Below are 72089 nucleotides of genomic sequence, written 5' to 3'. Positions count from 1 at the left end.
GTAAGTGGAGGCGAAGGGTGCTGATTCGAGTCCCTTAACCAATGGAAATTTTTCGGCTTTGGAAAAACGTTTTAATGATGTTTCGGAGCGAAGCAACCAGACATTGGTAGAAAAACAACGATAATGGTTTTTCGGAACGAGGAAACGAGAAAAATAGACCCATGGCAACAATTTCACCATTAGGCAATGGTGGCGCAGACCGAGTGGGCCGGGCCCGGCATCAGCTGCCACAGCTGCGGGCGAGAGTGGAGTGCACGGTATCGGCCGCAGTACTGTTGCGATGTGGAAGGCAACGGGAAAGCACCACATTAGTCTCCCTAGATATGCCACTTTATCTTAAATTCAAATATTTATGCCCATAGCATACGTAAATGCATACTTAACAAAGTGAAAAGAAAGTTCATGCCTAAAACTTACGGTCGTAAATAATGTTTAAAAAATGAAAATTCAATCGCAAGGTTATATCAAAAAGTAGCTACGAATTCCGATCTAATTAATCTCTATACGAATTAAATGCCATATTGGTAAATGCAAATTCTTCCATTTTTTTAATCTATAGAAAAATTCAGCCATCAACTATTATCAAGCAAAAGAGTATGGTTAGTAATTTTAATTTCATTATTATTACTATAATTTACCTAACCTATGTGACTTTTGAATTTTACACCTCCACCACTATTGGATCTTCGCATTGAAAATGCAAAACAATCCAGAAGTATCATCAATTATATATATATATATATATATATATATATATATATATATATATATATATATATATATATATATATATATATATATATATATATATACACACACACACACGAGGGTCATCCGGAAAGTAGTACCCGTTCGTGCCGCATGAAGTGCTGACGACGCGAGTAGCCGCTGGACGAGGTCAGATAGCTTCAGTGGCTTGTCTGCCTTCTCTGAGCCAAGTTGCGTGACGCTAGCATTGCCTGTGTTGTTTCTGTGATTGTTTACAATGTTTAAAATAATTGAGAACGCCGCCAGTTGTGAAGTGAGGGCAGTGATTAAATTTCTCAATGCAAGAAACGTTCGCCCATGTGATATTCATCGCCAATTAAAGGAGGTGTATGGAGACAATGTAATGGACGAGTCGTCTGTTCGGCGGTGGTGTCGCAACTTCAACATGGGGAGGGGGAACACACACGACGATGAGCGTTCGGAGAGACCGTCTGTCATTACAGACCAACTGGTGAGCTCAGTTGACGAATTCGTGAGGAACGATCGGCGCGTCACAATTGATGACATCTGTGAGCATTTTCCCAATGTTTCTCGAACAATTGTTCATGAAATTGTTAAACACCATCTGCATTATGCAAAAATTTGTGCAAGATGGGTCCCTCGCGTATCTCAATGAGCTGGCGGCGAAGGACTATGCAGCAGGAATACAGAAACTTGTCACACGTTATGACAAATGCCTTAATTTGCTTGGAGATTATGTTGAGAAGTAGTTTAAAGTATCCTCTTTCAAATAAAATTTTTTATGTTTGTTAATATTTACTTTTGTGTCTTTATTTCACGAACGGGTACTACTTTCCGGATGACCCTCGTATATAACGATTGTACGGAAAAACTCACACGAGCGGCACAATAATGGGCTGGCACAATACAACACAAATAGAATAGAATAGCAACATTTAAAAGGACACTCACACGGATAATTGTTCGAGCTTTCGGCCCTCTCAGAGACCTTCTTCAAGAGAGACTCGATATATATATATATATATATATATATATATATATATATATATATATATATAGAAATATATTTAAATTATATAATTAAATAGCACAATGAGGCAATTAGCAGTGGCAATACATCTGGAATACTAAACTCACGTTCGAGGGAACACTGTTTTATTATTTCGAATACCTTTTGAAATGTACTTTGAACTGAAAAGCAAGAGAGAAATTTCCGCGCTTGCATTCAAACGAGCCCGAACATAGGTTGAACATTTGCCAAGGTTTTAACTCCCTTCTCAATAACAGGAAAATTGACATTTTTCCTCAATATTAAAAATATATTTGCTATCTAATTGTGTATGGAGAATCGATCGACTGGAGCGGCGCATTAGTCTATTGGGCAGAGCCAATAGAGCTCTGGGCTACTAACCGGGGGCCAGGGTTCAATTCTGGGTTACGCCTCTTGACACTCTCTACTTTACCCAAGGTGTGCAGTTGATTCGGGTTACATATGTCCATGGGAATTCACAGACGGCATAGAAAAAGTAACTGCCCCCCCCCCCTGCTTCCCTGTTCTGTGAATTTCACACACCGTATAGGGCTTAGTACGAGGTGAGCTCTGCCCTCACTTTTCAAGCTAACCTTCGCGTCGATTGCTGTGGCTTGGTGAGTTAGAGACTGACCCCTTACCTGAAATGTTTTGGGTGCCATACATCATGGCGAACCCACAGTTTCAATCAGTAGATATTTCATTTTTTCTTATTTGTGATGAGGCATTTTTACATTTCGCCCTGTTAAACAAAAAGCAAAAATGACATTTGATTTTTGGAGGAATTTAAAACTCCTAAAAAGATTTGCAATGCCAATGGTAATAAAAGGTTTCTTTTCGATCAACTTGTCAAGATTATTGTTAAGGCATCTTAAATTTGTTATTTATCCATCCATTTTTTAATAGGCAATTCAAATCATTGCTCATGATATTGGCATATAATTAACTGAAATATTACCAAATACATTTTGGACACGGCATCATGTGAATTTTATTGGCAGGATTTTTCCATCATTAAATATTTCAATTTATATTTTATTTTCAGCTTTTGGTACGACAATTTGCCACAGATAGAGTGTCGTTAATATTTTTGAAAATAGCACTAGCAATTTTTTGTGACTCAGATATTTGAGCAATCTCGACCACAGGATGAGATATTTATTTAATGAGTCAATATTACGTGACCAAAATTTATTTTCCCGGAAAATAAAATAATCTGAGTGATAGCGGTTAAACCGTGATGTGTTAAGGGACGTGAACATAAAACAAACTATGGAAACCATTATCATCCGGAACCGGTTTATTTTTCTGATTTTTCAACCGTTTCAACGGCCATGTAAAAAAAATCAAAAAATCTGTCTTTTTAAGGACCGCCTATCCCACTTCGAGAATATGAGAGTTGGGTTTCGCGTAAGAATGAAATATGTAATAAACTGTCCACTTTGGATTGCATCGAGGGATTCAAGGTACGAGAGGGAGGCTGGATAAAGTGGTAATTATCTCCTTTAAATTTCTGAGCTCCCCAAAAGATTCTCCCCGTGCCATCCCTCTTCCTAAAGGTTTTGGATTTATTATGTATATAGCATTTTTAATAATTTGAATTTACATTACGGTTATTCATTTAATGATTTGAATATATTATTCATTGCTGGTACTCTGAAAAAATAAATAGTATGAGAATAAGAACTGAAGAGGGCAATCGCAGAAGTTGCAGAAGAGCAACTCGTGAGAAAGAGAGCCGACACGAATAAACCATGGACCACGACGGATATAAGGGATAATAATAGAAGACAGAAGAAAATACAAGAACCCGAGGAATGATGATGAGGAAAGGCTCTACAAGAAGCTTAAGAACCAAATCAACCGAGCATGCAAAGAGGCTAGGGAGAATTGGATAGAAGGCTGCTGCGAGGAAATCAACGAAAATGTGAAGAAAGGGAATACCGACACTGCATACAAACTGGTGGAGAAACATTTGCTGAGAAAGGGAAATGAAAAGCTACGTAATTAGGGATGTAAATGGGGATATAATGATAGAAGGTGAAGATATTGGCAATAGATGGAAGCAATACATCGAAGAACTCTACCAAGGTCCGAGGCCGCTTGTAGAAAACCTGATGAAGGACGAGAGTGAAACGGATGACGAAAACCAGGGCCCATACATACTGAGGAGCGAATTCGATAGATCAGTAAAAGACCTTTCTTGAGTCTCAGGAGGAAGGCCAAGGGAAAAATACATGGGACAAATAAAGGAGAAAGTACATTACGAAAAATACCAGGAAGCAAGCCAATTATCATCAGATAGGGTAGGATGGAGGGCTGCAGTCAACCAATCTTAGGATTGAACGACCAATGAATAAGAATAATTGTCGTTTGCTAGATTGAAAGATGGCATAGGAAAAACAGCTTTGAGGTCTCCCACGAAGCTTCTTTATGGAAAACGCGTCATATTCTATTGATGTCGCCACGCAGCCACTCTTGATACCAATAAGCATGCACGCTTTTTGCCATAAATTAATACATTTACCTTCCCCAATTACAAAATCAATTACAAAGTAGTTAATACTTACTTTAACTTAACTTCTCGTTGATAAATGACTCCCCTTCCTTCGGTTGGAGACTGGATGCGATTGTGCATTAAACAGATAGCAGAATGACCTTGGATCGAATGTTTTCATTACTGGGAGTAGAAAGATGGCTTTCCATACCACACACATGACATAGAGGTGAGTTTAATGATGATGCAGTGTTTTCCGTTGCCGACTTGGTTGTGGAGCGTCCGTGTGGTTTGGTTCGCCGGGCGCATTTCGCTGGCCGGCACGGAGATTTCGAAGGCTGGCTAATTCAGTCGCTCGAATCCCGCTTCGGGTTTTGGACGCCGTGGCGGTCGCGCTGTCATGACCTTGATTAACGATGCGCAGTGACTTCAACCGCCGCCGGAGAACAAACTACCAAATGCGTTCGTTTGCCATTATCGCCGTTACGTCGAAAGCATTGACAACCACTGCTAGTTAAATCCATGGCCTATTGGCTCTCTCGTTCTGAGTATATAATCTAATTTTACGAAACATCCCGTTCATTATGTGTTGACATTGAGTTTTTTTATATTGTTTTTTTTCCTTGCTCCTCGGATGTCTTTCTCTTTTTTTCTCGCGCGCTTAAATAATGATTGCGCGGTTGCGATGCGCCGTGGCTCAAATGGCAGCCTAACGCGGGGCGCCATGGCCAAGGACGCCGCCAGGAACAGCTGTGGTTTCGCTGAGTCACGCTGATTAAAGCCGGGTGGAATATCAAAAGCCAGCCGAGAATTCTGCGGGGAGGGGGGGAGGCGAAAGGAGAGGGGGTGGGGGACGACATGGCGTCCGATGGTCAGTAAGAATAAAAAAAATCGCGCAATTAAATTTACGATTTAATCCTTAAGGTTTGTTTTTGGTCTTCAGAATTTTTCCCAGAACTATAGGAAATCCATACACATCGCCCCTTAACTTGATACTTAATCGCTCGCTATCCATTGTCTCATTATTCAAGGAAAAATACGCGATATATTTATTCTCTGTTTATGTGAAATATTCTATACTTTAATGATTTCAACATTTGGAGAAATTTATTGGGAAATAGAGGTTGGACGCATATTAGAGTAGCTGCCATAAAATGTCATACATTGACAAACTGACTAGCGTAAAAAACCTATTGCTAGGCTGGGAATCTCTCACGGAGCGAAGGTTAAATTAAAGATTAAATCTTTTGGATTAATTCGGAATGTCTCTTTACCCATAATGTTGAAAAGGCATTGTTAGCCCCATCGCCCTACGGCAGGAGAGATCACGTAAATAAAATTGGAGAGATCAAGTGCAGAACAGATACATTTAAGATGCCATTTTTCCCACGAACGATGAAGGATCAGAATAACATTGACCGACCGCGCTAGGCGTAAAAATTTTCGGCTCAAAATTTGTCTGGTGTGTATTCATCCCCTGCCACACACCTTAGCGGTGGCCTACAGAGTTATAAAAAATGCCTATGAGGAAACTATATGCGTTGAATGACGCAATTTACCGACATTCGAAACGAGGAAATGTTTGCTTATCTATGTCCATATAATCAAGACTGTAAGAGGATTAAGAAGACTGGTTGGATCAGCGTTTCCGAGAATCAGCGATTCGCGCCAAGAGCAAAAGCGTCGGCGATTAAATCCAAGTGGTTGAGAGAGAAATATCCAGTTTCACTCCGGTCCATGTGACTTTATTGTCCTGAGCCAATCCATGGTTGAAGATGTATAAGTTTCAACGCGTGGGACATATTTACTGTACCAATTGCATTCTTAAGTAAACGAAAAAGTCGAGGACGTACCCATCGAACTATCATTTTCATATCGAAATTATTTAAGAATTCATTATAAAAATTTGCCAAGAATATTTGATTTTCATCGATTATTTATTCGACGAAGTACGAAAACTCAGTTTAAATTATAATTGGTTTATAACTCACTTGCATTCAGCGTTAGAACATTGATAAAACGTTTGCAAGAACCGCATCTCTCTTGAAGAAAGAAAACTCAATGCCTCATGCTTTCCTGACGACGGAGTCATCATAGGAGAAGTCCATGATGACATTTCACATATTTTAAAAAAATAACCAAAGGAATCTCAGAAGTATAGAATTACAGTTTACGCATCAAAAACAGAATATGTTGTTGTAGAAGAGGAATCTGAAAGTATGGAGTTTGATTACGGGACTGTCAAAGGAATTGACAAATGATAGAATTAATAGTGTATCAAAATATTAGGGCAGCTAGGCTGGGAATCATTCAATGGAGCTGAGGATAAATTACAGATGGGGGCTCTTGCATAAATTGGAAGGTCTCTTTAACAGTGATGTTGAAAATCTATTATTACCCCCATCGTACTACGGCAGGCAATATAATGCCAATAAAATTAGTGAGATTAATTGTAGAACAGATAGATTTAAGGTGTCATTTTTTCAACGAACGATAGTGTAGGGGATAGGGATCGTACGGTGGCTAACGTAATGGCTTCCCCCCGTGAGGGAGCAGATTTGAATCCTGGATAAAACGTATATCTCTTAGTGGTAACCTGATCCCTACTTGAGGTGATTTGTGCACTTTTGAGTGAGTACGACGTCCGTCGGATGGGACGTTAAACTACGGACCCCTTGGCGCCTTACAACAAGAGTAGGCTAATGCCGACGCCGGGTTTCTCTCCACCCTTCATCCTTTCCTGCCCATCCCCTATGGCGCAAATGATCTCAGCTGTCGGTTGCCTCCCCTAAATACTACAACTACCAATACGATAAGGGATCATAATAAAATTGTTCGACCGCGATAGGGTCATGTTCGCGTAAAAATTAGTATGGTGTGTATTCACCCCCTGCCACAACCCATAGCTGTGGCTTGCAGTGTATATAAATAAATAAATGAAAGACAACTTCAAATATCTGGGAGTAATGCCAGAAAAAGATGGTGCGTGAGAAAGGGACATTGAAGGGATTGCATGGGGATGTCAGGTGCAAGTCATTTTGATAATATTTCCTCTATTTGTTGCACTATGTGAATTCCATCTAATGACGATTATACGGATTAATGATGCGGAAACCCATTCCGTTCTCACGATAAACTGATATCATATGAGCAGTTATATACGCGTTGTAACAACCTTAGCATAATAGCACCATCCCATTTTTCCTCAAACGATATCAGTTAATTTTTAAGAAATTCATCCGAAATCTCATAGCTTAAAAAATAATAAAAATTTATTTTTAAAAATGACGTTTCAAAAATTAATAAGGAACTCTTAGAGCGTTTAAAAATTGTATATTCACACCATATCAGTTTGCAAACTATACACGAGTGAGCTTTGCAGTAGTTTACAAATTACGCATTAATTTCATAACTCCTCATTTATGCATGAACTAAGGTGACACCTTGACTCATAGTCTCCATAAGGATCGAATGGAACAAGGGAAAGAAGCCAGTAGTCGATTGAATTCGTCCACATGGAGACAAATTATGCAATTTGCGTGAAAATTAGATTGTAGTTGATTGCATCACGACATGTGAAGCAGAAACATCGACACTTCCAGCACGAATGAAGGGAAAAACTGCTCTTAGCCGAAACGGGATTCTGAAGAAGTACCAGTGGTTTAACCGTATGCGACAGAGTCCAAATACGAATATATATTCCTGAAACAAAGGCATAAGGACCAAGATATGTAACCCTACTTAAAAAAAACTGAAGGGCATGGAAGACGCATGCGCCCAAAACGATCTCCATCTAAGAAAATGGAGTGGAGACCGGCAGAATTAAGTAAACTTGGTCAAGCTGAGAAGATGAAGAGCTTCTCCATATGCCACAGTCAACATTCGGAATGCGTCTGCGCACTTCATTTCGTTTTTCGCACAAAATTTGATACAGATTCTTTGATCCATTTTTTGGAACAGGCAAAAATCGAAGACAAGCCAAAACACATCCAATCAAAACAGCTGTCAACAGTTAAATGAACATTCAAAATGGCCGACATTTTCGGCATAAGTTAGAGACATGAGTACTGACATAACGCCTAAAAAAATTGAAAATCAAGGATTCGTAACCCCCAGAAATTCAAAACTCGTGATACTTTTTGAACAGACCTCGCATGTGATGATTTTGCAAGTGTTCGTGTTCATTTGTACGGGTTGTGACCTGACACCCCCCGCCACACCCCCTTTCGGCGGCTCGCGGGTTATTATGAAGATAGATGTAGATGTCGGTGCCCATGAAGAAGGGGAAGAAGAAAGGAAAATGTTGATCGCGCAATAGTAGGGATAAGGGTGAAGGAAAATGGTTAAAGAAAAATGATTTTGAATAAAAATAAAAAATTCCCTTGAATACAATTAGTTCCATAGCAAGATTAAATACGCGAAAACTAAGAAAGCACGCGCGAGAGAAGAAATAGCGCGTGATTACAACGTGAATAAGTCTCGTCGAGGTTTCTGTTTGATCCATCCCTTAACCCTAACAGCAGCGTGGTGGATTTACGTAAACATAACGTGGCATTGATATGCTCGATGTAGTGAAAGATGGGGGCGTTTCCCAAAACATATTCCAATCTTCCCTATTATTCTCAATCAAAGCACTCGACGAGAATCTCGGCCTCGAATTTCTCATCCTTCATAACCAATCATGTTTCGTTTTTTCCCTACCCCCGAGAAGAGGCGAAACACCCCACGCCACTGTACGTGGAGAACCCAGAAATATCGCTTGTTTTCTAAAATCTGCAATTTTCGCAAGAACTTTTTTTTTCTTCCAAAAGTCAAAGGTCTTCTGAACAGTTTCGACTCCTCCATCCACGGCGATGAAAACCGTCCTCTCAACCGACCGAACAAAAAAATCTTTCCAAAATAAATCATTTCCTGCAACCGGTTAACAACCTCCAGCGAAACGCTTCCTCGTCCCAATCCATACGAAAATATATGCTTTTACGCTGGCCCGTTATCGTGCAAAGAGGGGGGGGGGTTGAAAAGAGTTGCCCATTACCTGGAGATGATAGAATTTTTTCATGAAGTTTCCGGGGGTTTGGAATTGGTAGAGCGATACAACGCTCTTTTCTTTAGCCAACTCTCTAAAACCTTTCCTTTTCCAGGTCATCGTAGCGCCTTACACTTTTTTTTTATTTTGCGACTTCCCTTAAACACGCATGCGATTTCGGCTGCGTCCAATTTGGCACCTCGGATGCTCGGTTTCCATTAGTTACCGTTTCCCATGGACCAGTGGCTTCTCCCGAGTTTTCTTGAGGCAGGTGGCGTAATACACCATCGCAAGTCCCAAAACTCCCATATATTCGCTCGAGTGGAGGATTAGCCGACGACGGTTTTGGCCTCCATCGCTCGGCAGACTTTGGCTCCGGTGAACGAGGTATGGCAACAGGATAATTGGCTACCGCGCGACGGAAATGATTGCCTACCCCTGGACCAACCCCTCTCCCTTCTAAACACCTTAATAGGATGCGTCTGCGAGGCCTTAGGGAAATTCTCAAAAACGTATCGACTCAATTTCTCCCGGCTAAAGCAAATCGCCACTTTGCCGATGCTCCCACCTTTTCGGCGTCCTTCATGGACTTCGGGTATTTTCCTCTTCTTCCTGAAAAAGTTAACTTTCGATCCCAATTTCAACCTTTTATAGGTGCCCGGACTGTCTTTTTGTGAGAGGCAAGCGATTTTACCTCGAGGTAACTGCGTGCTAATCCTTCAGGCTCCCTCTGACAGGATTGCAAAAGGTGAGGCATTTTCGGTCTCGTCAGCTTTCACCTGCGGCTGTAATTGGTGCGAAAGCTATGGTCATGAAGAGCGATTGCACGCGTAAATAAATTTCAGCCCGAGAAACAAATTTAAGGTTGAATGGCGAAGGATTACTCTTGAAAATTCCCTCTTTGCCTGAGATAGCCAGCTGACAGTTAAATTATTATACGATTTAAAATTGTATGCTCTCTCTTCAATGTGTGTATATGTATATATGCATATATATATATATATATATATATATATATATATATATATATATATATATATATTATATACATATATATATATATATATATAATATATATATATATATATATATATATATATTTTTATACATATATATATATATATTATATATATATATATATATATATATATATATATATTTATATTTATATACATATATATATATATATAATATATATATATATATGTATAGTAGTCTTTACGCTCCGACTATGGGTTTTCTATCCCACCGATAGCTATCTATATCTCTATTATTCCCTCAAAAATGATCAAGCATATAGTATACAGGGTCCACTATTTAAGTAATGCGCATTCTCTGGGAAAAATACCCGTAGATTTATTGATCGTAGTTTTACGAATACATAAAATTCTTCTCAATACTCTCCCCTTTTCGCCCAATTTCTCCCAATTTTGCCCATATAAAGACCTCTATCTATCTATCTATCCCCTTGCATCACTACACTTGCGAAGACGAATTTGCCACACCTGGAAGGCATCCTAATACTCCTCGACGGGAATGTCTGTCAGGAAGGTTGTAACATGCTTTTGGATGTTTCCCACGGTCTACCAATGCTTTTCTTTATGCTCTCTCGTCTAACAAGGGAAAAAAAGTCGCACGGAGCTAAGTCGGGACTGTAAGGGGACTGGGGGACCACTGGGGATGGTGCTTCGGGCCAGGAAGTTGATAACGATGAAGGACGTGTGGTTGGGCGCTCCATCGCGCCGTGTTACATAGTCGAAAAACACACTTCATGCGGAGGCACGTCTTGCCGCTCAAACTGCTCGGAGCAAACTGGCAACCGGCTGCTTTGGAAGGGCAGACCTCCAACCGCATTACCCGACCGGTTTAACCGCGCTTCCATGGACAGTCGCGTCACAATAAAATCATGCGCATTACTTTCATAAAGGGCCATGTATATGTATGTATACATGATCGAAAGGCTTAATGAGTTCACGTGCCGGGGTGTGCGGGTCTCGCCTCATGGCCGTGCCGGTCAGACACGGCGCTGCCTTTGCCGACGGCCACGTCAACAATCACACCAAGGGTATCCAAGTCGATGCATAGACAGAAAGGAAGACAGAGAGAGCGCTTGTTCGCCAGCGTGAGGGAGGTTTTCTTATTTGATAAGTGTTAATGGCGAGATTGAGTCGTTCTCTACCGAGGCTCGGATTGCTTCTGCTTTTAGCCATCTGTAATCTTTCCCTTTAATGAAATTCTCTTCAGTATTTGCCTAATCATAATGTAGTAAGTCCAAGGTGAGCATATGCATTTTATGAAAGTGTTTGCCTAATCATAGTGTAGAATGTCCAAGGTGAGGGGAGCATTTTGCATATGCATTTAACGAAAATCTTTGCTCCCTCACTGATTTTTACGGAATGTTTTTCTTTTGAGGCAAGCGTTGCAGATCTTTGTGTCGACCCATGCTAATAAAACCCGATGGTTGGTTCAGCGTTTCACTCCGGACCCCTTGTCGTGTTTAGTAAATCTTGATGGAAACCATGTGTGCTGGGTTTTAATTCATAATGAAATAGCACCACAAAAGTGCACCAGGGACTATGAATTGCGATACGGTAATTAAAAAAAAAATCTGATGATTGACAGCCGGTGATAGCAAACATTTTGGCCGTATGTCACGTTATTACATATTAAAACGAGAAAGTATACGATTAGAGAATACGCGGTCAAAAGTTATGGGAGCATATCGGAAAAGAAAATACTTTGTTCTTCCATCTATATTTTATTATGCACCACCTAGGTTTCGACTCAAAAATTCATCATCAGGTGCATCAAGTACAAAATAAAATATATGTGGAATAACAAAGTATTTCCTATTCCGATATGGATCGCTTCCAAAAGGTGACGCCTCAAACCCATTCTATTGATAGCAACATGCAAAAAAGATCACTTGACTTGTTTTTCAAAAAACATATTTAGATTTAAATTACAGATCCAGGTGTGAATTGGTGAAAATGTTCCATAATAGTATTGTAATAGTCTTCGTTTCTGTTACAATATATTTAAAGAACAAAACGTACGTCATGCTCATACTTGAAACGGAACGAATTGAACTTAACTAAATTAACTGTGGAAATATCCTTATACATCGCTTTCTTTGTGAACGGAATTATTTCCTGCAATAAATAAAACAAAACATGCCGCGGCCATGGTTACATTGCCAACGAGTAATAGTAGCAGATTTCAGGGGAGGCGATCGACTTCTAAGGTGATTTGCGCCATAGGGGATGGACAGCAAGGGATGAAGGGTGGAGAGACACCCGGCGTCGGCATTAGCCTACTCTTTACGAAAGGCGCCAAGGGGTCCGTAGCTTAACCTCTCATCCAACGGACGTCGTACTCACTCAAAGTGCCCTCCACAACGCACCTCAAGTAGGGATCGAGATACCACTAAAACACATCTGCCATCTGCAGTATTCGAACCGAAGTCCTCTCGGTGGGAAGCCAGTACGTTAGCCACCGCAACATCCCGATCCCCTACGTTACCAAAAAAAGCAGAAAAATCATCAAAAAGAATATGAAAAGATTGAGTTGATTTTTTTAACGAGGCTTGGAAATACACGAACGGAATAAAAAAATTTGATTCTTCAGTATCATTTTAGTTTAAGTGCCAAGTTCATAGGTCATACGGAAGTAATTTTCAAAGGAAAAAAGGAAAACTTTCCATTGAATTCATTTCTTTTCTTATTGAGTTCAAAATTGACCAATGTAGAGTAAAAATATCCTAATAAAATAAATATAATGCACATTTTACTCTTTTACCCTCTTTTTTATCCATTTACCCCAGGGCCGAATTTCAAATTCCTAGCTCTACTCGAAGTTCGGCTACAATACGTACGAGTATGCACAGAGTTGCGAGGAACTTCGCTAGGGACTCGACCACGTGAGGAAAAGGTGATCGAGAAATGTGGGGTTTTCTCTAAAATTTATAATTTTTTCCCATCCACTATTTGGAGGCACGTATTGACTCCGTGTATTTTATCGACGGGGGACTTCTCTTGCAGTGGTTCGCCCTCCTGACCGGCAATCTATCTGGAGGAGCTTCCGAGTCAGTCGTGGTCCCCCGCAATGCTCGCCTCCGCAGTTCGCCTATTCCCACCAGAATCAGCGCCCGACTTCTCAAATCATTTAAAACATTTCATGCTTCTCATTGCTTCTTTTTTCACCTTTGACACCGCACACGAAAGCCTCAATCTTCGAGCTCGGTACAAAAAATCCTTCACAAAATTGGTACGGGCGAATTATCGGCACACTCACAGAGTTGAAAAATGCTGGAGTACGAATGTATTAGTCACCGGAAGCATTAATAACATATTTGACCAAGAGAGAACCAATTTCACGCGAGATATGCGGTGATTGGTACAGTCCTGGCGTTGGTAACTCAGTCAAATTATTAGGATTTAATTATGTACTTGTAGGCTATTCGGGGGCACTTTGATTGCACTGGCTTGAATTGAAAATGGTAGCGGACCAAGGGATGTACGTATGTACACAATTTCAGTTCTTTCAGACATACCGGATATTTGTGACCAAGGATTCGGATGGTTACTTTGCTTTAGTCAGGCCGTGGTAACGTATACGTTAATTCAATGATTAGAAAAATGTTCAGAAAAAATCCACCAGTTTGCAAAAAATATTGCTACAAGAAGAGAGAAATTGTGAAGGAACGGACTTGCTGGGTATTGTGTAGATGTACAAAATATGAAAGTTATATATATATATATATATAAGGTAATAGAAGGAAATAATAATAATAGGTATATATGGAAAAATAGAAGGGAAGATTACTCGAGGAGGACCAAGAGACTGGTATATAGAACAAATTAAGAAGGACGTAAAACAGAGAGGGTATCAAGGATTGAGGGAATTGACATTAAATAGAGAAGAATGGAGGGCTGCAGTAAACCAATCCTAGATTTGAAATACGTATGATGATGATAAAACCATAAACACAGTAATCAACCCAAAGGTCGGTTTGGTAGGTGATGGCAGAGTTCACCCAGCACTAAGCCCATATAAACTAAAATTATTATTACGAGCATGTAAAAAACTAATATGTATAAAAATAATATAATAAATATTATTATTAGAATAGCCTAATGTCAACATCATTTTTAGGAAACCTTAGGTGATATGGTATGAATCTGGTGTTATAAATAGCTAATGCTCTAAGCGACGATTAAGTTGACTGAGAATCGTAATTTTGACGAAAATCGCTTTGATGAGCGATTATTTTTTGAACTGCCTCGCAAAACATGTGAACGTCACTCGACTGTGTGGATGCCAGTTATCTCTGTTTCCGAGTATTGGATGGGCACACTCTCTACCTTTTTGTTTAAACTTCGGGTACACCGCGTCGCAAAAACAAGACGCCTCATGTATCTGCGAAGAGAACAAAGCAATACACCAAGAGGGCGTTGGCAACGAGGCCTCCTGGTTGCATGGTACGGAGGCCCTGAAGGTAGCGAGTAGCCTCTCTTTTATTTAATGCTCGAAGGTTTTCGAAAAAATCGAGAAAATGATTGATTTCAGTAGCCAAAGAAAAAAACGGCAATGAGTAACATGCTTGACTGGATAAGACTGTTGTTTATAGGGTATTTTTGTCAGAGGTTGAATTTGATGAAAACATACCTTTTTTTTTGCTTATGTTCATCGGTGCAGTAAGTGACTGCAAGGGAACAATCATTGGATTCCATTGTCCTAATCCCACATTGTTCCGTTGTCTCGTGACCAGTTACGAATTATGACATATTTCTTTAATGCAAATTAATTATCACAAACAATAAAGTTAAATTATTAAAAAAACCAATTCCGAGTACGAGGCGTGTTCAGATAATAACGGGAATTTTTAAATTTCGCGGGTTTGGAGGGTCCGATTGTCAAAGTTTTTTTATTATGTTGGTACACATGCTCCAAAAGTATGATAACATTTTCAGCTGTATTTATTGCTTACTTTTTTGTGTGGCAGCCGCCGCTGAGGTTAGACGTATTTTTATGAGATCGGCGATTTTGGTTTGTTAAAAAAGTAGATCAAAGAATTTGTATCAAATTTTGCGTAAAAAATTAAATAAAGTGTAACAAAGTGTGTGAAATGTTAACAAAGGCCAAAATGGTGAGTCTGCTATGAGTACGTAACAAGAGTTTACGAGTGGTATTACGAGGGTTTCCAAGATGGCCGTGAAGACGTTGAAGATGACGAACGCCCCAGCACATCAACGACCGATGAAAACGTGGAAAAAGTGTTAAGAAATGGCAATGAATGATCGCCGAATCAGAAATAATCAGAGAAGTCGCCGATGATGTTGGCATGAGGAATTGGCTCATGCCATAACATATATTCGAATGTTTTGGGGAATGAAACGCGTGATAGTAATATTGTTGGATTTTAAATAAAAACAGCGGAAACGAATGGAAGTTGCTCAATGGAGTCAATAAAAATGTCAACGACGATGCAGAATAACTGAAACGTGTTTTAACAGGTGAAGAAGCATGAGTTTACGGATATGACGTCGAAACTAAGGTTTGACACAAATTCTTTGATTCATTTTTTTAACAAACGAAAATCGCCGAGCTTATAAAAACACGTCTAACCTTAGCGGCGGCTGCCACAGAAAAAAAAGTCTAAACAATAAATACCGCTGAAAATGTTATCATACTTTAGGGGCAAGTGTACCAACATAATAAAAAAACTTTGACAATCGGACTCTCCAAACCCACGAAATTTAAAAATTCCCGTTATTTTCTGAACACGCCTCGTATATTTCGTACGTTGGTCGTAATCAGTCATAATTCTATTTCCAGAATCGGCAGGCTGTGACAGTTAATATACGAATAAGAATACGAATGGTTTCAGGAGACCAGTCCAGGTTATCGAGGGGTAGTGTTTTCGGGTCAAGACGCATTCGTTCATCCTTGCCTGACCAGGTGTCACGCATGTTCCGTCGATTTCGGAGTTGGGACTACGATTCCCTCATCACGGGCGTGGTGCCCTCACGAGAGGGGAAACTCGAAGGACACCTGACACCATCGGCCCGAGGTGGACAAGCCTCGCGGTTAGACAGCTGCGGAGTCATGGGGCGGCGTTGGCACCTCGGGGCGCACACCATGAGCAAGAGGGCAATAAAAATAAATCCGCCGCTCGTGCAGAGGTCGCCTCTCCATGGGCGACCGTCGATGATAATCCAGCGGAGGTCCAGGTGACCCGGCGGGCGAAATCACCCGAGCGGTTCTTTTAGGCAATGGCGTCATCAATCGCGATGCTTGACATTTGAGGATGATCGTAATTAAACTTTGGCGATTGGATCATCATGCAGAAAGGCTGGAAGCGTTTAAGTAGGGTGGGATTAATTAAGGCTCGATGATGCTACCCACGTATTTGGAAATTAGTTTGGACGAAGATGACCAACTCAGGAATGAAATTTCGAGGAGAATTGCGCGTGGAAAAAAGCGTTTGCAAAGTAAATGATGTAAAGTGATCTTTAGAGTGGCAGTGAGTTTGCCCACATGTGGCGAAGAATAGTTTGCTACCAGTGGGGAGATTTTATTACGACTTTTCTCTTTTTATTTGGTGGTTTCCTTCCGTTGGCGTCAAAAACCCCTTGGAACGCTGTAAAGTTTTTAACAATATTACCCGAAGGGTTTTAGTAAAGAGAATAGGAATGGCACATAAGTGTTGAGGGGGAATGTTACTTCCATATGCCACCAGGAGTGCTTCTGATGGTCATTTTGTTTGTGGTCTACAAGCTTAGTATTAGTTTCCAGCCTACCGTCGTATGGCACTAGCCTAAGTATGAGAGAGCGAATAGTCAAAATGATTCATGGAGTCAATTTTTCTATAGAAGTGACGATGGACGATTGGAGCAGCATGGAAAAGTAGATGAGGCGATGAAAATGTGGTGCCACAATGGAATGGTGAAAATTAATCAGTTACCAATGAAACACCAAGTGTGTCAAGAGAGAAGCCCAAGGATGACACTTGAGTGAAGGTTAGGGATATTGATTGGACATATCCTGAGGCATGATATCAACTAAACTATCAACTGAGGAAATATGGAGAGGAAGAATGACAGAGGAAGACCTAGGACGAACCATGAGGGGCAAGTAATGAAAAAATGTCGGTGCCAAGATCTATGAGGGAATGAAGAGATTGGCTGATTGGAAAACGAAAGTTTGAAGGCCTTCTACAACCAATCCTCGGATTGAAAACTTCTCGTGGTGACGCTAAAAATATTTTGTGCTGACTATGGCGTTGACTAAACATTTGCATTGATTTGAAAAAACACTAATTCTAAAATATTAACTAAATACGTTATCAATGTCCATCAATTTGATGTTATCGTCGGGGAATTCGATTTGGTGTTGTGAGGAATTCGTTCTTTCTCCTTTTGGTGTGGAATTCGTTTTTCCACCCGTACATTTGATAACTTTAAGAGAACACTTCTCTATATTTTACGATGATAATAATACCCACGCGTCTTCCCCAAATTTACAAAAAGAAGGTTCCTTTCCACTAGGTGATTTCTTGCTTGCTTAAAAATCCAACCTTTTTCGTAATTTTAATGTTTATAGCTTTCGTAAGCTTTTACGTCAGGTCTGAAACATGAAACATTATTACAGTCGTATTAATATATCTTTCCTCCTCATCATTAACTAATTTGCAGTAACTTTCGACTACATCACTCGAAGATTATTCTGGTTTAGAGCAGCCATGAGCATTGCGCAATGACGCCAGTTTAGGTTGCCCTGAAGGGTTGCCAACCGTTTGGGTTGAACGAAACCTTCCCCTCTAGTCGAACGATGGCGAAAACGTGGCGAATGAAATCGAGCGTTGTTGAATTATTTAAGAAGAAATTGCGCATCCCTCCCTCGCCTCGCATTATCCGCGTGTTGAGGAGGGGGTGGGGGGGGAGGTGGGTGGGAGTCAGTAAGCGGGAGGGGGGTCAGGGGGAAGGGCGGAGTGATTTTGTCACAGTCCCACCTCTCGAATCAGAATTTCGATAGGCATTTCATCAACGGTCTATTCTCGGGCGGGAAGTTTTCCACGCCCAAACAAGCGTTTAGGAAACCTCGGGCTAGTTACGCGTTCCTCGGTGACTGGAAATTACTTTCCCTTCTTCCCGTTACACTGCTACTATTTTTATAAATCTGGTGGAGGGGTTTTCGACTCGGGGAAGAGAATTTTACATCCGTCTTGGTTATTGATCGACTGTGAAGTACTAGGAATGAGACTCACTTCCTGTTCAAGTCCAGAGGGGTCCATGTCGTTCGGCATTTGACTCAGTGTGCTTCCCATCTCTCTTGATTATGTTCACCCGTGTTATTCTTGTATGCGGTGTTAAGGCTGGAAAAAAGCAGCTAATTAATTTTTTTTTAATCCACAGGAGCTTAAGAATATATTTTTTAAATGTATTTTATACTACATAATATATAAGCTTTATATTATATGTATATATGTGTGGGTGTGTGTGTAAGTGCATTGAAAACCGAACGAAGAATGAGATGATGTAATTCGTGTTATGGTGTTTCTTCTGAGTTTATTCTTGGAAGAAGTAGAAAAAACGAGTAATTTCGTATCAATCAATTGTTATATCCCACCAATATGAAGGATGATCGAGATGGTGCGGTGGCTATGGTACTGGCTTCCCACCCAGAGGGCCCGGGTTCATATCCCGGCGGTTTGAATATTTTTCAATTTTATTCCTACTTGAGGTTCTTTGTGGAGGGCCCTTTAAGTGAGTATGCCGTCCGTCGGATGGGAGGTTAAGCTGCGGACCCCTTGGCGCCTTTCGACGAGAGCCGAGGCTAATGCCGACGCCAGGTTTCTCTCCACCCTTCATCCTCTCCTGTCCATCCCTAATGGCGCAAATGACCTCAGCTGTCAATCGCCTCTCCTGAATAGGAAGTGCTTCCTGAACATAATAACCCACGCTTAGAATGTAATTCTTTAATTATTAAGGAGAGATAATATGATGATAATGCGTTATCTTTATCCATTAAACAGTTTTGCGGTGCTTATCGCTTTGATATTTTATCGTTTTTATGAAGTAAATGCCGGACTTCATTTAACGAAGATTCATTTCCCGTCAAGCCCGTGAAAGGGACTTGCAAATCTCACCCTAGTAACGGGGACGTATTTAGTTGTTCAAGTGTAGCAGGGAAACATTAATAATGTCGCACAGACGTAATGCATATGATAGTATCAGCCACGATGTGATACGACTGATCAATACTGATAAGGAACACGCTTACTGTTTCCTCCTAAATATTAAAACTTCTCGTCCATTAAGTGAGCAGCAGGAAACGTGTCTCGTGTCTTTTTGATAGTAACATCATGTGGGCACATTGTTAAATTATCTATCGATATATTTTATGCTATGCTAACGGGACCATAAGTCTTCACTTGCGATATCGTCACCAAATCTCCGGTCTCTTTTCCATGACTGTGATGACGGTTTAAGTTGATATTTTATTCACAACGAGCATGATGAACGAACCAGTCGACCGCAAAAGAGAGCGAAATTCCTTCGTTAACTTGGTCGCCTTTGTTAACTTCACGCGTGTATCGAGATTTCGAACGAGTTCCTCACATCGTGTTCCCTCTCGGAAACATTGAGACGCGGACACTTTGGGGCCCGGCCACGAATTACGTAGGGGCATTTCGGCCTTTTTTCGCCCCTCTCCCTCTATGAGTAAGAGAATCCACAACCATATGAACTCTCCACTCCTTCTCCCGCAAGAGTACTGATACGTTCATATCAAGCCTTCTTCTAAAACAAAAAAGAAAAGAAAAATGCGCATTTAAGTTTAATAAAAGTGTATTCAACTACGATTACTCATAAGTTAAATTACGAATATTTTCCGAAAAAGTATACCAACTTTAATGAAAACTTTGTTTAGTCATGGAATTAAATAATATACAGTGAAATGAAATAAACATTTAGAATTATTTCAATAGGTTTTTAAATGTTTGAATAATTCCGAAGCGACAGATTTGATTAGCGAGTATTTGTACATATTCTTCTTTGGTGATCGAGAGTAATTAAAATTCTTTCCCTATAAAGAATTACTGATAGAATGCAATAATAATCGTTGCGTAAGAACCCCCCTCCCAACTCCGTAGGGAAACGTGATGACATACATGGCAGACCCCCTCAAAAGCTCTGCGTCATTACAGAGCAGCCTCAACTCCCTTGGCATTATCAATTTGCGTGCACAGTATTAAATTTAGGGAAAATAAGAAAACAAGAAGGCATTGAAACGCAATGTGGTAGAAGAACGCGCAGGGGATTAAATGGCCGGGAAGAACCATCGAATGAAGAAACCTCCTTCCAAGTGAAAGCAATGATCCAGAAAACAGAACTTTGTGTATTACCCAGGAGCCGAAGACACATCTAAAAAAATATTATGATCTAATTTGGTGTACTTGAGGTTTAAAAGTTTGATGGAGGGAATTTCGAAATAAAAATGCATGCAAAAAAACTTCGGAGGAAAGAAAATCTATTTACCATTCCATCTCTGCTTTCTATCTTGCATAACTAAGTTTGTGTTTAGGGAAAGATGCTGCAATTAAAGAACAGGATTTTAATTGGAGTATTGACGTGGTGCGGCGTGGTTCATGGCATTCGAAGGGAGAGAAAGCTAGGGCAGAGCTAAGGAAAGAGGCGGGAAATCCACATTTCATAGGGAGGAATGATCACAAATTCAAGGTAAAATGCCGGGCACAAAGAACAAATTTAAAAAATTGCCATAACAAAATAAAAGAATTGTCGATTTGAAGAGTTTACCTGAAAAACTATTCGAGCCCTTTCCTAGCAGGGTAAACACTTTCAAGAAAAAATGTAAAAAATTTAAATAATAGTTTGATTGATTCAATGTGTAAAATAGTATGTAAAAGCTTAGTATTGATTTTTTCTTGTTAATTTGGGAAACTGATGTTAATGAGATGGGGATTTCCTTTTTTTGTGTCAGAGATTGGTGTTTGGATGTTTCCTTTGAGTGTATTGTTTCCTGACTGATTTTATTCATTATCTTTTTTGATATTGATTGTATTTGAGATTATGTCATGTTATTTTCCCAAGGCAAGTTGAATGGGAATGAACTTGGGACTTGTGTGCCACCTGATATTGTCTATCTCCGCATGTGAGTTTTAATAATAATATTAATTAAGGCCAATCTGTGGTTTAGGGTTTTCAGTTATTTCAACAATGTTAGCAGGTCTTTTAAAAATAGTTTATAGTACAATAGAAATATAAGTATGGTTAAATATCAGATATACTATAGATATACTACTAGTATTTTTAAAAGCCTTTGTAAGTCACTTTGTCTAAGTTACTAATAAATTTCGCAATGAAAATACATTCATGTTTTCCAATTGAAATATTAATTAATCAACCTAGATTTCAATTCCTAATGCGATTATTAATGATAAGGCTAAAAATATGCATTAATTAAAAATAAACAAATTCAGGCGTATTGACACCCTACCCGATCAATAATATTAATGCCTTGTGTTACAGTGTGATATTATGTCATGCAAGGAGTACAGTATTATCTGGGGTTTAAAGGTTTTTGTCATGTTTTTACGGCTTAGGACTACTGTATTGCGTAGTGCCAAGATCCATGGAAAGCCTACCGTAACCTTATAGACTGCTCCAAAAAAATCGAATGCCTACCGTAACCTTATACGAGGGTCATCCGGAAAGTAGTACCCGTTCGTGCCGCATGAAGTGCTGACGACGCGAGTAGCCGCTGGACGAGGTCAGATAGCTTCAGTGGCTTGTCTGCCTTCTCTGAGCCAAGTTGCGTGACGATAGCATTGCCTGTGTTGTTTCTGTGATTGTTTACAATGTTTAAAAAAATTGAGAACGCCGCCAGTTGTGAAGTGAGGGCAGTGATTAAATTCCTCAATGCAAGAAACGTTCGCCCATGTGATATTCATCGCCAATTAAAGGAGGTGTATGGAGACAATGTAATGGACGAGTCGTCTGTTCGGCGGTGGTGTCGCAACTTCAACATGGGGAGGGGGAACACACACGACGATGAGCGTTCGAGGAGACCGTCTGTCATTACAGACCAACTGGTGAGCTCAGTTGACGAATTCGTGAGGAACGATCGGCGCGTCACAATTGATGACATCTGTGAGCATTTTCCCAATGTTTCTCGAACAATTGTTCATGAAATTGTTAAACACCATCTGCATTATGCAAAAATTTGTGCAAGATGGGTCCCTCGCGTATCTCAATGAGCGGGCGGCGAAGGACTATGCAGCAGGAATACAGAAACTTGTCACACGTTATGACAAATGCCTTAATTTGCTTGGAGATTATGTTGAGAAGTAGTTTAAAGTATCCTCTTTCAAATAAAATTTTTTATGTTTGTTAATATTTACTTTTGTGTCTTTATTTCACGAACGGGTACTACTTTCCGGATGACCCTCGTATGTAGACTGCTCCAAAAAAAATCTTTAAAATTCAGTTGGACCACGAATTGCATCTAGCTACAAAATAATTAACAAAAAAATGATTGACAGGTTTTCATGTGGTTTGGCGGGAGACACCTCAACAAGCTACATGTAAACATGCATCTGTTATGACAATCCATGCAATTACTTTATAATTCAAGAGAAACATTACAAAATAACATAAAACAGTCATATGACTCAATAATAGTAATACTAAATTAATATGACGCAATGTTAATTTGGAATATTAAGGCGTGTCACCATGTAGAAAGAACTATTTCGTTGAAAGTGGTGAAACTTTTGGAGAAATATTGAGATTTTATTTGATACTTTTATTTGAATTTTGATTTTATGTCCCAAAAATAATGCACATAATATTTCATGTATTAATTTATATGTAATCATAGTTGATGACGATTTTAGAATTTTTTTATAGGAGTGAAGTTAAAGGAGTTATTAAATTGCCAAACTTTTCCACTAATCGATCATGGCGAAACGTGAATGATGAATCATCGAATATTTAAATGTTCGTTTCTAATTCGGAATGTTTTGCATACGCTGCGAGCGTACTGGATAAAGATTTTCGATTGTTTATTGAGAGTCGTTTATTCTTCGACCAAAATCAATTTAACAATGGATGCTTTCACGTACACCCCCGCGGAATTCAGAGGAATAAGCGTCGCATTCGGTGTGAGTTCAAACCTTCAGTTGGTGCGCGGGTGTTTGAAACTATGTGCACATAGATGGGTCGCGCTGGGTTTGATAAAAGCTCAAGTACTTACACAGTTAGACCTCTTACCTTTCAGATTTCAGCATCAAAATGAAAATAATTTATTGTGAGGTACTCTCTCGACTGTGATTGATCGGATGGAGGATAGGATTGATGTGGCGGCTGGTGTAATGGCATCTACATCTTACATCTACATAATACCTCGCAAGCCGCCACAAGGGGGTGTGGCGGGGGGTGTTGGGTCACCACCCGTAAAAGAGAACAAAACCACATGCAAAATCAACACATCGATGCAAGCCTACATTCACAGTGCCGTATACATTTCAACTTACGCGCATGCAAATACCTATACTACATATCAACTATTAAACAATTGCTCCTTTGAGTGCATTAAAAATTTATCCAATAACGTGTAGGCTAGGATTTGAAAACTAAGAAGGCGAAATTCCACTACCACATGGACATGCAACATGCAACGATCTCCTCCTCCTAAAGACACAGGGACCCAACGCTGCTGGTAGCGGGAGGGTCCCCCGTGGAGAGAGACGAGGGACGGAAGAGGAAACTTAAAAACAGACGAGGCATAGCAAGCAATGCTGTAAAGAGCAGTACATTATTTAATGACATTCTAATGCGGTCATGCAGGAAGGTTTTTGACAGCAAAACACTCGAGGTTAGTGAAAGTGCATGCAATTGAGTTGAACTAATTATTCCCTAGACGCTGAGGGTGGCAATTGGAATTGTTGCTATCTGTAACCCTGCAGTTGCTATCCCGTATTGTCCGTGGGAAGGAGTCCTTGCGTCTGCTAGTTCTGGCATCTATTTCCCGAATTTTATATGCATGAGCCAAGCGACCAATGTATGTAGGAGTACGAATAATTTACGAGACCTCGGCGCTGAAACATGCGGATCTGAATTTATTTACTAAGTTCAACCTAGCATTGAATCGTCTTACTTCTAATAATTACCACCCCAACCCAATAAGCATTTCAGTTACGCTTTTCGTTTAATCTTAAGAGTTTTTAAGGAAACGAGCTGCCCGGCGTTGAACCTTCTCATTTCCCGAATGAGGCCTTTTTCACTCGGATCCCATACGCTACATGCGTACTCTAAATGAGCGTGTAAAGAACGTTCCTTGACCTTGGAGTAGCTTCTGCTAACAATGCATCCAATATATCCCAATTTTTTATATGCCTGGCTTCGCAACCCGAGGGTCTGCGTTCGAATCGCGTCGGTGGCAGGAGTTTTTCGCGGTATCCCTGTCCCTACTTGGGATGCTTTGTGGAGAGAATTTCAAGTAAACTACGCCGCCCGTCAGATAGGACGTTAAATTTGGTGACCCCTTAGCACATTTGGTTAAGAGTAGGCCGATGTCGGCGCAGTGTTTCTCACAAAAATCCTCTCTCTACTACATTACACTCCTATCCCAAGTGGCGCAAATGACCGCTTTCGGCCGCTTCCCTTGTTTATTGCAACTACGCGTTCGGATGAATGAATTCGGAATGGACGACGAAAGGTGTTTAAGGAAACGTCCTTGTGGCATTTGAAGACGAGCATAGCAGTTCGGAAAATATTCCACTGATAATTGCCGATCGGTGTATCAGGCACTTGCCCGAGTGACCTAGGGTTAAAGAGAGTGAGAAGAAACCGCTCCCTGCGAGAAGATCAGAGCACTTTGGCGCAATTTCGGCGGAAGCTTCGAATGGAAAATTGCGGGAATCCTGGAGACCCCGCCTTGCCTCTCGTGGAGGAGGAGGCAGCCGACGCACGCCGCCGGCCGGTTCCGTTTGCCGACGGCAGCCACTAATTCGTCAACCTGGTGATGGCCAAAGCTGATGTGGGGAGGGATTATTTTTGCACCTGCTTGACTTTTAATTGCGCGCGTGGTGGTGACTCACGCGGGGGAGTCATCCCTGTGCGTCTGGCCTCGAGGGGGGGCGGAGGGAATCGGCGTGCCCCGGGGCCGGTCTGGCGGAGGACCATAATAAAAATCCCGGTTTGCCCATACATGGGTCAAAACGGCAGGAAATGGTCGAGATTTGGTCACCGTCCCGTCATCCGACGGACGCCGACCGACCGGCCTCCGGCGGGGACCGTCCCTCGCCGCTCCCAGTGACCCTGGGAGCGGCGAGCGAGCCCCTCCGAAACCACACGCGACTGGGGAAACATGCGTGCTCTACTTTGGTCACATCCTTTTTATATCGAGGGTCTTCAATCGATCCTTTCTATTTCTCCGGTGGCCACGTTGTTTATTTTATTTTCGAGCCAAGTGGTGAGTGAGTTTCGATGAGAGAGAGAGAATGCGATAGGGCTTCCGGTCCTGTGGGGCGGAATGAAATGTTTGGAGCCCTTAGTCACCGCGCGTCGTCGGGGAAATTTCGCTCCGTCATTGTCTTCAGCGTTGCCATGTCGACCTCCATCCGTTTCGGGGAGGCTCGTGGGTGGGAGGGGGCGAGGGGGGAGGTGTGTGGAGGATGAGGGAGAAGTGATGCTCTCGAGTGAAGTTCTTCTTGCGTTGCCGTGCTCACTTTTATTGTGGGGTAGGTTATTGATGACACCGTGAATCGTCCTGCCGTCCACTCGACTCGGGTGTTTTAGAAAAACGCTCGGGAAGCGTGGAGAAAAATCACGAATTTATGCACGTTCGAGCCGTCAAGCCGCGACCCCCGTTTGCGATCCTTAGTACGAAGCCAATGAGTGATTTGGCACCCGCTGCACGCAATATTGCGAAAGTGTCTTTCCAACTCACACTACTGTTTTTTGCGAATAGCATTGATATATGTCCGATTCTAATAATTCTCTCCGATGTTGATGAAAGTGCTGAACGAGGCAACTCGGGACGTGGATAACTCCACCTGGAGAATTAATTTTAATGTATATGTTACTAATTATGTAAATAAAAGTGACAGAAACCACTTTCGTTTGCGGAAGAATTGTTTTTTTTACCGATCTTCAGTTCGAGAGTCATATCGATATCAACATAGTGCACACTTGTTTTCAATTGTCTATCATTGCTGGCTACTTGGCAAAATTTTCTCAACGTTTAACTTGGCGTCTTATCTCCTTGAAATGTATTGATACATTACTTTACGATATTGCATGCCCATGTGGTAGTGGAATTTCGCTTCTTACTTGTCAAATTCTGGCTTGCATGTTATTGGATAAATTTTTCACTGCATCCTAAGGTGCAATTGTTTTTGTCAATTGCTGGTATATGTATTTGCATGTGTGTAAGTTGAAAGGATTTTTGCATGAATGTATTCGCCACGGTGGGCATATGTAGGTTTGCATGTACATATGTGTTGATTTTGAATGTGATTTTGATCCCTAACACCCCCCGCCACCCGCCCTTGCGGCGGCTTGCGGGGTATTATGTAGCTGTAGATGTAGATATGATCGATATGCTCAAGATATCCACTCTACGTTTCCTCGTCACTCCGATATTATTCATATGGGCGGCGATAGAGGTTGGGAAAGGAAAATCATTCATTATAAATGTGCATCGTATCCTTTCAGATTGCAACCATCAATCATCTTGGTAAGATTGTTCGCCGATGATACTATAATGTACCGAGGTGTAAGAAATAAAACGGACCGTACGGCCATTTCTAGCGGTGTCGAAAATAACAGTGGTTGTGTCGGGATCGGACTCTTCAGTTATATCAGAAAAGGTGCGCAATGATATAATTCAGAGAAGGCACTCCTATAGATATCCTTGACTCAGGATGGTGCTGCGTAGCAGACAAAATAATATGCCTGGAGATCGCATTAACATCGGATCGTGCACGGAGAAAATACTCAAGGTACTTCAGCGGAGCTGCTTCGAAGGTATTTTGAATCTTTGGGCGATTAATGGGGAAAGGTTCAAATCAAATATTTTTATAATTTAATTTTTATTTAAGTACCCTGCAAGCAACCGCTAGGGTATGTGGCTGGGGGTGAATACACATTAGGCTATATTTTACCCGAACATGACCCTACCGCGGTAGGACAGTGTTATTATGATCCCTCATCGTTCGCGGAAAAATTACATCTAAAATCTATCTGTTCTACACTTAATCTCTCTAATTTTGTTGACATGATCTCTCCTATCTTATTACGAAGGGCGTAACAGTACATTTTCAACATCATTCCTTCTAATTTATGCAACAGCTTCAATCTGTAGTTAAACCTTCGTTTTCCGAGTGATTTCCAGCTTAGCTGCTCTAATATTTTGGATACGATACTAGGTTTATCATGAGTAAGTTTTACAAACCTAGCTCCTCTACACTGCATGCGATCCAATGCGGGAATCAATCCAACTTCGTGAGGATCCCATATACTTGCAGCATATTCTAAAAGTGGCCTAACCAGCGACAGATAACATTTCTTTCCAACCTTTTCATCACATTTACCTGGTGCCCTTCTAGTAAGTCCTAATTTTAGTTTAGCTTGTCCACATATTCCCCGCATGTTTTTCACCCAGGAGACATCGTGAGTGAGGGTAACGCCTAGGTATTTAATCGAGTCTGCACATCACATTTCGGTGTTCCCGTTGCAGTAGGCGTTCGGGAGAGAATTGCTCTCTTTCCAACAATTTATCACTACGTACTTTATCAATTTTAATTCTAATTACCAAGTTTCGCACCAGCGTTGTAAAGGGGATATTATAAATATATAAGGAGGGGAGTTATTAAATGAATTCAGGAGGTATTACGAGGCAATGGGGGTGCTGGAAGTGGCTATAGAGGAGAGAACAAACACTAGGAGAGCAAGTAAGAGGGGAGGAAAGCATTTTGAATGACACCAAGGGAGGTAGAAATTATTTTGAACTACAGAATAAATTATTTTATTATATAGGTTGATGTTAAAAAGAGTTTTTTGTGTCATGTACGAGGGTCATCCGGAAAGTAGTACCCGTTCGTGAAATAAAGACACAAAAGTAAATATTAACAAACATAAAAAATTTTATTTGAAAGAGGATACTTTAAACTACTTCTCAACATAATCTCCAAGCAAATTAAGGCATTTGTCATAACGTGTGACAAGTTTCTGTATTCCTGCTGCATAGTCCTTCGCCGCCAGCTCATTGAGATACGCGAGGGACCCATCTTGCACAAATTTTTGCATAATGCAGATGGTGTTTAACAATTTCATGAACAATTTTTCGAGAAACATTGGGAAAATGCTCACAGATGTCATCAATTGTGACGCGCCGATCGTTCCTCACGAATTCGTCAACTGAGCTCACCAGTTGGTCTGTAATGACAGACGGTCTCCCCGAACGCTCATCGTCGTGTGCGTTCCCCCTCCCCATGTTGAAGTTGCGACACCACCGCCGAACAGACGACTCGTCCATTACATTGTCTCCATACACCTCCTTTAATTGGCGATGAATATCACATGGGCGAACGTTTCTTGCATTGAGGAATTTAATCACTGCCCTCACTTCACAACTGGCGGCGTTCTCAATTTTTTTAAACATTGTAAACAATCACAGAAACAACACAGGCAATGCTATCGTCACGCAACTTGGCTCAGAGAAGGCAGACAAGCCACTGAAGCTATCTGACCTCGTCCAGCGGCTACTCGCGTCGTCAGCACTTCATGCGGCACGAACGGGTACTACTTTCCGGATGACCCTCGTAAGTTAGGTCTGACGAGTAGAGTAATATATTGCGTCATGGTCCAACGAGCACCCACCGTAACGCGTTGGACTACTGCTGATAATAATAATTATTATTTTACGTTGAATGCACTTCGGGCGCTCGGGACATTGCGCAAGGAGACTGAATATCTGAATTGAAAAAGAGGAAGAGGAAAGCTGCCAGTTGCGTGAATTAGAACAGAAATGCGTGTATTACTGTTAGATAACCTAGGTTTGTGAACGCTGAAAACACGAAGATGACGAGGACAACTTACAAAATCCACATCTACTTAATACCCCGCAAGCCGCCATATGGGCGTGTGGCGGGGGGTGTTAGGGCACCACCCTTCATTAAGAAAGAAAACCTCATACGAAAGCCACAAATTTATACGATGCACAAACAAAAAATGGTATGCATTCATGCAAAATCCCATACAACCCTCACACATGCAGATACTCCAACTACCAACTAACATACACATGCACCTACAAATACACTTAAAATCTATGCAATGGTGCGGAATTGTTACGGTGGCTATCGTACTGGCTTCCCACCCAGAGGGCTCGGGTTCAAATCTCGGCGGTGTTGAATATTTTTCAGAGGTATCTCGATCCCTACTTGAAGTGCTTTGTGGAGGGCACTTTGAGGGAGTACGCCGTCCGTCGGATGGGACGTTAAGCTGCGGACCCCTTGGCGCCTTTCGTAAAGAGTAGGCTAATGCCGACGCCGGGTTTCTCTCCACCTTTCATCCTTTCCTGTACATCCTTAATGGCGCAAATGACCTCAACTGTCGGTCGCCTCCCTTAAATACTACTAATACTTATTTTAGTACCCTGCAAGTCACCGCTAGGGTGTGTAGCAGGGAGTGAATAAAGAAAGACCAGACTAATTTCGACCCGAATTTGACCCTACCGCGGTTCGACCGCGGTAGGGTCTACACAATCTACACATAGTATATTGTAGATGTAGATGAGGCCACAGCGGTAGGTTGAGGGAAATTAACTGTTGAATGGAATCACATAAGGAATCCCTTTTCCCTGCAACAGTCCGTGACCACAAGAGGTAGAAACATCACCTTCTACATTTTGGTCTGCCCAAAAATATGCTCATGCTATATATTGAAATGAAATTTAATAATTGACTTGGTAATTCCACACACTTTTATCACGACCCAGGTTTCGGCTCGAAAGACATCATCAGGTCTGACTACGTTCAAGGTCGAAACCTTGGTCGGGTTTAAATAAAGTGTGTGGAATTACCAAGTCAATAATTAAATTTCATTTCACTAAGTTATGCAAATTCCATAAAGTTACACCTGAGACAACAAATGTTCATATTAATTTAACCTGATGGGTGATGACCTGACACCACCTGCCGTACGCCCTCGCAGAACAGGATGCAGATGTGCGATGCTCGCCATTGTATTCCGTGCATCGCGATGCCGCTAAGTCTAATTGGAGGCCTATTCGTCACGCAGGAGCGACGCAATTCACCCACTCGTCCCTTTCCGCTGCCCGCAGGCGATCCATCCTGGACGACGGACAGAAGGAAACATAATTAGGCAAATTTTACTCTACAGGACTCTCCTGCTACTTGAAGAAACATTTTTCGCGGCCAAGGATTTAGAAGAAAGTGAATATATGTATGATTTGTCACTGGGACCCGTCGACGTGATTCGTGTGGGCCAAAAAAAATTAGAATACGTCTTTTTTTATCGTGTCATGTGTTGATGAGAGATGGGCGAGAGACGGTTGTTTTGGCATACCGACGTAATTTGTAAATCTGCCACCCACGGACCGCGCAGTTGGGCAGAGGGAAGATGGGCACCCTGTTCCGTTCGTCGAAATCCCTGCATTCACACGCCGCTGAAGCGGAACCACGCGGACATCTGCCGTAGCATTGAGGGAGCACACTCGAAACTTCTGCGGAGGTTCGTTGAAGAAACTTGTCTTGATCGAAAGCACAGTGAGGAAATATTCAGATGAAAACTATTAGGAGAGATTTTACTACGAGCTGGTTTAAATGTTGCCTTGAATATGCGTCAAGTATATGGCACCCTACGCAGGACATGAATCGTCGCGGGATGGCACCGTTTTCATCTACATCTACATAGTACCCTGCAATCCACCGCAAGGGCGTGTGGTGTAAGTAAGATTTTAGGTCTCCACCCGTAATTAAGAATAAAACCTCATGCAAAACCCACAAATACATGCCAATCTACGCCCACAAAATCGTGTATATTCATGTTAAAACCTTAACGTGCCGACCATGGTGGTGGCGGTGTAACGACCTCGCCTGCCAACCCAGTGTTCGCGGGTTCGATTCCCGCCAGAGTGGTTTTACCTCCACCTAGGGCTTGGTGTATGTACTTGTAACATTGTTATATCATTGTTTTTAGTCCGATGTAACGGCCGAAGCGCTGTTTTCGGACTAATGCAAAATCAACTCACACAAACGCAGATAAATATAATATCAACTAACACACGCATTCGCCTACAAATACGATTCTTAGAATGGCTGTCAGTTTCTTGAAGCATTGTTTTCAATGACTATAAGTGGATGTATTATCATTTGATCGTTTGGACTATCTGTTTGCAAGACACAGCAATCACGAATATTCAACCTAAGCAAGACAAACGTTTAGATAATTACAAAAATTACGTCCTTCAAACGTTTGCGCAGTGGGTTAAAATGGTTTAATTTGAATAGACGAGAACGAACATATAGAGAAACCGATTGCTGACCTGACTGATTTAAGGAATCCATTTCCTCTCGAAAGGTTTTCTACCATGACAGCGGAAAACGTCCCGTACGGCCATTGAAATCGATCAAAAATACTGTATAACTCAGTTAACCATCATCATGATCGGTTATTCTACCTTTTTGCAGCTTTTCTCATGCTTGACCTCGATGTCTGTTTGTTCTCAGCCACTCTCTTAGTTTCTTCATATTTTCTGCCAATTTTAACCATGCCCATCATCATAGAAGGTCTGTCCCAGAAGTTGTATGACTTGTATTTTCCCGCATAGACGGACGGACGGGCAGCGGTTTCTCTGACTGGGTTAGAAGGAGGGTAGTTTGAGGATAGGCTGAAGGCCAGTGGCAGTTGGCTCCCAGCATTTTCGTTTGCGAAACCTCTATAACGTGACATCGTTATGCTCCGTCATGAGCCAGTTATTGGGACAGCCCAACGCCATCAGTTTTTGCGAGAAGCTGGGCAAAACCGAGAAAGAGACTCATGACATGCTCCAGGCAGCTTATGGTGGTAACGCCTTGCGTCGATAGGGTGTTTTCGGGCGGCACAAGTTGTTTTGGGAGACAAGAGAAGAAGTTGAAGACGCTGAACGTTCAGGACACCCTTCGACCTCAGAAATTGACGAATATCTTGTAATAATTCACGCAAATAAAACTCGCTGGCAGCGGTGTGTGGACGCACAAGTTTGCTACTCCAAAGACTTTTGTGTGAATGTATCAGTCCTGGCAATAGACGTTTTTAATCGACTCAGTCCTACTACTTTTGGGACATACCTTGTGTAATTCTTTCTCCTTCAACCTCCAACACAGTCTTCAACAGGCACTCCTTCCTCCTACAATATCCTGACCAATTAACTTGCCTTTCCTTGATTATCTCTACCAATTGTCTCTCTTCTTCAGTCCTCCATAGCACCTCCTCATTCTTTACTTTATTCTCGCATCTAATTCCTTCCATTCTTCTTCAGATCGAGATTTCGAAGATCTCTGTTCTTTTTACTTTACCTCACTACCTTGCATCACACTCCAGATGTAAGAGTACGATAGCATCTTGACAATCTCATTCACAGTTCCTTTTTCAAAGGTCCGCACAGTAGTCTTCTGCATATTAAATCCCTTTTTTTCCAGAGCTACTCTTGAATTGATTTCCTTGGAACAGGTGACGTCTTCAGTGATGACATAAAGCGTCATTTTGGCGTCAAAGCGGCATTGTAATTTATCATAATGGCTACTATCTTTATACCTCCTGCCGCACCCCTTTCGATGATGTAAGATGTAAATGCACTCCAGATTGCCGTTCTATGCTAACTAAATATTCCAACGGCCATCGCCTGTAAGAGTGAGGTTATCAATACAATGAAAGCATTTTTATTTTGCTCCATTATTTTTATTGCTCTGTTAAAATTTAAAAATTAAAATAGGCGCAGGACTGACTTGATTCCCACTTGTTGACTCAGGGAATCCTTCTATCCTTCAATCAATCCACCCAACCGCCAATTTCTTGTTCCTAATTTGGGAGGCTATGAAATTTAAACTTTTTTAATTTATTCATATCCATTAGTGAAATGGAAATTGTGTTTATGCTTTTAGAGAACTCGGAGAGATAGAAATTACAGGACATAATAAAAACACCTGTTTAAACCCACTAATTAAAATTATATTTGTTTTTCCTTCTGACGATGACCAAACATATTGAAACAATTACTCGATTTATTGTACTCTGTGCACATTATCGTGTGTTTTGTTTGTTCTGCAATATAGGAATTGAATATAGAGTCATTTTTATTCCTAATAAAAAATGTAACACTGGTTTTCAACGCAATGACCCTATCATGAAATGGAAGTGTTAAGCCCAACATTTTACGCACCCACATATTCCTTGAATCAGCAGCACTGAGAAATAGCTATGGTGAGATGAAAAAAAAATCCTGACTCCAAATTGAAGACCTCAGTCGGATTGACAAGTAACGTTATTCATGTTCCAAATATGCCTTTAGATTCTCAGGAAAAATCATAGTTAAAAGAAGGTTGGCTGGTTTGATGGTCACTTTTGATGTTTCATGGTTAATTGTGCACCTTTTTTTGTTTCGGAATAAAAGGATAGCGATCAGGTGGAATAATTATTTAAGTCGAATTCGTATATTACATATCTATACCAAACGACATTTACTTGCCTTTTTCCCTGTTTTGGTGGTGAAACATATCTACGATATTACTCATGAGGAAGGATGACAAATGTGACCAGTCGACCGTAAAATCGTGATAATGGCCATGAGTCTTTTTCAAAACCGGTAAATTTGAGTTTAGTTCCGGAAATTGTTCTGATTAGTCGATGGTTGGCACAAAATTAATTTTATTTTCTCTTTAGAAGACACGACAAAATAGTCACGTTGCATTGTGTGCGTTGGGATTAATTTTATTTGCGTTAAGAACTCAACTGTCGAGTTCTCAGCGTCTGTCGCTTCTGCTCCGAAACAGTAGAACTTGATGCTTGAGGCTCTCAAAAAGTTTATTCGAAAATATTTCGATGCGATTGCATTATTCGTTTTCGTGGTAATAATGTTTTATCATTTTCGCATGAATTTAAGTTGATATTTTTCGTTAAGAACCTTGAGGTGGACCCAATAAATATTTTTATGCATATCGATTGCCATAACATCCAAGAATTCTCAGGGTCGGTTGCCCTTTTATTTTACCTGCATCCTTGCAATAAACAGCGTCCTTAATCCTACAAGTGACATGACCTTTCGTTGGAATGGCGATGGAATTTCGAGACGTTAATGACTCGGGTATGGAAATTTAGAATTATCTGTAAACGTAAATTATACTATACTTTCGAAAGGTTCTTCAGATAGCACTCACCATCGTGGGTTATCTATCGTACGGTTTGGTTTGTTGCATCTTTGAGTGTCACGGAAATGTTGGATATACTGAAATGGGAGAGTTTGAAAAATGGAAGGAAAAGAAGTAGGTTAGGCGCGATGAATAGAATTGTTAAAAATGACGAGGCGTGGGAAGATTTGTGGAAAGCGATAGAAAAACCAAACTTAAAGGAAAAAACCAGCCAGAGTTTTACAATAAAAATACGAATGCAAAAAACAAGTAAGAAAAAATACTTATTTTTAAACAGAACTATTGTTGAATATAACCAGCTGCCTGCAAGTTTGTTTGAGTCCTTTCCATCCAATTTTAGGAGTCATAGGAATAAGTGTAAAGCAGCCACTGGGTGATAAACTTCATTGATCAGTGAATACTATTGTACTATTGTACTTATTAAAATATTGTTTGTATGTGATGTGCACGGCGTGAGAAGTTGCATTGCATGGGTGAATTATACGTTAACAGTGCTTGGTTGTGAACGGTATATGAAAATGAAGAGTGCATGATTATGGACGGAGTGCGGCGATGGACGGAGCGTTGTAGGTGTGGTGTGAACCTAGCCCATGGTAAAGGTGCGGTTGGGAATCTTAAAAGTCTCATTGTATAAAAGAGCATGTTGTCTCATATCTGTTCTTCTTGTGCATGTATTTATGCATGTATGTGCTTCGTAAGAGTGACCGTTAACCAGACTTGACCTTTGCCACCAGGACAATTGCCTAATCGCAACGAGATTTACATAATAATAATACTCAATATTTCTAATATATGACTTTGCTGCTGCACATCCCTTTGCCTCATGCAGTTCCATCCTCTACTGTCGTCCAATTACCTGCTTCTTGTAATTCATCCATGGTTTTCTTATGTGAGTCTTCGTCTCCATGCTTCCTTCACTTGTAATCTTCGGTGAATATGTTGCTTTGGGATACGTCCACTTCCTATTTGTCTTTTGATTTTTCTTCAGAGAGTTCTCTCTCAGCTAACTCTTGCTTGAGTACATCTTAAGTTTTGTTACCTGTACACATTGACACCAGTAAAACGACGGTATTTGGCCTAAAAAAAACCTTGTATAGAAGTTCACTGGCCCACTGGTCACCCTAACTAGCATCTTACGAGAATTCTATTTTATCCAAGGAAATCGAGGTTGATACTATTTGGCTGTTTTATTTGAGAGAGTAGTTCATGACTTAATTTCTGCTTTTACGCTTTCCTTGTTCGGGGGCGCCGTCATATGCCCCTTATGTTACAGAATATGCGTTCACCAGACACCGAGTAATGGACTCGTTGGTTACCCCTGCCCGTTAGCTTGAGGGTTGACCAAAATTTCACATTTTTCTGGTAAAAATACAGGGATAATGCCTGGGAGAAAATCGGTGGGACATGCTCACCTGCTTCGCTGGTCGGGTGACTCTTGATAATTGATAATTTTTTCGTTTAAGTTGTGAATTTGTAGAAGTGGTGCATACTCAAAAAGTAATAGACATGGTAGTTTTCCACTCGATTCACTCAAATAATTGCGACCGGTATGACCTCAACAAGGCATCTTCTGGCAGCATTCTGAAACAAGCAGCACAATATACATGTATAAGAAATGTGGACAGGTAAGGGACGAGTATTGCGTAGGATAATTGATTCTTCTTCTTTATGATATTTACATCGTCACCATAGCTCATCATCGTGACGACATAAATAATGAAGAGGGAATAAATGCAGATTTGAAGAGCTTTCAGAAAATGTTTTCCCACTCTGTATCAACAACACATTTCCAGCTATGTCTAAGTTTCCATTGCCTACCTATGGTGGAAGATTTCCCTGGTTACCGCGCAGCCACCATCCGTAAAATCGTGTCGTTCTCAGTACCGATGACCAATGTCATGCACGAATTAAAAGCACGGCGAGGAATCATCAATCCTTGTCAAATTTATTGATTTTTTAAAAGTCATGGCCGTCCGTGAAGAGTGGCGGGGCAGGTGGGCGATGGCCCGCCAACAGTTTTATGGTGCTCTTCAGAATTTCAGATACACTCGTTAGTTGCCTCGCTAACTCAACCATTTACGCCTATCCATGAGTGTGCGCTGGTAGAAAATGGCATCCCTGTCAATGGAGAGGCCGGGCAAGATTGATGAGGAATATTCCTTTGTCTCTCGTCTCCTCCAACCAATAAATATTTACCTGTCGACGCTCGTCTCACGATTTAATTTAATAATACTATGCATGAGCCCCAATTCTTGTTGGAAATTTAATCATTATTTTTGGCAAAAATCGACCAAATAATCTTGAATGTTGTTCTGAAACGAAGAAAAGGCATAAAATATTGCATGTAGTTTTACCAGGAGTGATGCCACCAGCAAGTGTCATGGTCAGACGTTGCCAAAAGGTCATTAAAAACTTTGAATATTCTGTATTATGCGAAATCAAATATTCAACATTGAGGCGTCATCTATCTTCGATGAGAATTTTGAGAGCCAAATGAATACTCCTGGCATCCGATAAGCTTCAAGTTGAGGTGGAGGCAAAGAAGGGCGAGTGGTTGTGTTAAAAGACGTTGCCATTCGAGCGACGAAGGCTATTTTGTTCCTAGTGCTCGCATTGGAGACGAGTGGAATAGGATTTGCACGGCAACAGCCCGGACTCCCTGGCCGACAACGCGGATTCCATTCCCGCGCTTGACATTGTACATGGTTTGCGTAAAACGTATTAGGAAAAATGTCGCAAAAAAAGATTTATTCCTAATATTGGTACAATACCTCAAAATTCTTCAAAGTACACCACTTAAGCGTCGACACACGTTTGCCAGGGCGGCTTCTCCACGACCCGAAGGCTACCTAGTAGGTGGAGGATTCCGAAAGGTCCTTAAGGGTACGCGTAAAACCTTCTTTGATGGCAATTAGGGTCCCACGGTAGTGTATTTTGAGGGAGGATTTCACTTTTGGGAATGAGGCATAGTCTGCTGCTGCCAAAATAAGCCGCAAGCCATCGTAAGGACAAGTGGCAGGGGGTGGTACGCCATGCATTATACATGTAGACCATTATACATATTTTCCCTACGTTTTCCTCATGCACCTGGCTCCCCTTGATCCACTCAAAAATCGCGTGGAAAGGGGGCGCCCGAACATCAATCATGCAACATGCCTACATACAGGGATCGTCCGGAAAATAATTGTGCTGAGCTCAGGAAAAAAAATGTATTACACTTTTACATATCTTAAGCTAATATTCCTCAAAATAGGACCCTTGTGAGTCGATACACTTGTTCCAGCGGCGTTCCCATTCCTGGAACGCTCCCGCGAAGGCATCATCGGGAACCTCTCGAAGACTCGTCGTCGACCTCTTCTCTGCCCTCCACGAACATCTTGTGCCACCGAAAGATCATGTTTCTGGACATGGCTGACTCCCCGTAAGCCTGGTTAATCATACCGACAGTTTCGGTAGACGATTTCCCAAGCTTTACCGCAAATTTGATGGAATAACGCTGCTCCAAAAACTTCGGCATCGCGTTCCGTGACGTGGGTCGAGCGTGGAGGTTCGCGTTAACAGAGCTCCTCACTACACCACAGCTCACAGAGCCGACTGCCTTTTTCAGCGTCGCTTGCCAACATACCCCCCTCCAATCGCAGCCCGTCAGAGCGGTGCTGGGCGCGCCTGGAGCGGCGCGCCCAGCCCAGGTGTCAGTACACTTATTTTCCGGACGAACCCTGTACATATATTACGAGTATTACATGGTTAGCAGCTATTCCTGTGCCTACACAAAGAGGACAAGAAAAAAAAGTTAAAAGAGGTCAGGCACACCTGCAACTAAGACACTTATTACCTGTTAGTATTCTACACATTCCGGACAGACAATTCACAAGTACAATAGAGTGAATATACATTCACCAACACCCTAGTCGGGGTATTTTTCAACGCATGCAGAAGGCCTTCGCAAGCAGACACTCAACTCGCCACTTGGTCTTCTGTCAAGACCTTCGGAACGACTTTAGCGCAGATCATTCAAACCGCCAAATTTTGTAAGTGATAATGGAATAACGATGTTTACTGTCATTTTATCAATGCCAATATGATCTGCAATCATGCACACACTCAACCGACCGTCTGAATTCAGTACTTCACGTGTACGCCAGGGAAACATTGTTACGGATACTTTTTATACAGGCATTTTATTCCCTGTGGTGCACCATTTAATTTTGTAGGATGAACTGAGTTCTCTTTCGGGATTGTACTCCATCCATAGTGTGTTAATTAATGGATATCCGCTTCTTTACCCGACATCATATATCCCTCCACTCATGTTGATAATTTGTGAAGATTATTGTATGATGAACTGATTACTCTTCTTCAGGATATTACCCTAACGCCCCCCCCACCACGGGCCCTTGTGCCGGGTCGCGGGATTTTGTGCAGATAAAGGTGCAGAGGTAATGTGTTTGTGAATTATCCGTCCTGAATGAGTGGGCTACTACCTGGTGGTTAGTGACTGCGTTGCATGTGGGCGGGCCTTTTTACTGAGTTGACTTATTTGTCCTCTTTGTGTGGTCAGTGGAGTAGTTACTAACGGTATAATATTCGTAATATTTCATGAATAGAGTCCATTCGCCCCCCTTCCACACACCTTTAGGTGGGTTGCGGGATGCCATGCGTACGAAAAAGTGGAATAGCTGGTAACCTAACATCCCCTGCCACGCATCCTTGCGACGGCTTGCGGGGTAGTGTATTGACATATCCCACCCGTAGAATCGTACGTAAATTCATGGTTCTATTTGCTAAGAATATTTCAAGATTTTAAGTGTTTTTTATTAATAACATAGTAGTCTCGCTGGGCTACTGACCTAAGGACCTCGGCTCGATTCCTGGGGACGCCCTCAATTCAGGACATCCTCAACTTCTCCCAAGCTGTGTGATTTTCCGGCTAAAAGAGAAGGTTTCTAGAAATCCATGGACGCCTCAGGGATAAGTACTGGCCCCCTACCCTGTTAATGTGCGAGTACCACACGCCGTGTAGGGTTGAGGACTAGGTGAGCTCTACCCTCGCCTATCAAACAGACCTTCGGGTGGAGAACTGCGGTCTGGTTTCTGCATTAATCTCCGCCCACGCATCTACATACCACGTTTCCTACAAACCGCAACCCACACACACACACACGCACACACACACACATATATATATATATATATATATATATATGTATATATATATGTGTATATATATATATATATAGTAGGTAGTCCAGTGGGTATAGCGTTGGACTGCTGACCGGAGGGTCCCGGGTTCGATTCCCGGGCAAGGCACTCTGGGCACCTGCAGCTCCACCCAAGGTAAAGTGATTTTTCGGGTACCAGGTCTTCCTGGGGAACCATAATCGGCACAGGCCCTGATGTGTGAATTTGCACACGCCGTCGGGCTTAGTACTGGGTGAACTCTACCATCACCTACTAAACCGGCCTTCGGATTGATTACTGTGTTTATGGTTATATATATATAAAAACATCCTTTAATTATGATATTTCTATACTTTATTTACTAAGAAACCTTTATAGCACCTTTTTTATATTTAGGACTCCATTCCTAAATATATGTAATGCTTACAATTAATTATTTTGGTTTATTCTATGGCTTCGCTAAAATAGTGGTTCAATTTCAAGTTGGGTTCTTTGGGGAAAGCAAATAATAAGAATGCAAATATTCATTAAAATTTGTATTATATTTTTACAAAACTATGCTCTCCTCAATATGCGGGAAAAACAAGCGTCTCTTTCGAGAGCTTCAAAACCATCACTTCATATTTTGTGTCTATTACTCACTCGTTTGGCCTTCGAGCCACCGGAAGTGACGAGAGCGGCCGTGCAAGTTCTCCCCTTCAGGCATTTGCAGTGTATTTCGGTATATGGTACTCCGGTAGTGGTTACATATCCATGCCTGTGTCTAAGGAGATTATGCTTGGGCAAACTCACTATCCGTGCACGAAGCGGCATTAAAACACGCGGCTTTTCGGCCATGGTGTCGCCACGACCGTCCTTCGTTCTAGGGCTAATTATTTTAACTACTGCATCTACAAAATACCCAGCATGTGGTGGAAGCTGTTGGGACTAGCCTATTATATGTGAATTGACTTACTCATAAATCTATTTTTTATATTAAATAAATATACTATTTTTTTAATTAAAAAGTAGCTAGCTTTATGGATAATTCAACACACACACACACACATACATATATATATATATATATATATATATATATATATATATATATATATATATATATATATATATATATATCCCTCTTCATCTCTGAGTACTTCTTTCCTCCCCTTCCTTTGGGTTACCAAAGAATGATTATATAGGAGCTCTACGGCTATCCCAGATAAAAAGAAAAGAACTCCAATGGCTATTACAATATTGTTATTAAGTAATCTACCAGTTAAGGTAGGTTTTGGATGGACACAACTACCAAAAGAATACTTTGTGACTCCTAACAAAACACAATCCAGCAACCTACTCTACATCAGGTCCCTCTTCATACCTGTGTATTTCCTTCCTTCCATCATCTCGTCTAACATCCCTATCCTGTTCTTGCCCTTTCCTCGTTTGCCTAACGCTCTCCCCTCTATTACAGCCTTCAACATTCCACTGCCATCATTACGCCCCTCATCCATTTTTCCTTCCTCCATAGGATTTATCCCAACAAGCCCCTCTCTTCGCCCACCATACCAAGTACTTCCTCATTTGTTTTCTTCTCTGTCCATTTCACCTTCTCCATTCTTCTCCACACCCACATTTCAAAAGCCTCCAGTCTACGTCTATCCTCCTGCTTCATTGACCACGTTTCCGCACCGGACATAGTTACGCTCCATATCAAAGTTTTTACGAGTCTTTTCTTAACATCCTTACTCAAAGTCCCCGTCATCAACTCCCTCCTCCTTGTGAAAGCCTCTTTGCCTACCGCAATTCCTCTCCTTACGTACTTTGACCGTGTTAGTCCAAAACACTATCGAGATACGTAAAGTGTTCTTCCTGCTCTAGTTTTTGCCCTCCTATTTTAATGTTAAGGTTAGCCTTTTTCTTTCAAGAAAATCGCAAAAACTTTGTTTTATTAATATTGATTCTCATCCCATAACTATCACGCTTTCCAATTTCAATAACAAGTTTTCAATTCACTCAGCAATGTTCACAACCCCTTGGCCAACTGACAAACTAGAGCCTTGGTCATCAGGAAACGTAACTGATTTTAAAAATTCCTCGCAGATTTTCATTCCTAAAAAAGAATAAGTTAAATGAACTGACGTGAATACGGATATGGGGTAATGTACAAGTACGTAAGTATTAAAGTCACTTGTAAGTGAATTAAGAAACAAAACAATGGGTGAACCAAATAGAAGAAACGAAAGGCGGTGATAGTAGTTGTATCATGAAACTGAGATACATAGAAATATAAATGTACGCTTCCTATTAATATATGAAAAAATCGTCGAAAAGTTAAAAAAATAAATCCGTGATCCAAAATTATAAGTACAGTAACAAATACCCACTCCGCGCCTGAAGAGATCAAGAGAATGTGGAAGGAATACAGGGTAGATCTTGTGTTGAATGTTTGAGTGCACTAAACTAAGATGTTAAGAGGGAGCAAGTAGAGTTAAGTGGCATGACGTAAATGAGGAGTACTTCAAAAATGGTAATTAAGGAAATGGAACAGCAACTGAAGAATCAAAGATTACAGGCATCAGTGAAGAAGACGAATTCTCTTTGGTGCATTAGGAAATAGAGGGAATGCATATAGAATGACTAGTGACCTACCACCCCCTGCCACACATCCTTACGACGACAGGGTTTCATGTATATGTACAAGAAAATATTGAATGTTGGATGATTCTGATATCTATGTACATATTACCAAGACTAACTCTTGCGTCAATAATTTTCTAGCATCGCATCTAATGATCTTCAATTTGAGAAGTTACGGTGGAAGTAGTTAAAATTTTTCTTAAAAATTAAAAGATTACTTGGAGATTAAAATTTCTTTCCTTTCGTGTGATTAAAATTATTCGAGTGAATAATCAAACTCTTATGTGTATGGAGGTAACACGATGGCGATTGTGTATGCACGGCTGGTGACCTAACACTCCCCGCCACACGCCCTTACAGCGGCGTGCGTGGTATTGTGTAGCTGTAGAATTGCGACAGCAATGAATGTCATTTCACTCAATACTAAGATATTGCATATATCGTAATAGCTATCCTCGTTTAGGAAGAAAATCAATGAGAGTACGTTGGAGGTTCTCAATATACCAATTTCAAGAATAATTGAGAAAATAGCGCAAAAGAAAATCGCATTTCATGTCTGGCATGGAGTAATTTCCTTACTGATCGCACAAAGTTCAAATAAGGACGAGCGAGTATTTACTCGTACTTTACACTGCCCTTTAGTCCGGAGACGCGATTGCTTGGTCCTTAACTTCAGGGCAAGTGCTACTTCGCTTCCAAATGGGAACCGTACAACTGAATTCTCACACTAGCATAACAGACGAGCGTATGTTGCCAGTGAAGTTAGTTTCTGCTGTCCTTGTTTTTACTGTTTGTCGAAAATAGAAAATGAAGAAATCACGGAGCAACGAATCAACATCAAGTTTTTTGCTGAAGTGCGGTAAAAGGTATCAAAAAATTACTGAAATTTTGACAGCTGTTTACGGTGAAGAAAACATCCGTGTGGATTAGGCGTAAAACAGATGGTGGACAAGACGCCACGGATGATGCAAGGCCAGGACGACCTTCAACCACCTGTGTTGACGATAACATTGATCGTGTGCGGTCCCTTGTTCTTACCTTGATAGTCGAAAAACTGTCCGAATGATAACTGATAAACTGAATTTAGGAAAATCAACAGTGAGCACTATTTTAACCGAACATGATGGATGGATCCTTCGCCAATGCACCTGCACATTCAGCATTGATGTTCGCTAGTTTCTGGCCAAATATTTAATCACCATCCTTGATAATCCTCCTTCATTTGCCAGATCTCGCCCCCTGCGACCTTTTCCTATTCCCAAAGGGCAAAAATGTGATGAGGGGACATCACTGGGAAGATGTTGACAAAATAAAACAAGAAACGGCGAGAAAACTAGAAAGCCTAACTGCAGAGGACTCTAAAAGGTGCTTTAACTAGTGGTGGAAAAGAAGATGGAATAAGTGCTTAGTGACGACGGGAGAATACTATGTTGAAGGGGACAAAATCGATGTAGACTAAATTTTTCAAAATAAAGTTTTTATCATCTCAGTTCGCGTAATTATTAGACAGGGTAGCATGGATAGGAAGACTGGGCCATTGCTGACCTGCTCTACAAAAGTGTATTTTTAAAGGATAAAACAACCGATTTTCACCCATGATTCTCGGCTAAACTCGGCAGCAGTCTGCTATGTGCTGAGGAAGTTCAATTGAGTGCGCTGGCGAATGGCGTTGATTATTCTTACGATAACTCTTAAGTCATGTACCGTCCTCCTTGATCTTGGCCGACCAGTTTGTCGGTGGAAGTCGGTACCGACCCTTGGTCGCCGTTCTTGCCGTACCTGGTACCGTATGGATATAGTCAGTAAAAGACAAGACTCCTTTTTTTGAAATACTTTAAAAATGGTCGAATTTGCGTCGCTTTTAAATCACCCCCATCAAATGATTGCTACTGTATTTCTTGAGTTTAAAGATTCATATTTCTGATAAAAAAAAACGAAAATTCTTGCGCCACTTGTTTTTCACTTTGCTCTCGTTGAAAATCGTAGAAATTGCAAACCAGCCAGAAGACACGGACGCTATGCACTGCGCCACTTTTTCAGACAGTGGGCAAATGCAGCGGAATGTTCCGTCGGTGACCGATAGGAAAACGTATCGATTTTCCGCAGATATTAAATTTCCGAAAACCTTTTACTCTTGTCATGATATCGCATTCTTAATGCGGGGAATCCCATTTGCGTAAGGTTCTCTGTAACAAGTACGATTTAAGCGGTGTGACTCTTGTCGGTCAGTAAACCAGATTGCATAAAACCTGAAATTCTATGGCGATGAAGCTGAGCACATCAGCAGGAAGAACGGCAGAGTGTATTATTAAATGACTACTGAAATACTTGACATATCCTCTGAGGAAAAATTAACCAAATCACCACAAGTACTTTGCGGAAAGGATTCCTTTTATCGAAAACGATGTATTTGCAGTTCAAGGATTTGGAATTAAGTCAAACAATACAATAAATTATTTTTTGCCTATTAGCGCAAATTTTATCTTCAATAATCTAAAAGAAGAAATTATATCGATGGCCGAATGCGACCCAAAATAATGGCAGGACAAGCGATGATTGGGTATAAACAGAGTGAACTAAACTTCAATACTTAGCATTCCAAAAAGACGTTCAAAAGATCGACTTGAGTCAAATCACAGTAATCTATCCGAAAGCTGGATTGATTGGAAGGGAGGGTAGAGCCCACCTAATACGGCGTGTGAAATTCACATCGAAGAGAAGAGGATAAGGCTCGCCCAGAGGCTTGTGAGACACGCCCCAGAGTATAGGGGCTCAGTTCCTTACCCTCTGAACCCAGCGGTTTCCTAGGAAAATCTGGTGCCGGAAAAATCACACATCTTGCGAGAAGGCATCACCCGGAATCAAACCCCTGAAGTCAGTGACCCGGCGCTCTACTCACAAGACTACCACGCTCCTAATATCTATCAAGTCAATCCAACATGTTCCGGGGCAGACGTTTCAAGATAAATGAAAAAGATGGCATTCAGCTTGGGTTCTAAACAAATCAATTCATTAGGCTAGAGGCTACAGAGTGTAGACCGAGAATAGTTTCAAGAAAGAATGAAGAGCACCCGTAAGCCAGTATTTTATTTTATGGCACAATCAGGAGGAAATTATAAACCAATTGGATGTATTTTCTCAATGAGGATAGCAATTTTGTAGAGTGGTAGCCAGAGGATGGTGTTTCAGTAATGATAACATTATAATACGTCAATTTTTATAATTTGGAAGTTAAAAAACAACAAATGCAAAGAATTCTTTCCAGTTTCCCATGATAGAGTTTGTTCAAAACCGCATTAGAATTTCTACCAAGCAACAGTTAAAACACTTCGGACCGCATTGGTTGAATCAATTTTTCCAGCAAGAATACAAGCATTTTTATCAACCAATCATGCACGAGGAAGACGCCGTTGCCACGACAATAGACTTCGGTGCGTGCGTTATGAATGACGCAAAGCACGCCCCAGTTCGCTTTTCAAGAAAATGCCCCAGTCCCGCGACAGTTGCGAGAGCGATTAAAACAGCAGCGATAACAATGAGCTACAGCCATTCGTGACAGCAACATCACTGAAAATTAATGTTCCACGGGAAGCGACCGAGGTGGAGTAACTTCACGGCAGCGGAGATGGGACTTCTCGAAGCGCGGTCGTTAAAAAGCACGGGACGGGACATCGTAAAAGCGGAGAAGATATCGCTCCGAGGAAGGGGACTCCCTCAAAAGGGGGCGTTTGGGGACACTTTAGTCAATAAACAGAAAATGAATACCCTGATTTAGGTGCCCGCCAAGTGTTTTTTCAAAAGAGGTCTCTTAAAAACAAATTAATACGAATTGGAAGTAGTGATGTTTTTGTATGCATGTATTCATACAAACACGCATCATATGATATATGTACATACATATATGCGAAATTGAAGAGAGGCTTACCTTAGTATCCGATTTCAGGTGGTGTTTTTTGTTGGGGCAGCCAATTAAATGTACTTTTGTAAAATTGTTTAGGCTGTGCCCATCCAAAATCAACGCTAACTGGTGTTATACCAATGATAAAGTATGTATATATATGTATATATAATTAATGGATATGCATATATGTACATATACAAATACACACACACTCCTCCCTACTATACATCGCCCTCCTCTCTCTCGTTTATCTTTCCCCTTAGTCCCTTGGCTGGACGGATCTTGGTTCGATTTATGATTCACATCCGTGAAACTTTCGCAGGATATGTATACACCCATACGTGCACACACAAAATATTCAAACTAAAAATCAATGAAAACTTGATTTAATGTGTATTTTCCATGCTTTGCGTTGAATCTCTCCCTTCCACGCATCCTGGTGTTACTTAAAGGGGTACCATGTCGAACAATTATTATCTCACGCCGTCATCTACATCTTTTTGCTTAAACCTGCCTGTCGGCCATTACCCTATGGTTGCAACAAAATATTTTGAATTACCTTTTTTCCCAACTAATATTATTGTCACTCACGCGAGAGAAACGTGACCCAAGAAAACAGATGTTTCAGAGTAGGGTATAATTACGTCATTTGAATTGGTAATTACGCACTTTGAGAAGTAACTTAATCTGTGATTCAGCAAGGTCATTGTGTATGGCTTTAAAAGTAAATGACTGAAAAAACTGCATTAAAGGCAATGTTTTGCAATTTATCCTTCATATCCGTGGGAGTGCCACGCGTATGGAGAGTGATAATGAGAGCTCTTTCGGTTATGGATTTGTAAAATACTGAAATGTGAAAGATTTTGTACACTAAATAGTATTTTTTAGCAATCCTTTTTTTGTTCTCAGCAAACCATTGGCGCGTTCCTTGGCAACAATTTGACGATTTCCCTCGTGACTCGCTCGTCATTTTACAGGACTTCGGTGCAAACATTCCCTTCATTACCATAGCAGTCTCGTAAAACATCGCACAGTTATCAATTTCGACGCTGCTGATGCTTACAATAAATGTAATAAACAAGATGCTGCTTCCTTGAAACCCGTTTGATTAAGTCGACAGAGAATAGAGAGATAGTTCTATTGATTCATTGCTGGTACGTGAAATGTGACTGGGTCTCACGCGCGAGCCAATAAAATAAAATGTCCAGTCTTACAACATACTTTCACGGAAAATATGTTGCCGGTTTTTTAAGAGATGATATTTATCCGTCAAAGTTTCATCTTTCAAATTGAGGATTATTGAGATTTAAAGAATGCTCATATTCTCTTTTGTTCTCACATGAATATTCTTCAAATACTGGACACACGCTCATCATCAACGCTATCGACAGTCATCCATAAACACTTCATAGAAACAGGTGCAGATTCTGGGTATTATTGAGGCATAAACAAAAAAGCAGTGCAGATGAGCTAGGCTTGTAAACCGTTGTAATTATTTACTTAATATTGGATCCAAAATGTTAGAGGAGCTAGGTTGGAAATCCCTCACGCAATCCCTCAAGGTTAAATTACAGATTGAAGCTCTTGCATAAATTGGAAGGGAGTCTCTTTAGCAGTGATGCTGAAGATGTATTATTACCCCCATCGTACTACGGTAGACGAGATCATTTCAATATAATTAGAGAGATTAAGTATAGAACAGATAGATTTAAGATGCCATTTCTTCCACGAACGATAAGAAATCATAATAACATTGCCTGACCGCGGGAATGTCAAGCTCGGGTCAAAATTAGTTGTGTATTCACCCCCTGCCACACACCCTAGCGGTGGCTTGCAGGGTAAATTCATAAAATTTTGAAAAATAAATAAAATGAAAATGTTGTTGCTTGCAATAATTTTCTAAGGTCATGAAGGGGACAGACCCTTTCGTTACCTCGTAGAATAATTATTTTACAAAAATGTGGACACCGCAATTTTTTTTTAATTATAGTTAGTCCAAGTAAGCAAAGGTTACGAGGTTTTGGAAAAGGAGGAAGGCTAGTTAAAACTTTCTATTAGAGGGCAAAAAGTAGAATTGATAGAACAGCCAAACTATATTGGAATAATTGTTTTGTACTTAAATGGTGGTAGTAGTAGTGGGGACATAAGACGAAGAATCGCGTTAGGCAAAGATGTTTTCACAAGGAGGAGAGAATTGATGACGGGGACTTTGACTGAGGATGTTAAGAAAAGGCTTGATAACTTTGATATGGAGTGTAGATTTGCACCGCGCGAAACAAAGTCATTAAAGCAGGATGATCGGCGTCGATGGGAGGCTTTTGAGATGTGGTTGTGGAGAAGGATGGAGAAGGTGAAGCGGACAGATAGGAAAACAAATGAGGAAGCACTTGGCATGGCGGGGTAGGAGAGGAAATTGTTGGGAGAAATCAGAAAGAGGCAGGAAAGATGGATGAAATCCATTTTGATTGCCAGTGGGATGTTGAAGACTGTGATAGAGAGGAGAACGTTTGGCAAACGAGGAAAGGGCAGGAACAGGATAGGCGTACCGTATGAAATGAAGGGAGGTAGAATGGAAACGCGGTTGAAGAATGGTTTATTTTATCCGGTTGTGTCTTTTTGGGAGATAATAAGAAATTTTGAAGTGTCCTCTCTGTGTCCATCGAAAACCTAACTTAGACGTTGGACTAATAAATGAAATATTATGTTGTGGAAAATAATAGTTATCCAACATATGTGGTGTCCAAAGTGAAGAATAAAACGTGACAATGTTATTATTTGATTTCCACTTTATCATATAGAAAGAGAAATAAAAAAATTAAAAGCATTATTTTAAGGTTTTAAAAGCATCAGAACGCTAATTTTGGCACGTGAAAGAATGGCAATATATGTAAGTGTTAAGAGGGAGTTGTAATAAAATTTGCTTTCGCGTGCTCCCCTGCACCGTATTAAAAAAGCATTCGCGTGGGCATGTGCTGCTGCCTAAAGCCTTGGTTTCGCTGGCGATCTGCTGCTGAGACAAGTTGAGGAGAGCTCAGTGAAAAGAAATGATCGTTCCTTTGCGAGAGGGAAAGGAGCAAGCGTATTTGCTGAGGCAGAGGTGAGCGGCGTGATTGTCCGGGAACATGAACGCTGGGCACTCACTTCAATAATCAACGATCAATGAACGATGAACAGAGTGACGTCTGAGGTGGTGCGGAAATGGCATGCCTTCAGGACTGCATTTATGAGACCCGGCTCCATCAACTTTGTAAAGGGGTTTGAAAAACACTTGCTGGGGAAAATGATAGTACATACTAAACCCGTATTTGAAACACACTTTGCTTCGTGCAAAAATGACGTCAGCCCCTGTGGGGAGGGGGAATTGATCATGCGTGAAAAATATGCGACGAAGGTGGAGGGGGGAATCGTGATGCCACTTTCAGACGTGGGGGAGGGGGGGGTACTTTAGGAATCCGAGGAGACCTGATGATGTGACTCCGAGACAGGGCTCTCAAAGAAAGCTGATTTCCTGTTCCCGGAAAGCATCGACAATGAATGTAAGCGCGTCATCAAATCGAGGAGAGAGCATGGCAAAAGCAGATTCGGGTTTTCCGATGCTCATCTACATCTTCTTTCCTTATATTTGCGAGGTCATGACGTACTTTGAAGTTCAAGCCGGCCTTGACTAATCTAAATTTAAAAAAAGTACGAAATGGAAAAAGAAGTACTCGAACTTCTTGTGAGTATTACGGATTCTTGACGTCATTTTATTTGCAGGAACCAACGTGACTACGTGACATGAGTTTGGGAGGTCGACGTAAGCCATCATTAGCGTGACGTCACATGTAAGTTTTCAAACAATGCACTTAAGTCTGAGTACACGTTTTACTCGCATGGAAATCGTAAGGTACGTGAACAAAAATATTTGAGAAGCTGTAATTCTATGGGATGTTTACTGAGATGCGTGCTCAGCGTGTTAATTTGTAAAGAAGGGGAGGTGATTTTTGGCTCTGATTATGAAATTTTTGCAAGATTGTCGGATATACTTAAATGTAATCAAAATCATTGTAAGAGAGTATAAATAATTACAGGAAACGACCTCCTCTGCTATTATTGAAAAGAGGTTACCCAAGCTGTTTTCCCTGTAAACTCTGAATCTAAAAAATTCATTTATTATTATTCGGTATTAAAGGGTAGATTTAATGTAGAGATAAGGATTGTGCATCCCTACATTTCTCGGCTTCGCCTAACTAAGCAAAACCCGCACCCCTAGCTACGATTAAATGTTCTTTAATTCTGCTTTCGTACCTCCTTTCATTTTATCCAAACAGGCCTTCTCCCCTCGACATTAGTCCTCTGCATTCAATCATAAATCTAAATGATTTGCATCCAACTTTCCTCCCACATTTTGGATTTCATTCAGAAGCGCTCTATCTTCCCCCACCATGACTACCACTTCTTCCTTTGACTTCCTATCGGTCCATTTTACCTTCTAGATCCTTGTCCACACACACATGTCAAAGGGATCCAATCTAAGCCTGTCATGTTTATGATTATTATTATTAAAACTCACATGTGCAGATAGACAATGTCAGGTGGCACACAAGTCCCAAGTATTACAATGAAACTTGCCTCGGAAAAATAAATTGACATTTGAGACATCCAATCAATATCACAAAATATAATAAATAAAATCTGACAGAAAAAATACACTCAAGGAAACTTCCAAACACCAATCTCCAGCACAAAAAAAAGAAAGTCCCCCATCTCTTCAACACCAGTTTCCCAAATCAATAAGAAAAAAATAAAAAAATAAGCTGATACATTAAATTTTACACTACACATGAATAAAATAATTAAATAAATTGTTTATATCTTTTCTTAAAAGTATGCACTATGTTAGGAAAGGGCTCAAAAAGCTTTGCAGGTTAACTGTTCCAATCAACAATTGTTTTGTTAAGAAATGCAATTTTTTTAAATTTGTTCTTTGTTCCCGGCATTTTACCTTGAATATGTGATCATTTCTCCCCATAAAATTTGGATTTCCCGCCTCTTTCCGTAGTTCTGCCCAAGCTCGTTGTGACAAGACCAAGTTTCCGCGCCGTAAAAAGTCACGCTCCACATCACATTTTTTCACTAGTCTTCTCTTAGCGTCCTTATTTTAACGTCCTTGTCATCAACTATCTTTGTGAAAGCTTCTTCGCCCAATCCAATTATTTTCCTTATATCACTTCCTCTCTGATCATCTTGGTCCAAGGCACTGCCGAAGTATGTAAATTGTTTCACCAGCTCTAGTTTTAGCCCTTCCATTTTAACGTTCAACTTAGATTTCTTCTCTCCAAAAAAAACTCATAGCCTTTGTTTTGCTTAAATTGATTCTATAATACGCTCAGGAATGACTGTAAACCATTGCATGAGTCGGTAACTGCCTGGGCTCGGTAATCCTTAGAGTTATTTCTATGAATTACTCCCTCATTTAATTCATACCTCTAGTTCTTCCCATGCCATTTCTGCCATTTGCTTCTCATATTTTTAAGTTGAAATTCACGAGTGATAATGGGCATCCCTGTCGTACCCTTCTTTTTAAAACTTGCCATTCCAATACCACGCCACGACACTACCCTCTACTCCACTCGCACCTCAGAAGTCGGAGGCATGCACAGGTTGCGGATAAGTCTCTTAACCCTCCAATCTACTCATACATGGGGGGACCCATAAGGACCCGGCCTGACCTACAGATGGCGGTAGTTGTTTCAAAAATATCACTGTATTAGAAAGCACGCAATCTATGAAGCATATGCTTCAAGTTTGAAGACGGCACATTGTTTGGTATTTGTTTGGCAGCCATCAATAGTAAAAGTTTTCAGTGCATTTGTGAAAATGGACCAAATGAGGTGACGAATCCTGAAACGGCGATCCTGGATGATCGTCGACTGAAAGGGCGTGAGCTAGCAGACATAGTAGGCATTTCAAAAAGTGCGGTACATCGCATATTAACTGAAAATTTGGGTTTGAGAAAGCTGTGTACAAGATGGGTCACACTCGAGCAAAACCAGTGTCGTGAAGATGTTTCAATTTAGTGTTTAGCTAAGTTTCGCTGCAACAAAGCAGAATTTTTGCACCGTTTCATAACCATGGATGAAACGTGTGTCCATTACTTCACACCCGGGACAAAAGAACAAGCAAAACAATGAATTCAAATGGGAGAACCGGTTCCAAAGAAGGCGAAGACCATTTTATCTGCAGGCAAGGTCCTGACGTCGGTTGTTTGGGATGTGGATGGGATCTTCATATTTATTGACTATCTTGAAAAAAGAAAAACTGTCAACGGCGAGTATTATGCGAACTTATTGCGACGTTTGAGCGAAGAAATCAAGCAAAAGCGGCCGCATTTGGCTAAGAAGACAATGTTGTTTCATGGAGACAATGCACCAGCTCACAAATCCGTTATTCCAATGGCCAACATTCATGAACTAAAGCTTGAATTGCTACTACCTCATTCGACAGATTTAGCCCCCTCGGATTATTTTCTGTTCGAAAACTTGAAAAAATAGCTCGCTGGTCAAAGATTTTCCAACAGTGAAGAAGTGATGTCCGTAGTTAATGGCTATTTTGAGGAGCAGGCTTTTTTATTATAAAAAGGGTATCGAAATTATTGAACATCGCTGGGAAAAGTGCATAGAGCTTAAAGGCGATTATGTTGAAAAATTAATGCATCTTTTTCCAAAATTTTTGTGTTGTCTTTGTAGGGTCGGGTACTCCTGGGACCACCTCGTATTTCGCGCAATTTATTCATTAATTTTACCCGACTCACTCCATAAAACGCCTTTTCGAAATAAACGGAGCAGACAACGACATCCTTTTGTATCATATACTTCTCTCAATTAGTGATCTCATTTCTGCCATGACAACTCGCGTGCCTCTCTCCTTTCCGAATCCAAACCGATTATCCCCTAACTAATCATTTTCCATGCTCTCCATTCTTCTGTTGATCATCCTGTATACATTTTTAGCTCCGAGCGAGATCAAACCTATTGTCCACCAGCTCTCACATTTGACCACCTTCCATTTTTTGGAGTAGGAAATTAATACCGATCCGTCGAAATCTTCCGGCCAAACCGTGGTCCCCAACCTCATACCATCTCTTCCTTTGCCTACCGTCGCATTCCCATATCCTATCAAAATCAAATGTTTTCATCCAGTAGCCTCAACAATTATGTATTTCAATGCAACAATGTCAAAGTGCAAAAATCCGAGACCGAGAGGGTGTGAAGGACGAGCCCCGCGCTAGACGGTCGTCAGCGTCAAGAACTGACGACAACGTGCACCGGGTGCGTGAAGTGCTGAGAATTCAGAACGTAGGTCGAGTTTGCGCATGATTGCAGATGGTATTGGCATTAAGACAGTGACAGTGCACATCATTATCACTGAAAATTGGGCTATGCGTTATATCCGCGCTGAACACGTCCCGAAGGTCTTTGGACGGACGACCAAGAGAGCAGAGTCGAGTGTCCACTTGCGAAAACTTTATGCTACGACATCGCGATGATTCCCCAACCCCCTTACAGTCCCGACTTCGCACCAGCTCACGATTATCTATTCCCAAAACTGAAATCCTCCCTTCAAAGGACACCTCCATTGGACCCTAAGTTCCGTCAAAGAAGCTTGTACGTGTACCCTTAAGGACCTTCCGTTATCCACCTACCAGGGATCCTCCGAGTCGTGGAAAAGCCACTGGCGAAAGTGTGCCGACGCTCAAGGGATGTACTTTGAAGAATTTAGAGGCATTGTAGCAATACCTGAAGTAAATCTATGTTTCAGAAACGATTTATACAATCCTAGTATATAGTATATCAGAATCCTTGGGTATTTTCCATCATTTCCACCTCTTATGCGATTGAGAGGTGTAATATGTGTAAATGAGTTTTCAGAAGAATGTTCTTCTGGGAAGGACAATCTTTCAATGGGATCATAATCTCGTTCACAAAACTCTTCGTGGTCGATGGCCTTTTTGCAAGATTGCTGTAAAATATCAAGAAATAGCGAATTTTTTCACTCGTTAATCCGAATTGTTATATAGTGTAATGAAAAATCAGAAAATATATCTATTAGTTCCACTCCGAAACGAGTTATTTGAGGATGACGGTTGAAAATGCATTATAAGTCAATTTGAGGCTTATGAAATATGGAGGGGAGAGGAGAAAAGATTTTGGAGAGAGAGAAATAAAACAAGATAGTGTTTTGAATGGTTGAGGAAGTGAGCACGTTGCTGGGGAGACCTGAAGTAGCAGGAACAGTGCGAGGAAGAGGCATCGGAAGATACTGGGCGGCTAAAGGCTGGGATAAAGGGGAGTGCGTTAGGTAACGCCGGAAGATGGAGGAAGGGAAGAAGTTTTTAATATTCATCACTCAATCAACATGATGAAATTGATTAAATCGCGAGGGTTTAAAATATTCTAATAGCGTAATTCCTCTTTTCTATTGTAAGCGTGAGTCGTATATTTGCAACGCAATGAATTGATGAATCGCATTATGTGAGATTGTGATGCCAGATTTTATTTTCAATAAATTCGGAATTCGAAGAAAGGAATCAACAATTATTGAAGGAAACTTTGACAGTGTGACTAGAATAACGTGCAAATTGGCAATATATTGATAGAAAAATGGGCAGTGGTATTTTAACGCAATTTTTCCACATCGCTTCTATCATTTTATGTCGTATACGGAATAGTTGCAGAAATTAATGAATGAATTGCTTTCCAGTACTTAATAATCCAAATCCTCTTTTTTATCCCATCAATTCACATCTTTATCTTATTTACTAAGATTTCCGTCTTTGCAAATATTTATCTTTCTCAATTTTTACATCTCTGAATGTCCACATTTTGTTGCCAAATTCTCTGATGGAGTAATTTCGATGATTTAGGACGTTACGCCTTTGGAAGGAGGGATATCCCTGACAAATGAAAGGCTCTATCTTTTCTCTGATTTTTATTGATGCGACCGGTTCGCTTTGTTACGAAAACGTCTCCCCTTGAAGTGTTTTGCGGGAATATGTTAGGGAAACGGGTCACGTCAATAAAAAATGAAAAGGAAGGTCCGATGTTTTTTATTTCAACATAGACTGAAGTGAGGCCCGTCACCAATTTTATATTTATATTGCGATAAAAGTAAGACAATTTCCCGGAGATCTCAAACATCGGAACATCAAGGATTTCTCATAATTGGCATACAAAGCAGCGAGTGCGATAAAACCATATCATACTAAGCATAACCTACTAACATTCCTAAAACCTACCTAGCGGTTTTATGATCCCAAATTAAATTTGGAAAAATAGTACTGAATGTAAAAATAATTAGGGAAATAGGCTTAGGTAATGCCTCAGTCATCGGTATCATCTTGGAAATATTCCCGTTGGATATACTCAAAGCGATTCCAAAGTTTCCACTGCGATCGGAAGACACCTAGGTTATCATTGGCTAAAACAATGCTACAGAAGAGGATGGGGATGTAGCTCCAGAGCATTCTATACAATGGCCCTTGGAGTCCGCACCAATTCTAATTTCACTGTTTCTCGTACACCTTTCTCTGAACATGAAAGTTCGTTTCGCCATTGCAATCACGAAACCGTTTCAGGGTTTTATTGGCTATACATATAAAACTCGTGATCCATGTCATAAACTCCAATGGTGACTTATGATTATACTGTTCCTGAGTAAATAGAAGGAATGCAACAGCCAATTGTTTGAACTCATCTTCAACGAGTCGCATTTTCTTACACTACTTGGCGATATTTAATGCAATTATCTGCACAAGTCCTTTTCATCATCATTCTTAAGTCATTTCTATTCCAACCGAATTTTTCATGCTGACATTTTCATTGGTGGTGTCACCTTTGCGGGAACATCGACCTCGGATGTAATTGTAACCATTTTTGATAGTTATAGTGGGACGCATGAATAGAGGATAATGTTTCTCCTTTCCTGAACAAGTGCGGAGAGACACCAGGCGTCGGAGTTAGTCGCCTTTTGGGAAGGCATCTCAAGGGGTGTTTAATTAAAGTCCCTCTTTCATGCTCCATCGGCAAAGTACATTTGAGTTGATCTTCACAATGATTAGGAACTGAATATCGTTGCTTAAATATCGGCTTTATAGCACGAATAGAACCCTTGGCCGCCTCTTTTAATTAGGAGTTTACTTGGAAATGAAAAATAGTAACTTTGTGATCCCATAGAAAATGTATTACGATACGGCCCGGGGTTCGACGTTTCACGTCATCTCCACCTGCAGATGACGTTGAGCGTCGAAACCCGGGTCGCATCGTAATACATTTTGCTGTGGAATCACATAGCTACCATTTTTTCATTTCCAATATGAACCGATTCCATTAAGTTACGCCTGAAACCATCAATTATGTTAAGAGTTTACATTAAACTTCGCAAAATCTCAGATCCGAAGAGGGATTTACAGTGGCGACATAGTATTCACACAAGTCGATAAAATTGAATTCTCCTGTGGGTAAGAAACAGCGCGCACAAAATCACATAGGCACCTAATTCCTCACTTATTCGTGATTGTCCTCGCATGTGCAATGCTTTTTTTTACTGGAAATGAGTAATAATGTCAATCTGGATACATTTTTCCTCTTTGTTTCTCTTTCGATTCCAACCCGGGATTGCGCTTCATCGAAGCTTGCAGTTCCCTCCGCAGTTGCAGTTTGATCGCTGGCCTATTGTAAATCCGCGAGGGATGGGATTAGGGAGTTGGTGAGCGAATTATTATTTTTTATTTTTCGGGCAATTCGCGCACGATTTTAGCGCCGTAGTCGTTTATTTCTTCATGGAACCTTGCCGCTGGCTTGACCGCGAAGTAGTCCCTGGGATTAAGAAGGAGAACGATGAAGGCCATGCGACCCTTCCCTCACCGTCCCGGGCCTTTCCACCGTCGCACCAACATGCCCGCTTGCAGCATCTCGTGGCCCTCCTCGGACGTCCTTCGGGCCGCCGCGAATACTCCTCCCCCCCCGGACCCCAACCCCTACCCCAACCCTTTCGCCACCGCCGTTCGCCCTTTGCCTCCTCCGGGGCTGCCTCGCTCCCTCCGCCTAATAGCGGAGAACCGGACTCCCATTTTCCCCCTCCCGCCGCGTCCAATCCCACCCATTGCTGGCCCGTGATGGGCGATCCGATCGCCGTGAGGTGAGTTTGCGGAGAGGCGTGCCGTGGGGAAGGGGGTTTGACGGAGGACGATTCGCGGCGGGGGAGGAGGGGGGGGAAGTGTTCTCCCGTCAGGGAGCGATCATCAAGAGGATTGCTGTATCGGCCGAGGATATATCGGCGGCATATTTGGGGATCTTTCTTGTCATAGGCGTAATAATCAACGAAATTCTTTTCCCGTCAGCTGCCTAAAACTCTCGGGGTGGCGACTGTCCAATGTTGCAATAGGGAAAAAACGAAGTGTTATTTAGAATTTTGTAGATTTTATATTTACTGAACAAAAATCGGTGATCTTGTAGATCTACTTGAAATTTTACGCTTGTAGTCCAACCTGTACATTTTGAAATCTCACCTTGGTGGAAATACCTTCTTATTCGCCAGATCTCGCCCCCTGCGACTTTTTCCAATTCCAAAAATGCGAAAATGTGATAAGGAGACATCACTGGGAAGATGCGGACACAATAAAGCAAGATACGACGATACAACTAAGAAGCCTAACTGCCGAGGACTTCCAAGGATGCTTTAAACAGTGTAAAAGAAGATGGAATAAGAAGGCATAGCAACGAATGGAGAGTACTTTGTTGAAGGGGACAAACTCAATGTAGACTAAATTTTACGAAATAATGTTTTTATGGCCTAATTTCGCGTATTTATTGGACAGACTTCGCATAATAGCCTTTTACAATACATCTTATTTTGGTTCTTAAAAAAATATTCTGTAATTATTTTGTGCTGCCTCCGTTATTTTCCCTGTAATCTCCACGAAACTTTGACATTCCCTTTGCGTCCGACCGCAATTGATGACCCCGCAACATTAGAACACATTCGAACATGTACGTACTTCAACCCCGTCATTCTTTTCTTAGTCTTCTGCATCTGCTTCGTTCAGGGTTATGAGGTCAAAATCTTCACAAATTGCCTTGTTCTGTTCCCAACTGCCATCCATACTCACGGCTCCGTTTTGGCAGTGGTCGCTCCTCCAACCTAGATGCAGCTTCCACTCCTCCCGTCTCTTATTCTGGAGACGCCGCTCACTAAAACATTCCGGGGATTAGTTTTTGTTTTCCATAAGAAAAACATGTGATGGTTCGATATTTTGACGTTCGGACCAGGCAGGAACGTAGCAGCCTACGATTATTTTTCGTCATTTCATTTTTCTATGAGTAATTTGCCCATGAACGCTCATTTTAAGTGCTAAAAATTAGTATCCACATCCGATCTCGTTCTTTCTAAGCCACTGCTTATTTGCATTGAGTAAATATGTATTTAATTTGAAACGTATCATTGCGTGATATTCTCTGAGGAAATCGGATGAGGGCAAATTGGAAGTTTTTGACGTCATTTGCAAGAATTGAAAATAAGATGGAGAAGAATAAGGATAAATAAAATAAGGTTAGGGAGGTGTTCGAAAGGGAAGGAGCCGAAAGACGAAATTTTAAAACGCAGGAAAAATGAATGAGCAACCTTTTGAAAGTTGCAGGATGTTGAAAGTTGTGATACATGGAACGGGTTCGATAAAATGGGAGAATTCAGGAAGATGGTAGACATTTGAAATGGTATACTATATGGGGAGGGCGGTAGAAATTACGATGAGATAGAAAATAAGATAGATATTTCTGGGAAATTGTTGTTTGCTGAACATATTTTGCATGGCGTTAAAGGCGATTGAAAGTATGAAGGGATTAGTAAGCAATATAGTAAGATGCAGACTGTTCATCTTGTATGTTTTGCTGTTTATCTTGTATGGAGGAGTTTCAGGATCAACTTTGTCGAATCAGACGTGATGTTGTGGAAGGAGAACATGATCAATCGAATCGTAGAAAATGAAAACGATGCACTGTTCCACTGTTATAAGGAATTCCAATTACCAGTGTAGCAGTGCATACTTATTTTCTATGGATCGATGAGAATTTAAGACGTTCAAAAGTGTGTACGATGATTTTCATTAAACAGGAAATTAGCAAGTTGATCTATCGATCCAAGAATTGGAATACCACCGCATGCATTGCTCTAGTCTAGATTCAATGATCACTTTTGAGCGGCGGTGTCTAGTCTCGGCTGAACATTAAAAAACCAAAATATTCATCAACTGCTAAAACTAGTTTTTTTAAGAACAGTCCTTAAATTACCCCCACACGGTCGGACTACTTATCGCGATGATAGCAGTGCATGTTTATTAAAAAATATAAAACAAAAAAAGGAAAACTCGATCATATTCTTAGCTGCAACTGTTGCCTCGCAACACTCGGATTCAAGAAAAAACTTGATTTTAATTAATGCACGGATACGTCGGAGGGCAGTCTTTTACCGGAGTACTTTTATGTTACATGCCGGAACTCAGATGCCGTCGCAGGCAGGTTGATTCACCCTCCGAGGCCCCGTTATTACACTGCTGGGAGAGTGCACCACTCTTATCTCCTCGGATGACTCCGTAATGTGCAGTCGAAGCATAAGGGTGCAGCCAATGAAAGCTCTCTCCATGCCCCACCATTAGTCTCTGTAATCAATAAGCTCGGCTGGTTGTTTAATCGAAATTGCATCGACCAATTTAAGTTAGCTCCGCTGTGTTTCCACCCGATTCAGCTTGCTTACTCTGGTTTTCAGTGCTTGCGGACATCTGCACCGTTACGGTTTCATCAAGGCTCATTTTCATTTAAAAGATTTCCATTTGCGTCAATTTGGAATGAGGGTTTTTTTTAAAAGAAGGTCTTCCGTAGAGAAAATAGCTTAGCATGTACTAGGTCTGTCCAATAAATACGCGAACTGAGGCCATGAAAACTTCATTCCGCGAAATGTAGTCTATATCGATTTTGTCCCCGTCAACAAAGTACTCTCCATTCGTTGCTATGCACTTATTCCATCTTCTTCATTTCCACTGTTTATAAAGCACCCTTGGAAGTCCTCGGCATTTAGGCTTTTTAGTTTTCTCGTCGTTTCTTGCTTTATTGTGTCCACATCTTCCCAGTAATGTCCCCTCGTAACATTTTTGCAATTTGGGAATAGGAAAACGCCTCAGGGGGCGAGATCTGGTGAATTAGGAGGATGACCAAGGATGGTGATTGAATATTTTGCCAGAAACTGGCGAATAATCAATGCAACTTGGGCACGATTTTTGCACACATTTTTTAAAACCCAAATGTTCGGGTAAAACAGTGAGGACTGTTGTTTTTCCTAAAATCAGTCCATCAGTTATCATTCGGATAGTTTTTCGACGATCGGTAAGGACAAGGGACCGCACACGATCAATGTTGTCACCAAACACAGGTGATTGAAGGTCCTCCCGGCCTTGCATCATCCGTGCATCCGCCTTGTTGGCCATCTTTAAAGCGCTTAATCCACTTGAAAACGGATGTTTTCTTCGGAGCATTGTCACCTTAAATAGCTTCAATATTTGAGTAATTTCGTGATAACCTTTACCGCACTTCACCAAAACATTTGATGTTGATTCGTTGCTCCGTGATTTCGTTAATTTCCATTTTCGGCAAACATTAAAAGCAAGGGTGACAGAAACTAACGCAACTGGCACCGTACGCACAGCTCGACAATCGATGCCGAACTTCATAAAATCAGTTAAACTAAATAAAAAATCATTTGGTAATTGAATTATTTCTTTGCGTGAGGTCTGGGACTGTTTGATGCATCCCTGAGGAAGATCTGAATTATGGATTACGGGAGATGTGCGCAATCATGTAATGCCTATTAAGATATCTAAATGTGCCCCCACTGAACGACATCGATCGACGCGGGAAATTATGCATTCGACATCGAGTCGATTGAAGTAATGGCGGTTTTAATACTGATACCATTTGTATCTCTCGGGTCTAAATAATGGCCGGCCAGTTTCAAGTTAAAATTCCAATGAGCCCCGTTTTTCAATAATAGGTTCCTCTGGTTTTAATTTACACAAAATTGAATGCGGAGTCTGTACTCGAAATTGTGGCTTTTTGATTTTGTCGAGCACGTTCAAGTTACTATGTCAACACGTCCAGATAGAGAGAATTTTCTTATATATAGATATCAGTTCTTTGAGCTGGTGTCTATTTTAGGGTGATCAGTTGGGCTCAACAATTTTTCCCCTCACCCACCAACCTTCCTTTCACCGGGGATCCTTGGGATCGGAGTCGTGCTAGTTCCACCTACCCGGTCCTCCAAAAGCACCGAGTTATTTAGGAGTACTTAGTTCCTAACTTGGTAGTACCTAATAACTAACAAAGAGAACTTGAATGAAGGAATTAATTTAACTAGTTATTAAATCGGAAAGGATTTGGAGAGGGTGTCAGAATCAGACCTCACGTAAAAACAGATGCTCGCCACCTGACATAAAACTGTTAAATGAGCCAGTATAAGACCCATCATGACACACTCCAATGTAATGACAGCACGGAAAACCGAAGCAAAATGAAGAATCCAAGCTGTAGGAATGACGTCATTAAGAAAAATTGCAGACAAAACAATCCAAGACAAGGTTTGATATAAGAGCATTAGATATTTAAATAAAATACCTCGAATGGATAGGTAAATGGAAATATCATGGCAAGTAGCAAGAACGGAAGGAACGCGAATAGCAAAGATAGCAAGGAATAAAATAATCTATCTAAAAAATCTAATCTAAATAGATATTAATATTATCTCCTTAAGATAAAGGGCATTATCAGGAATATCAGGCAGAAATTCCTTCGAAGAAGAAGAGCATATAGTTTATGTATGATTACTCATGTTAATTCCAAATCATTATTCTTCCACATGCAGTATGAGACAAAGGTAATCGGGGCAGGAAAAGGACCCCTTCCATCTAATGTCCCTCTCTACATGGACTACGAATTTTTATCTCATGGCCTTTCCCTAGGGACCTTCTCTCCCATTTTCCTTCCTTTGCGTAGGTATCTAGAAATAGAAAATTCATGCATGATCAATCCAACAATGTCAGAGTGTAAATATCATTCCTCTTGACCGGGATGACCGGTAAATGATTTTTACACTCTGAAGTTGTTGGATTTAAATGCATGTTTACGGATGACTCCGCTAAAAGTTACTGCTGCGGCATCCACCGCAGTTTCTAGGAATGGCCAATCCGTCTGGTTCCTGTCCAACTTGTCGCGCTGAGCATTGTCTTTTTCCTCTCTCGTTTTCTTAAAGTTTCTTTATTTCTGATTTCGTCTCGTCATTTTTTTCCTTCACTCGAATGAAACAAAAGCTTGGTAGAGTTCGCATGCCTTTATTAAAAACTTAAATGGACTGGTTCCATACAAAGGTCGACATGATAAATTGTTCTGCGATGATTTCGCCGACCAGGATAATGTAAACTGTTCGACGAAACTGGTCGTTTAAATTATTCATTCAATATGGCATTTCAAAAGGTGAGACCAACTCTTTTGTATTAAATGAAACAGTTTCTGGCGTCACTTGGTGGAAATTCTTCATATTGAAATTCAATTTAAAATACTTCGCCCTTCCACATAAACAGTCCACTCTTTTGTATTATTTCACTCCACTTTCATGACTGTGGAAGAATTAATCCATCTGTGGTCAGAATAGGAGAGAAATGGTGAGATACGCGCGAGTTTTGACAGTTTGTTAGTGGGATGCACTGTTAATAGACTAGTATGAACCAAGTGTACTAAGTATGCTGGTTTGATCATGTTGAGGAAATGAATGACAAAAGGTCACCGAACATATACAAAAAGGAAAGTAGATTTAATGGCAAGAAAGGAGGAGGTGGATTAGGAGAGTCATGGGCTGCTGTAGTCGAAGAGACACTCACGCCAAGGAATATGACCTGTTTCAGAAACAAAAGAGCACGTACGAGCCAACTGATGGCTGTGATGGAGGTGAAATAAATACTAGTCAAGGATAGTAGAGTTTAGAGGAAATCAATGAAAGGCTTAATAAACATGATAAACTTAAAAAAAGACATGCTCTATGGTTTCCGGCTCAACTTGATGGAATTTCATGATGAGAAGGGAATGATAACCACTCTCTAAGTCACACTGATTTTCATTTTATAAACGACCGGTTCCGCCGAATACTTGAAATCATCATTCCTGATTATATCGACCATTCGACAAAACCGATCGTTTTTAAAGTAAATATCAGTGAAACTTGCAAAGTTGTTATCATTCACTTAAAAAAAAGACCTTTTAGACTTTGTATCCACATCTACACAGTTCCGCGCAACTTACAAAGGAGCAAAGTAAATCTCACGAAAAAAGGTGTTTGCATGGAACAATATGCACTAACAGGATACGTATATTCAAATCATAATGTAGAAATGTAAAAAAGATGGGTATATTAAATAAAAAGAATAACACGCAGGATATCGACAAAATACAGAGACTACTAATTCTAATTATCTCCTACGCGATTGCTATCATATCTATTTTGATCTCAAATGATACGAGGAAGAAACGGCATTTTAAATCTATCCGTTCTACAATAAATCTCCCTGATTTTGATGTATGTGATCTGATCTTCCATAGTAAGTGGGGCCTGTAATATGTCCTTAACATCCTCACATAAGAAACCTTCCTCAAATTTACACCGTTAATTTAACATATATTTAAGTCAACGGTCAACTAGTGGTTCCCATCCTAATTCTTCCAATAGTGTCGTGACACTACTACCTTGCCCATAGCAACCTAGCTGCCCCATAAACCTAGCTGCTCTTCGCTGCACTCGATCCAGTTCCAAAATTAAGCCTCCCTTATGAGGATCCCATACACCTGCAGCATACTCAAGGGAGGACCTAACTAGAAATAACAATGCTCCGTCACCCTTTCATTGCAATACCCAAGTATCCTTTTTATGATTGCTAACTTTTTATTTGCTATTCCAACAATTTCACGAATGTGTGTGGAGTCACAAAACTGTGCTATGCAAGTGATGCAGACTTACTAAACGTTCCTGAAGTGAGCAAGAATGGGGAATCAAATGAGGATAATACTCACTATACTACAATACTAAAAAAAAGAAGCAAGCTTAGAAATCATAGTTCTCAACCGGATCCTAGTTCAGTATTAGTTATAGTCGATTGACAGATGAGGCCATGTTCGCCGTTAGGAATCGGTGGGTTCGTGGGGTAGGATTGGCTGGGAATAGGAGGAAGGGAGGAAAGAAACTTCCCTTCGGCGAAATACGCCAAGAGGTCCAAAATTTAACGTGTCCCAACGGAAGGTCGGCGTACTCCACTTGAAGTGTTCTCCACATAGCACCCAAGTAGGGACCGGAACACCGAGTCGTCATCCGGTGCGGATGTGTCTGATGACCGCGAGGGTCGTTTCGCGGCAGTGAACCTTGAGAGCGGGGGAGAGTGTGACGTCCGGTCGCCGAGGCGTCTTTCTGTCTGGTCCAAGCGAATTGCTATCGCTCCGCTTAGCGCCCCTCCCTTGCTTATCTGTCTCCTCTCGCGGTTATTTGACTTCCTCCCTTCCTATCTTCTTAACCAACCCCTCTCGCACTCACCTCCGACATCCACCCCACACACCACCGCTGCATTTTCCCCCACCCAACGAGATTTCCAACCCCCGCCAAGTCCCTCCGGATATGGAAACGTGTCGAAATTATTGTTAACAGCGGTCTTGCGCCAAAGAGACAAGGGGTAATCAAGTGAAATCCTTGTAAGTCATTTTCAAAATGATGTCCCACTGTCCTGTTAGTTAGCCACTTTTGTGATAGCCCTGGTTTAATGAGTGCTCCACAGTTGGCAGAACGAAGCGAGAAAGCAACAATATGGTAAAACAATAGTTCAAACATGGCAGCTGCATTTGAAACATGCACTATAGAGCAACATTTGTTTGTTGACTATTAAATAAGAGGAGAAACAATGAAATCCATCAATTAATTAAAGTTGGTGATTCATCTCTGTCACTCCAACAAGTTTACAAGTGAACTAGGCAGTTCCTAAACACCCTCGAATAACTAAGAGACTCCCCGTGAACAGGTCATGCACACCAAGTATTGACACCATTGGCTTCAGTAGCAGTTAAAGCCGTGGTATTACTAGAGTTACCGTGAACAGTCAAAGTGCTGGAATATTTCTATGGCACATCATGGAGAGTACATATGATGATAATATTGAACTGAGTAAAGAACTTACGAGTTTAAAAATATGAAAGTTCCAGTTTTTCATTTGACTCTCCCTAGTATGTCCATTAGAGCCCCAGAGATGAAGCGCTGCTACATTTCTGAACTCCGTCCAACACGGGGACTTCAAATTCACACACATGTATTTTCTATATTTCTACGGGACATAGGTTTGGTAACAGCTTCCCCCATAAGACCCATACTTTCCTCCAAATGTGGAATGAATTATTCCTTTCTTCCTTTCGTCAAACATTCCTTATCTTTTCCATCCGTTTACCTAGTGTAGATATAATTATCCCCCCTATCACTGTCTTCAACATTCCATTGCCACTCTGCATACACGTATTCACCCTACATCCACTTGTCTCACTCCTTAGAATCACTCCCCTGGACGCTCAGCTCTCTCTTTCAATACAATGCCTATCGCTTCTTCATCTGTTTTCCTCTCAGTCAATTTTATCGTCAGTATACCAATACCCAACTCTAAGGTTACGCATATACGACGTGCATTGTCAAACACAAAGCATTAGTGTTGCATTTAGTCGCCAAGGACTCGTTGGCAATGTACTCGTTTGTTACCATTACCAATTCAAAGTTGAATATCTACTGCTATTCAAAACATCTTCACCGACATCCACGAAGATATACGTGAAGTCCGCTTGCATCTCCGACATCTGAGGTAATGGTCCACCTTTCGCTATTCCATTAGATGTTTCATCCTTTAGGTTTTCATTAAATGTTTTCTCTTAACTTTTAATATACACAGATATGACGATATCCACTACTATGCTAACATCTATCGAAATGTTGATAACCTTTGTCATGTCGGCATCGGCGCATAAAGGCCGTTTTTTCTGCTTTTGGAAATTAAAAATCGACGAAATCACGTAGCAACGAATCAACATCAAGTTTTTGGTGATGTGCGGTAAAAGTTATCAATAAATTACTGAAATGTTGACAGCTGTTTACGGCGATAATGCTCTGAAGAAAACATCCGTTTTCAAGTGTATTAAGCGTTTAAAAGATGGCCGACAAGACGCCACGGATGATTCAAGGCCAGGACGACCTTCAACCACCTGTGTTGACGACAACATTGATCGTGTGCCGTCCCTTGTCCTTACTGTAAATGCTGAGTTCAACCTTACAGTTCTCAAGCGTTTGAGGGATCGCGTGCGACTCAAGGCGATGGATGGATCCTTCACCATGGCAATGTATCTGCACATTCAGCATTGATTGTTCGCCAGTTTCTGGCTAAAAATTCAATCACAATCCTTGATAATCCTCCCTATTCGCCAGATCTCGCCCCATGCGACTTTTTCCTATTCCCAAAATGCAAATATGTGATGAGGGGACATCACTGGGAAGATGTGGGCAAAATATAGTAAAAAATGACAATAAAACTACATCTAAATCTTCACAATGCCCCGCAAGCCGCCGCAAGGGCGTCTGCAAAATAAAGTTTTTAAGGCCTTAGTTCGTGTATTTATTGAACAGACCTCGTTGATTAAGGTTTCAAATATGGTTGGAAACTATTTGATGCCAAAGAATCATTTCAATATCAACCTTTCACCATTACACACCCGGGGTGGTGCGATGAAAAATTGCCTTGATACACCGGGAGCTAGGATACGAAAAAAATTTAACTTAAACTAACTTTAAACTCGGTAAAAATTCTTCCATTCCGCTCTTTGAATTCTAAATCTGAACTTCATTTTAATGAAACATAATGTTCCGAACAGAAGAGATTACCAAAATATTACGCCCCATAATGGATATAAAGTTTTCCATATTTCTTTTCTGTTTCTTCGTGCCGTAGTCTCAAAGAAGCCTCGGTCGTCCATTAAGCTCAAAGAAATCTCTAATTAACTTTCAGTTAAAAAATCTTTCGGTACACCTGCTTGACCTCTCGCGACACACCAATGTACCACAGCACACCGTTTCAAAATCACTGACGTTGACAGGCAAGGCACTTCAATCATTTTTAATATTTCGGTCTTCTGAATTGACACCCACCAACTGTGCAGCGTCCTCATTTGTAATCTAGTTGGTATTAGAGTTCGGAGGCGAAACTTCTCCGAAAAATCCCGAACTTTGGGAGCACGAAACCCGAACAATCGGTGTAGGATTTAACGCAAAAGAGCATCTCATAATTTATTTGATTTAATTATTTTATGTAGTTCTTAAGAATAAGTATTTTAACTAAAGTTTTTATCACTTTTCATTACACCGAAGTAATGCATAATGGTCGCTGGTACGAGGGTTGCTATTTATATCTTGAGCATTGACAACACTAAGTGCTTTAGGCGCCATCAGACGTTTCCACCTGAAAGTTTGACCCTTTTAACGCTAACTCGAATTGATGGGTCATCCTCCGTACAGCCTTGATTTAGCACCAAATGACTTCTTTTTATTCCCATTTATCAAGAAAAAATTGCGGGGCCAACGTTTTTCGGTGAATGAAGTATCCGTTGATGCATTCCAAAACCATGTTTTGGAAGTACCTCGATCGGAGTGGAAAAAGTGTTACGAAAATTGGTTCGAGCGCATGTGTAAAAGTGTATTGATTAAGATGGAGAATACTTCGAAAAACAATAAAGCCATTTTCAACAATAAATGACTGTCTTTTTTTATTAATAGGCTGAAAATACGAGGGTCATCCGGTAAGTAGTACCCGTTCGTGAAATAAAGACACAAAAGTAAATATTAACAAACATAAAAAATTTTATTTGAAAGAGGATACTTTAAACTACTTCTCAACATAATCTCCAAGCAAATTAAGGCATTTGTCATAACGTGTGACAAGTTTCTGTATTCCTGCTGCATAGTCCTTCGCCGCCAGCTCATTGAGATACGCGAGGGACCCATCTTGCACAAATTTTTGCATAATGCAGATGGTGTTTAACAATTTCATGAACAATTGTTCGAGAAACATTGGGAAAATGCTCACAGATGTCATCAATTGTGACGCGCCGATCGTTCCTCACGAATTCGTCAACTGAGCTCACCAGTTGGTCTGTAATGACAGACGGTCTACCCGAACGCTCATCGTCGTGTGTGTTCCCCCTCCCCATGTTGAAGTTGCGACACCACCGCCGAACAGACGACTCGTCCATTACATTGTCTCCATACACCTCCTTTAATTGGCGATGAATATCACATGGGCGAACGTTTCTTGCATTGAGGAATTTAATCACTGCCCTCACTTCACAACTGGCGGCGTTCTCAATTTTTTTAAACATTGTAAACAATCACAGAAACAACACAGGCAATGCTAGCGTCACGCAACTTGGCTCAGAGAAGGCAGACAAGCCACTGAAGCTATCTGACCTCGTCCAGCGGCTACTCGCGTCGTCAGCACTTCATGCGGCACGAACGGGTACTACTTTCCGGATGACCCGAGTCATCCGGAAAGTAGTACCCGTTCCGCCGCATGAACCTAGCACTTCCTCCTTTGTTTCCCTTTTGGTCCATTTCACCTTCTCTACACCCATATTTCAAAAGCCTCCAGTCTACGTCTATCCTCCTGCTTCAATAACCACGTTTCTGCGCCGTACATAGCTACGCTCCATATCAAAGTTTTTACCAGTCTTTTCTTAACATCCTTACTCAACGTCCCTGTCATCAACTCCCTCTTCCTTGTGAAAGTCTCTTTGCCTAGCGCAATTCTTCTCCTTACGTCCCTACTACTCTGACCACGTTGGTCCAAAACACTACCGAGATACGTAAACTGTTCTACCTGCTCTAGTTTTTGCCCTCCTATTTTAATGTTTAGCTTAGGCTTTTTCTTTCTAGAAAATCGCATAACCTTTGTTTTATTAATATTGATTCTCATCCCATACCTGTTGCACTGAATTTCTAATTCACTCAGCAATGCTTGCAACCCCTTGGCTGACTGACAAACTAAAGCTTGGTCATCTCAGCAAAACTAACTGAATTAACGAATTCCAGTGATAATGGGCGAGCCTGCCTTACACCTCTTCCTAACACTGCCCATCTGGACTCTCCATTCCCCACTTGCACCTAAGCTGTTAGAGACATGTTAAGGTTGCGGATTAGCCTCCTGTCCCTCCAATTTATTCCTCTTTTCTGCATGATACTCATTACACTCTCCCAATTCACCCTATCAAACACCCTATCGAAATCTATGATACAAGCAAATACGTCCTGATTTTATTCTTTATTCCTCTATTCTGTAGTGATCTCATTACTGCAATGGCATCGGATGTGCCTCTCCCCTTCCTAGACCCAAACTGATCATCCCCTAAGTAATCATTTGCCCTACTCTGTATCCTTAGTTGATTATCCTGAGAACAACTTTAGCTGAGTGGGTGATATTAACTTATTGTTCAGTAGTCCTGACATGATGTAGCCTTTACCTTTTTTGGAACCGGGTGTCTAACACTGATCTCACAGTCTTCCAGACAGATTACTTTCTCACAGATGCTAAAAATCAGTCCATATTGATTCTTCCTCCCAAATTTTGCTAAACCTTCTAGTAATTCTGCAGGAATGTTGTCTACCCCCACAACCTCATTTGATTTCATCTCCCTTAATGCTGTTTCTATCTTATCATCAAGTATGTTTGGACCTAAGCTACGAGGGTCATCCGGAAAGTAGTACCCGTTCGTGCCGCATGAAGTGCTGACGACGCGAGTAGCCGCTGGACGAGGTCAGATAGCTTCAGTGGCTTGTCTGCCTTCTCTGAGCCAAGTTGCGTGACGCTAGCATTGCCTGTGTTGTTTCTGTGATTGTTTACAATGTTTAAAAAAATTGAGAACGCCGCCAGTTGTGAAGTGAGGGCAGTGATTAAATTCCTCAATGCAAGAAACGTTCGCCCATGTGATATTCATCGCCAATTAAAGGAGGTGTATGGAGACAATGTAATGGACGAGTCGTCTGTTCGGCGGTGGTGTCGCAACTTCAACATGGGGAGGGGGAACACACACGACGATGAGCGTTCGGGTAGACCGTCTGTCATTACAGACCAACTGGTGAGCTCAGTTGACGAATTCGTGAGGAACGATCGGCGCGTCACAATTGATGACATCTGTGAGCATTTTCCCAATGTTTCTCGAACAATTGTTCATGAAATTGTTAAACACCATCTGCATTATGCAAAAATTTGTGCAAGATGGGTCCCTCGCGTATCTCAATGAGCTGGCGGCGAAGGACTATGCAGCAGGAATACAGAAACTTGTCACACGTTATGACAAATGCCTTAATTTGCTTGGAGATTATGTTGAGAAGTAGTTTAAAGTATCCTCTTTCAAATAAAATTTTTTATGTTTGTTAATATTTACTTTTGTGTCTTTATTTCACGAACGGGTACTACTTTCCGGATGACCCTCGTATATTTCAGGTAAACTTTAAAAAGGTCATATCACGTTCGTCTTTAGTTTCTGTGAAAGCAAATAACTCTTTTTACAACGCAGACCTATGTTTGGTCATTGATGACTTAACAATCGTGAAGGTACATTGGACTGAACACTCTGCCATATTATCTCCACGAAAGAATATTTACTGTTCGTGAAAGTAAATATATTCCGATGAAACATAATACGTAAGTTGGTACATAGTGATTAAAATATGGAAGTTCTCCATTATCATGATTAACAATTTGTGCAGACATAAATCTTATACATATAAAAATGTTTGCTAATATACAATATATTTAATTCAAAGTTGAAATGCTAGTTCCAATGTTGTGTAATCAAACAAATATAAAATAAAGTATTTTATATACTACGTGAACATTGACAGATTATGCAATTTTTGAATTATGCAATTTAGTATTCATCGGGCAGACAATAAAACGATATACGAGTAAATGTATATATATATATATATATATATATATATATATATATATATATATATATATATATATATATATATATATATATACGCTCTTCACCGACGACACATATATAAACTTTGATTAAAATATTTAAACACAGGAACACTGAGAAAGGAAATTAATATAATTATTTGTAACGTACAACACATTTCAGTTCATCGAACCATCTTCAGGCACAAGACGCGTTGTACGGTACAAATAAATCTGCGGATAAGTGCAAATTTTGTTTTTCTCATAACAACGAACTTCCACTACATCTCGCCTGAATCTGTTGAATATATATTATATTCTACACCTACATAATACCCCTCAAGCCGCCGCAAGGGTGTGTGGCGAGGGTGTTAGGGCACCAACCGTAACATGGAACAGTACCACATGCAAAATCAACACTAACATGCAAAACTACACCCTTAGCGGCGCACACACTCATGCAAAAATCCCTTCATCCAACATTCATGCAAACACATACACCATAAACCATAAACTAACGAACAATTGCACCCCAGGCTGCAGCA

The sequence above is a fragment of the Hetaerina americana genome, unplaced genomic scaffold, assembly GCF_022747635.1.
Source record: "Hetaerina americana unplaced genomic scaffold, ioHetAmer1.1.p SCAF_8, whole genome shotgun sequence".
Taxonomy (NCBI): domain Eukaryota; kingdom Metazoa; phylum Arthropoda; class Insecta; order Odonata; family Calopterygidae; genus Hetaerina; species Hetaerina americana.
This window is presented reverse-complemented; position numbering follows the sequence as displayed.